Source organism: Saccostrea echinata, unplaced genomic scaffold (assembly GCF_033153115.1).
Source record: "Saccostrea echinata isolate AGI-Se365-2 ecotype Australia unplaced genomic scaffold, CSIRO_AGI_Sech_v1 ptg000012l, whole genome shotgun sequence".
NCBI classification, from domain to species: Eukaryota; Metazoa; Mollusca; class Bivalvia; order Ostreida; family Ostreidae; genus Saccostrea; species Saccostrea echinata.
The window spans coordinates 2,485,875-2,557,963 of record NW_026889761.1 but is presented as its reverse complement, the minus strand read 5'-3'; the positions used below and the strand labels follow the sequence as shown (position 1 = coordinate 2,557,963).

General features: G+C 33.3%; 3 protein-coding genes across 3 annotated transcripts in view; 1 reads left to right on the top strand and 2 right to left on the bottom strand.

Moving 5' to 3' along the window:
* Window positions 1–10,808, bottom strand: part of LOC133185678 (suprabasin-like) — a 16,811-nt gene extending 6,003 nt beyond the window's left edge. The window contains 2 exon segments of the mRNA XM_061320984.1: window positions 10,116–10,448; window positions 10,793–10,808. Coding sequence (XP_061176968.1) covers window positions 10,116–10,448; window positions 10,793–10,808 — 349 coding nt within the window.
* A 38,583-nt stretch (window positions 10,809–49,391) lies between these two features.
* On the top strand, window positions 49,392–50,269 carry LOC133185677 (uncharacterized). The gene is made up of 2 exons (XM_061320983.1): window positions 49,392–50,023; window positions 50,140–50,269. Exons 1-2 carry the CDS (start codon window positions 49,392–49,394, stop codon window positions 50,267–50,269), a joined length of 762 nt encoding a protein of 253 aa, XP_061176967.1.
* A 6,055-nt stretch (window positions 50,270–56,324) lies between these two features.
* LOC133185790 (uncharacterized) lies at window positions 56,325–66,556 on the bottom strand. The gene is made up of 3 exons (XM_061321084.1): window positions 66,410–66,556; window positions 65,129–65,245; window positions 56,325–56,553 (listed from the first exon to the last, which is right to left on the bottom strand). Exons 1-3 carry the CDS (start codon window positions 66,477–66,479, stop codon window positions 56,399–56,401), a joined length of 342 nt encoding a protein of 113 aa, XP_061177068.1. The 5' UTR covers window positions 66,480–66,556; the 3' UTR covers window positions 56,325–56,398.
* Window positions 66,557–72,089: the final 5,533 nt, after the last annotated feature.

Below are 72,089 nucleotides of genomic sequence, written 5' to 3'. Positions count from 1 at the left end.
TTATCAAATTTTATATATCTTTCCAAGTTCAAGAAAATTACTGCAAAAATGAATAATCTGTATGACTTTGCACTTACACTCAAACTAGCAAAATACATGTATATGCTTTATGTTGATACATGGTGATAAAATAAGTGGAATGTGTATCCAATGTTATACAATATCAAAATGAAGGTAGGTATTCCAAAACTGGACCAGTAAGTGCCTTAGAACATTGTTCTCAGCAACCTCAAGATATGATACATGAAGTACATTCTTCCAATTGTAGACAAGAAGTACATTGAAACTTCGTCCAAAATAATCCTTCGTCTAAGGTATCTTAAATCTATTGTAGATTCTAAATCGATAAGAATCACCTTTCGTAACGATCCACTTAAAAATTATATTTATTTCTTGCTTAGGAGACGGCAAGTTCCTGTGAAGAGACCTCTTCTGTTTCGATCTCACCTCATTCTAAACTATAAACAAGATTATGAAATAGCTTTTAGCAAATTTTATATATCTTTCGAAGTTCAAGAAAATCATTGCAAAAGTGAATCATCTGTATGGCTTTGCGTTCCCACTCAAACTAGCAAAATACATGTATACTTCATGATTGATACATGGTGGTAAAATAAATGGTATGTGCATTCAATGTTACACATTATCAAAATGAAGGTAGGTATTCCAAAACTGGACCAGTAAAGTGTCTAAGAACATTGTTCTCAGCAACTTCAAGATATGATACATGTAGTACATTCTTCCAATTGTAGACAAGAAATATATTGAAACTTCGTTCAAAAAAAATCTTCTTCGTCTAAAGTATCTTAAATCTAATGTAGATTCTATATCGATACAATCACCTTTCGTTACGATCCACTTAAAAATTATTTTTTTTTTTTTTTTTTTTTGCTTAGGAGAGGCAAGTTCCTGTGAAGAGACCAAACTTACAAAATACATGGATACTACATGGTTGATACGTGGTGATTAGTGGTATGTGCATCTTATATTACATAATATAAAATGAATATAGGTATTCAAGAATTGAATCCCTAAAATGTCCTAGAACTTTGAAATCAGCAACAGATATACTTGTTATACATTTTTCTAATTGCAGACGGGAAGTGCAATAATATTTCGTTCAAGTCTTTAATTTATTGTTGATTCTACATCGATTAGAGTCATCGTTTTTTCAACATTCCATTGAAAGATTAACTTCTGTTTCTAGCTGGCGGCTTGTACTTGTGAAGGGAACTTTTCTGTTACCACCTCACCTCATTCTGAAATATTAGCGTGATTCAAAAATAGCTTTTAGCAATTTTTTTGATATCTTTCGAAGTTGAAGAAAACTATTGCAAAAGTTAATCATCTGTATGACTTTGCTCTTACACTCAAACTACCAACATAAATGCATTCATTATAATTGATACATGGTAATGAAATAAGTGGTAAGTGCATCTAACATTATACATTATAAAATGATGGTAAGCGTGATTCAACCGGAGTGTGATGCAATCTTTTTTTTTTTTTGATATCTTTCAAAGTACAAGAAAACTATTGCAAAAGTGGATCATCTGTATGACTTTGCCGGAGAAAATCCACAGAATTTCTTCCCATGTTACAAGATCGAAAAGTCCCCCCCCCCCCGTAAAAAACATAGAACTTCTTAATTTAAAGCTTGCAATTTCACTTGTTAGCATTATCTATGCGAACGCAGTTTTGAAATCCAGATATTTGACTTAATTAGACCCAATCCAAAGGCGCAAGTAAATGTCTTGAAGTCTTAACATCCTAAGAAATCCCTTCCGATTTTTCTTTGAGCTGAACTCAATACAAGTGCTATTAACGCTAATCACCAATATTCCCCTAGGAGTGATTCGAGACAATTGATTGCAGAATCTTAGAGAGGTGGATTTTTTTAATAATAGTCATAAAATAGTTCTGAATCTAAGGAGAATCCATAGTGTGCAGGTCCCTCTCGGACACCACGAGTAACCCCATACCCTGCATATTTCAGGTTTCACACCGGTAATTGACCAATCAAAATGAACTTAGTCAATTGTATTTCCATACATATAAAATTAATTTTTCTTTCTTTTGAGATTTTTTTAATTTCTTCCAGCCTATTTTTACAATTATGGTACCTGTGCCTAGTAAATAAGGAAAGAGGTAGAACAATTAAAACAGTCACATAAAAATATTGAGGATTCTATTACTGATCTTAAATGCCGAAGTATGGAAAATAACTTGTTGTTCTATGGACTAACTGAGTATCAAAGGAACAGGAGAGAGAATTGTACGGCACTTATTAACGACTTTTGTGACACCGAATTGGAAACCCCCAATATCAGACAATATATAGAAAGAGCACATAGGATTGGACGATTAGATCGAGAAAACAGAAATCCAAGACCCATCGTGGTAAAGTTCTCTTCATTCAGAGAGAAGGAAAGGATAAGAAAAAAAGGCAACAAAGCTGTCATCGACTGGTTTCAGAATCCAGGAACAATATCCAAGAGAAATATATGAGCAGCGAAAGCAGTTGTACCCAATACTGAATGAAGCCAGGCTCCAGGGCAAAACATCAAAGCTCATTAAAAACAAACTTTTTATAGATGGAATAGAGATTGACCCATCGGACCCTCAGTATAATCAACAAGACGACGATGAAGGCTGGCAAACGATGGGACACAGATAGGACACACAGAAGAATGTATGTAGCTTAGAGCAAGAAAATCTAAAAATATTATGCTAAAACATAAATGGCGGTTTTTCCAGTAAATTTGAAGACAGAAGTTTTCAAAGTTTTATCTTCACTTATGACATTGTACTACTAACTGAATGCTGGCTAGAAAAAAAATACGACTAACAGGTAACAGACTACGAAATCTTTTATTTTCCAAGAATGAAATGTAAAGCCATACAAGGTGGTGGAACTGTTGTTATGATTCGCAAAGATCTAAAAAAGATTTGTTAGTGTTGTCAAAAATCAGTACGATTCGCTTATATGGTTAAAAATCAGCAAAACATTAAACAGCATGAAGAGTGATTTATATATCGGTTGTGTATATGTTCCACCAAATAACTCCTTTTTATATACAATATGATTGTGACCTCTTTATGGTATTGGAAACACAAATTATTTCATATATGTCCATTGGTAAAGTTATGCTTATAGGTGACTTTAATGCTAGAACAGGAGACAGGGATGATTTTATTGCAAATGATTTACTTAATAACGGCATTTTACAAGAAGCGACAGAAGTGTTATCATACGAAGTGGATTCTGTATTACCTCCCCGTATTAATCCTGACCGAGGAATTAATGATTATGGAATTAAGTTACTGACTCTTTGTAAGTCCAGTAGTTTAAGAATACTTAATGGACGACACAATAGAAATTTGAACAGAGATTTCACCTTTATGGGATCGAAGGGGCTAAGTGTCATTGATTATTGTATATCTACCCCAGATGTTTTTGATCCTATCGAAAAATTTATTGTTTCAAACTTTACGACGTTTTCTAACCATGCACCTTCACATGTACAGCTGAAAATTACCAGTTTTGATAAATGTGAAGAAAAAATGAATATACAAATACGCAAGGAACCCAGTCTAGAACAATTAGGTGGAAGCCAGATTATTTAGAAGAAGACAAAAATAGTCTTTTAACGCATTTAGATGTATTAGAGTTCTGTATAGAATGTCCAGAGAAAGAAAATCAAGAATCAATGGATAGATCTATTGATCTATTTACGTCAGAAATATCTAAAGCCATGGATCCCTTCTTTGAGATCAAAAACCACATTCCGACACGGTCTAGTAAAGAAAATTACTCATGCAGAACCCCGATTGATAAACCTTGGGTGACACCTGAATTGAAAAGAAAATATCTCATGTATATGACAGATCTTCGCATTTTCAATAAATATAAAGGAGCGGAAACTCATCGTAAATTGCTCGAATCAAAGAAAGAATACAAGACTATATCCGTAAAGCTTCAGAGAAACTACCAGCGTATTGAAGGAAACATGTTAGAATATTTACGTAAAAACAACGCAAAAGTTTTCTACAATCTGTGGTTAAACCCGAGCGATTCTATGAACACTTTAGAGAGCTTGCAACATCCGTTAGTGCCAATGTAAGTGATATACCGTGTGACGATACGACAGTTTTCGAAGAACTGGACTGTGAAATATCTAATAAAGAAATACTAGACGCACTTACATGTACTAAGTTAAAGAGAGAACAATGTCATGGAACTGACTTGATTATTAATGAATATTTCATTGAATTTAAAACTATTTCGCTGCCTATTATACGAGGGGCATTTGAAAAGTTCTGAGAACTATTTGATAAATTATTAACCATTTAGCGGAAATTATTGAGTTTGACATCATTGGAAAGATCAGAAAAATACACACATATTGTGACGTCACTTTGTAATTTTTATGACGTAATAACTCCGAAAACGACGTCAGAAGTCCATGTGTTTCGCATACTGACCATAAAAATGACGTAACAAGAGACAAAATTTCAGTGAATTAAATTTTTAAAGTAAACTTTTGCTCATTACTCGGATGCACGCTAACGGACACAAATGCCAGTTGAGAGAATGTTTACATAGACTACAGTCTATCATATGACGTTTTGATACTTCTGAGGGGGTTTAAGCGTGTGTCAAACATCACGTTTTTATCGAATCTCGCTCAAAATATTGCGTAAAAAAGACCTAGCTGTGAGAAAATAACGAAGTTGAAAATCAAAGGAGAATTGTGGACGGTGTTACAGAATTTACTGGCATTAATTCATCAGGTGTTTTAACCAATATTGTGGGAACGATTCAATCTCAAGAGAGGTTAAGTTAAGAGTACCCCATATTTTCTAGCAAAAACCAAAATGGCACCGGCGTAGTTGTAACCCCACCGTAACTTAATATATTCGAAAATTTTAACTCATGTAAAAGAAATAAGATTGTATATGGCAATGTAACTCAGATTCATTTTTTTTTTTTTTTTTTTTTTTTTTTTTTTTTGAGCCGAAAGTCAAGAGCAGTAGTGAGTTTTGTAGAGCCAAAGTTGAAATAATATGAAAAAAATACGCACAGAAACAGGTCCCGGGGAGGACTTTTGTACGTTTTATTCCTAAAAGGTAAGAGTCATGTTACTCATGATACATTTGTGGAAAACTGCATTGATACACTTCAGTTTTATACAGAACAGGTTTTGTTTAATACAATGGAGAGCTATATAATAGACCGAAAGTCCAGCTGTATTATGTAAATAAAAATCTTAAATGAATGCCTATGATAGCATAACCGTACATAAACAGTGCTTATAAACCAACCATGAAATGAAATTTGAAATTGCTGATAAAGAGTACCATTCTCTCAGTGTTGCTCTACCTCCATACAAATTTTACTTGAAATATCTTTTCAAAGAGGCCTTTGACAGCACTTTTCCGATCTTCTCATGTGGACAAAAAACGCGACCTCTCAGTATGCTAAACAATCGAGATTCTGACGTCATTTTCGGAGTTATTACGTCATAAAAACAAGAAAGTGACATCGAAATAAGTGCAAATTTTCCAGCTCTTTTCAATGGTATCAAACTTATAAACTTCCGTGAAACGGTTAATATTTTATCAAACAGTTCTCGGAACTTTTCAAATGCCCCTCGTACATAACTTATTTAATAGAATATTTCATTCTGGTATTTTTCCATATATGTGGACAAAATCAATTCTTGTGCCTGTATTTAAAAAAGGTGATGCAAATGATAGAAATAATTACAGAGGTATTAGTCTTTTCAGTTGTTTTTTCAAACTTTTTACTACTGTATTAAATCAAAGATTATTAAAATGGTCAAATAAGAACTCTGTTATTACAGATGTACAATTTGGATTTCAACCTAAACGTGGAACAGCTGAATCAATATTTTGTCTACATACATTGATGAATCAATCATTAAGAAAGAAAAATAGACTCTATTGTTGTTTTATAGACTACACAAAAGCATTTGATACTGTCGAACGTGCGCATTTATGGCACAAACTTAGTGTATATAGAATCAGGGAAAAATTACTTGGCATTATACGGTCGATGTATTCTAGTATGAAATGTTGTGTCCCTAAAATTTCCTATTTTCATTTCAGTTACCCTTTAAAAATATGATTGACTAATATGTTCTCCCTAGTTGTGACTAGTTTTATGAAGATTTTATCCATAGGTTTAAAAGAAAATTCACAAATAATGTGTTTTATTTTCATAAATAATTTTTAGTAAAAAATTAAAATGTCTATCCAGCCTTTCTTTACATATTTTATTAGACATTCATATTATGCATTTATTAACAGAAAATTTTAAAACATAAAGCATTTCATTTGCAAATAAAACATTTTTATTCTCATTTTCTCTTAAAAAATGCAAAAAAACTTATAAAATATTTAAGGGCTTATACCTTTCTTTCATTGCCGAAACCATAGTTTAAAATGGATGTCTTATAACATATTTAAGAGCTTATACCGTTCTTTCATTGCCGAAACCATAGTTCAAAATGGATGTCTTATAAAATATTTAAGAGATTATACCGTTCTTTCATTGCCAAAACCATAGTTTAAAATGGATGATCTATTAAATTAAATTCTGGTGTGGCATTCCTCCTTAAATGGACTTTGAGCTTGAATATTGTTCGTTATCTTCATATTTCACTCTAACTCAGTAAGATGTTAAAGGTATTTACTTTCAGTGTATTTTATGCTTATCAGATGTGTTGCACTTTCTTAAAAGCTAATAATTGACATTGTTGCTTATTTGTTTATTTTTATATTTTACTGTTTGCGTAATTAAACATAGTTTGTATGTTACGAATAAGGAAAAATACACACCTTCAGAATGCAAAAGAGCATATTTTAGATAAACTGACAATTGGAAAAAGCGACTTTCTCTAGAAAATGTTAAAAAAAAAAAAAAAAAAAAAAAAAAAAAAAAAAAAGTAAAAAAAAAGTAAAAAAAGGGCACATACTTTGGACCTTTTTTTAAAAGTACGGATGAAAAATAATTAAAGTAATTTCTTTTAAATATATGTATATTGAGGGGTGTTTGTTTGCTTACCTGTTGAAAATTATAAAGAAAATATTATTTAAATTGATTGAATCAAAACTGATTTAATCTATTGGATTTCGTGGACGTTACAAAGAATAATTTGTTTTGTAATCAAGAAACTGAGGTTGTTACATCGTAATTCTATCCGATGTATCCCTTACGTTTAAAAGAAGAAATAGTTGAAAAGCTCATGCATTGCGTATGCTACCCGATCATAAATTATTTAAACCAGGAAGCACGTGACTGCATTCAAATGAACCTCTTAAGGTACTTTTTAGCTAAAGCATCTGCATTGGTGCTAGGAACAGAAGTGCTTGGTCGTACAATTTGTCCAGAAGCTTCCATTTTCTCAGGTAAATTAACAATAATTTTGTATTTATTTATTTTGTATTTATTGTTAATTTGGCCTTGATAAATTATTTTATTCTCTTGAAGAAAATTCTAGAGTTGGTAGCTGAAAGACCTTGTGTATACTTTACAAAATATAGAGAAACCAGCAATCTATTTTCTGTGTCCTGTTACAACAACAATACAACAACAAAAAATCCAAAACAATAAATCGTTTAACGTCTTTTACCACTTTTAAGCTTCACCTCGAAAAGTGTATACCTGCATACTTCGCTTTATCATTATTATTTATTTATTTATTTTGTCTGCAAAAGTGTCAAACCACCCTTAACATTATTTTTTCTTTTATGTGTTGTCAAGCAGTAATCTTTCTTTTTCATAAAAATAAGCATATGTGATGAAATATGGAGATAACAAACAGTAATCAAGCTTATAGACCACCGAAGCCTTGAAAATTGACAAAACAAATTCGGACTTCTAAAAACATCAGGGGTGGGAACAGGTGAAGAAGTAAGTATCCCCTGTCGACCGGTCACACCCGCCGTTTGCACCTCGTCACGATCGGGAAAACGAAAAATTCCGTAGACAATTCAGTGTGCAAATAAAAGTCTAACAATTAGTTTGAAAACGTCAGTCAGCATTCAGAACTCTAGGTTCTAGGTGGAACACTCAGGGGATTTTTTACTGCAAGTAACCAACAACCCCTTCTGAAATCATTGGCACTTCATTTCTACCGATTCGTATGCTTCTGTTTGTTAAGTCTATGGTACAGTTATTCTCAGACAGGAAATCCAGTCCCAATACATGCACTATCTACAGACAGTTTTGCTACAGCTATAGTGTTCTTGTTCGATCTATCTCCGATGTGTAAATTTAAAATTACCTTCCAATAAACTTCAGTTGTTTCTCCATTTAAAGAGAGAATATCTCTAGTAAATTGTAGGAGTTCCTTTTCTCGCATTGGAATTTTGTTATACAGTTCCTTAGAAATCAGTGAAACAGTGGCACTTGTGTCAACCAAAAATTTTCTTGAATATCATTGAATAAGACATCAACATAGATACCTGGATCACTGATGCTGTTGTTTACACCAATATTGCTTCAACCTCTTGTTTCGCTTCCGAAAATTAATAGAAACAAACTGTTTGGAAGATTGTTGGTGCTCATTTGTCTTGGCGAAAAAGGTAAAGATAACGAACAGTGATCGATCTCAAAAAATCCACAAACAATACAAGTATATAAAGAGGGCATAAAACACGGACTCCTGGAAATTCTAGAGGTGGGATCAGATGCCTAGGAGGTGTACATGTAAGTATCCCCTGTTGACCGGTCACACGAGTTAGTAAGACACGATGTAGTTACGATATCGATAGATTACCTTTATAATAGTTTGCTACAATATTTCCTTATATTTGTGTGCATATTAAAATACTTTCTGTCTTACGAAGTTTTTTTACTGTCAATATCCACGATATCATATCGATATCGAATCATGATTGGTCAATGGATTATGGTTACCACTCTTAATATTGTGTTTTTAATATGTGAGTTACTTGAATACTCTTAATTACCTTATGAAATTTTTCTGTAGTGTCGATATCATCGATATCGACGATATCGATTCGGTATCGAATTATGTTTGTTCATCACTTGTTAAGTACCATCCTTACCATTGTGTATGTGTGTCTATGTTTAGATACTTTATATTTACGAACATTGTACTTGCAATCAATATCGTTGATATGGACGATATTGTATTGTTATTGAACCATTTTCGTGATCACTCTTATGGATGTATTTTTTATGCAATACTTGTGCGTATATACTTTCTGATTATGAAGTTTGCCCTCGTATCGTATCGATATCGAATCTTGAAAACATAATGTTTTACCAACTTTCACCCTAACCCAAAACCTTACTTTAACCCTAACCCCTGACAATAGCAATCCCTAACCCTTTGTTTGTTATCCCTTTTTATATAAATATTCATGCCAATAATGAATCAATATCTACATCGCTTGTGGCCTTGTATACATGTACTTATGTTATACCTCAACTTGAAACTAATTTGTACAAATCAGGATTGATATCGATACTATATCGTCATGGTATTGTCGATATTGACGACATAGACATAGCACTAAGTTTTATAAATGGTATCCAGTATTTCCTTTTTAATAGTACTGATCAGGATCGACATCGATAGGATATCGACATAATATCGTCGATATCGACATCGAATTCGTTCTTGGACCTGTAAGGGTCACACCCACCATGAGCCCTATGTATTGATTAGGTAGACGGAACTAACTAAAGTCAATTCAGTACAAAAACAAAGGCCTAACAATTGATATGAAACAAGTCAGCCAAAATACGACTCAATGATAAGTTATATTTTCTAACAAGGTCATTAAAACCACCATAAAATTTAGGAGATTTGGTCTTTTGAGCATATCCATCCTTGTTTCTTCTTGGGGCTTTACACTCTCTTTTGCAAATGACCCTTCCGTCGACAATTATGGCAGGTTGCTCTTTCTTTCCAATTATTTTGAGAAGAAGTGTCTGGGACTTTTTGGCTTTAGTAGCTCCTTTGTTGAGACTGATTTTATCTCTTGTCTCATATCATTAATCGCTTTTCCCATGTATTCAATGAGCTTCAAATATATCTTTTGTGTCTCATTGTTACCAATTGATCTGTAGAAACCCTTCTTTTCAATCTGCTTTTGCTCTGCCTTACAATAAGCTTCTAGCTCTATTGCATGTCTAATGGCTTGGTTCAAGTCTCTTGGTCTAGCCTGCTTTACACGGAGTCTCATATATGATTCGAAAAGAGCATCAAGGAATTGTTCCTTAGCTTGTATCTCCATGACATCAGTGGGTACCGTCGGATAGGCTAAGTGAGTAAATCTTTTTATATTTTGTTCTGGAATTGTTTCTGTTGCCTTCTTTTTACGCCCCCTCAACTGTGCTCGGTAGAGCTCTGTCTGATTCGAGGGTGCAAATCGCTCACTTAACGCTCCTACAAGCTCATCATAATAGTTAAGAGCATCACCAGACAAATTACCAAGCACTCCTTGTGCTTATCCTCTCAATGAAACAGCTAAGTATAGTTCTTTTTCAAGCTTGCTCCAATTTCCAAGCATTGCATAGGCATCGAAGTGAGATTTATAGTCCTGCCATGAGCTTGTTCCATCATACGCAGGAGGTTTTATATTTGGTCTACTTTCACCAAAAATGGGCTGTTTGGATCCTATTTGATCTGTTGTCTCAAATTTGCACTCTGCCCTTGAACTATACCCTGGCTCGTTTTATGCATTATTTTCTTTTTTACATGCCCTGTCAGCCGTTTCCGATAAGTATTACCTGGCTCATAACCCATTTTCTATCGATATTTGTGCTCATCTATTTCCTGCCGAATATGTGAATGGTCAGTTTCTCTCACTAAATATGGTCTCAAATTATACTTCTCATCAAAGGTTTTCTCAGCATTTACCCCTGACCTGACGCCATGCGTTCCAAGTTTTTTTTTTCTTTTTTCGTCTCATTTTCCTCCGGAATGTGCAAAGGAATTTGATGCTTATTAATTCCTGATTCTGAAAGTGTTTTCATCTCAAATCCGGGGTCTTTGGTCTTCTGATCATTCAGTTTGGGCGTAAAATGGTCCAGACGCGACCGCTTCAATGTTTTACTTTTAGGTTCAAATCTGGCTATCTGGAACTCAATGTCGACAATTATGATTCATCTCCACTTGTCATGATTTTTGTCTTTTGTCTCAGAGCTCTCCCAATCTTCTTTAACACTCTCAATCAACTCCGTCTCAAAATTTCTCAGATTGGCTCAATTGGACACTTTTCTCAATATTTCTCACTGCTGCTACCATTAAATGTGACGTGTAACCGCACGGATATTACAAAAATTATAAAAATAACGTATTTATAAAAATATTTCTCCTCAATTTAGACTGAGCTTCTTGCTCAAAAAGTGATTCGTGGGAAAGCTCAGATAACTTCTGAGTACCTAACGAAGAGAAATTATTTACTAAAACCTTTTGGACGGAGTAATAATATAGTCTCAATTTAGCTGAGTGTCTACTTATTATGGTCTCAGTATTGAATTTCTCTATCATTTGTCTCAATTATGTCTCAAATGCTGGCTTACTTATTTATAACTTAGTTTATTTTAATTATTAAAAGTTTAGCTCAAATTTCAGATAGGGAAGTGAAGACTCGTTCAGGCACGTCTAATCCGTGCCTCACCTTATTCTAAGTTTACTTCAGCATCTCATCTTCTCTACTCAATTGTTGTACTAACTGTGTGTTACTGCAGTTTTATACTTTCCTAATTAGCATACTTAATTCTCATTGGCTATTGACTTTATGTAATATTCTCTCTACTACAGAGTTCCTAATTTCTAACTAGAATTACCTCCGATCATCGCAATATCATTGAATCAACAACTTATTTGTCAGAGGCCTGACTCATTTAGAATCTGTACATAGAACGTACTAAATAGGTAGGATAACAGCTACACGTTTGTAAAAACTCAAAATTATAGTGAAGCGGATATCTTTCTACTTTTGAGATTTTCAAGGGACTGTGCAGTTCATTCCAGTACGATACTGTACAAGTGTGTTTTACTACGCCTTTATACAAGGTCTATAAATATTTTTCAGTTTAATTTGACTATAAAAATATTTCCACTGATTGATATATTCCGAAATATGTCCCTGTTTTGGACAGATCACGCTCGTTTCATTTTTATATTTAAATTTACAAGCTACGATAAAGCTTGACCTACGCCTCAAGTAGATTTGTTTGTTTGTTGTTGTTGTTTGTTGTCCCTCTCGAGAATTTTTCACTCATATAGAGACGCCACCACTTGCCGGTGGAGAGCTGCAAATTTTGTCCTAAACTAGTACTCGACACTTACGGCCATTGAGCAGTGAGGGATCTTTTTCGTGCCAGCACCTACTGCGATACGGGACCTCGGTTTATACGGTCTCATCCGAAGGACCGGTCTCCACTTCTCACAGTGGGATTCGAACCCGCCTCAAGTAGAGAGAAACTGCATGTCAAACAAGTAATCTCAGTTAGTGCGAGAACAAGCTGGCTTTCATTATACATTTGTTATAATGACAAGATAAGTTGCACATTAATTTATCTCTTCATTATTTATGACAAAGTATTTTACTGTGTGTGAAAGATTACATAAGTACTCAATCATTGAGATATACTGATATTGTTTTAATGTGGCGTCATAATTGTTTTCCCGAATTTTTCCATAGGCTGATTTAAGTATGGAAGTCCTCAACCTAGCTGTAAAGTATTATTTCTGGCACTTTGAGTTACTAAATTGACACTTTGATGTACTGTTGTTATCACTATTACTATGCAACAACAACTTTTATTTGACAAAAAGTTCAAAAAAGGTCATTATAATGGCAATGCTGACGTTAAATGGGATACTTGATAATCCTGTAACATAAACATATATTTAAGTAGCTTGTCTCTCTTTTAAATTAATCCTACTAAGAATATGCTCTTGAGTATAAATTCAGTTACAGATGATGATGTAAAATTATCACATAAAAAGGGAAAGTTTAAAGCGATTCCCTACAGTTATAAAGAGCAGCGTTACACCACATATTCATTTGACAATATGTTGTTGGAGTGTGAACACGAATTTGGAGATAAAAGTTCCTGACTTATTGACTGAGGAAGTGAAGATCGCGATTTTAGGAACCATGATCCTGTGTGTGATGAAAATATGAGGCAATCCGAAAACACCCATACTTCTTGTAGTTAATAAATAAAATATTGCTAGTTCGTACCATTAGAGAGAGATAGAGAGATTATCTGACTATTACTTGTATGTGTAATTGATGTTTTAACAAAAGTAAAAAGATTAACGATACTTAAAATAAACGAAGCGCCGCTTGAAAAACGAACTCTCTAAACAACACCTAGCTGGACGAATAGAAAATTAGGACTGCATACAGTATTACTGTATTACTGCTCTTTGGTAAGATAATTAAAGAAAACTTCAAAAATTAATAAAAGTAACTCATGATCACTTGCTTTAATGTAAATCGCAGAGACAGTAAATTAGACGCTCTTTGTTAAATATTGGCCTTTTAAAACTTCGTTATGGAAACATGGGAAATGCAACTTACACACGGCGTCATGTGACGAATACATGAATATATAATTTCTTCTTCTTCTTTTTTTTTTTTTTGGACTTTAAATAAAATGCGATGTATCTTTCGAAAAATCACCTATGGGTTGGTGACGAAAAAATGTTATCTTTATTCTTGAACAAGATTTGTTTATGTGTGCATTTAAAAATTGGCATGAAAGGTATATTGCTTACAATGACCATTAACATAAACTTAATGGCTTGCGCAGAGTAACACAATTACACTTTATATGCTTTTTTAAGCTATCCAAACACTATCCATTATCAATTATCTTAAGGCATAACAGCATTTTTTTTTCCAAATAGATACATTTATGCATATATATATGTACTACCTCATGGAAAAAAAAATTGACAAATCTTGCTGTTATCAATTAACAATAGTTATTCGCCAGAGGAAATCTGTGTGCGAGAGATACCCGTTGACCAAAGTTAGTGGTCATCCAATCAAGAGGAAACCCTTTGTATTTGTTTTAATTGTATTAAAGTTTGTAAATACATTATATTTGGTCAACAAAAGCCAGAGTTAACAGGTTAACAAACCCGAGTGTAACGCCTTGGTGATACAAGACATATCACCACACAACAGCTCGACCGCGTTGCACGTTACAGCATTTTCAATTTTTAACGGGAACCAGATAACACTTATCGGTAGGGGACTAGTTTTGCTAATGCAATACTCTCAGAATGCTTGATAAATTATTGCTTGAAATGAAATTGCGAGTTAATGCAGAAATGATGCCAGTGTTTTAATCAGCGATAGTAATGGTTTGCATGCATTTTTTTTTCTTTTTAATTTCTGCTCATTTCAATTCAATTACTAATATTATTAAATCAATGAATGCATGCAGTACTTCAAAATTAAAGATATCAAACTCATTGAGATTTTATGAAAATATTACGAATTCAGTTGATGTGAACAGCAAATACAAATATTTTCTGATAGTCTCACTTATATCAGTCATGCTATGTAAATTCTTTGGATTATTACATACTTCAAAAATATGATAAGTAATTATTTTCCTCAATAATTGTTATACTAAAATTTAAACTTGAATTATAGCATGCAGAGTTCATGGTCCATGGTCTTAAAACGTGTATATTTGTGACGAACTGATTGTGTGAATTATACAGATTAAAGTATAAATTAAACACAATAAAAGTTTAAAATTTACAGATTTAAGTATCAAATGTACAGAATAATTTAAAGTGTGAATTTTACTGATTAAAGGGTAAAATTTAAAGATAAAAAGTAAAATGTAAAATGTAAAAAGTAAAAAGTGTAATTTTTACAGATTAATGTATAAACTTTACAGATTAAAGTGTAAAATTTACAAATAAAAGTGTGAATTTTACAGATTATTATATAAATTTTACATATTAAAGTGCAAAGTTTACATATTAAAGTGTAAAGTTTATAGATAAAAAGTGTTGATTTTACAGATTAAAGTGTAATTTTTACTGATTAATGTGTGGAAAAATCAAAAATTAAAAAAGTTACCAAGTGACACCAATACACTTCTGTAGGTGGTACTAATATGCTTTTAAAGCTAATGACTAAACGAATCTTTATATGTACTTCTGTATGTACATGTATCATGGCCAGCAAGTGAAAAGTTTGCAGCCGATCTAAATGAATTCCAATAATATATTATCTTGTACCATGCTGCAATAAATATAATCATAAATAATTGATAGAGCAGAATGACACAAAGAAACTGGTCATTATTTGATGCCGAGCAGATGAATATTTCGGGATCGTTTTGCTATGATTTTTTTTTTAAAACAAAGAATGTTCGTAAAGTATGCCAACGTGGAATTTTCTAAGTATAGAAAAAAATAAATGAAATTTGAGTATACAGTTCTTAGAAATATCTCAATTAAATGGGATCATTAACAAATCGGAAATAAAAAGATGAATTGAACCTTTCTAATCTTTTTAGATAATGACTCTAACCTTCTTGATGATTCTACACACTTTTCTAGGACATGGTCTAGGTAAGTAGAAATATAATTATGTGAAAAATATGAAGGAAATAGATTAACAAAAAGCTTATTTAAAAAATTAACTGCCATTTGATGTTCCTTTCTAAAGCATTATTTATCTTTTGTACATACTACATTCCATCCTCCTCCTTTTTATAGTTTTGAAAATCATTCTGATATTTGGGTGAATTAAAACATTGAATATAAATGTAAAAAAAAAAAAAATGAAATGCCCCACCCCTTCTCCCTCTCTAGATTCACCGCTCGGCTGAGAATGCGTTTTGAATTTCAGATATATGTGTTCTATTGATAATTTACATATTAATTAATAAAGGACAAGAAGACCCCTGTTCTCAGACAGTGTATTTCGTCATACCTGATTTATCAAAAAGAGAACCGTTCTATGAAGAAGATTCTGTTCCACTGTGTGATAGATATCTCTCTCAGAAATGGTACAGGGCAGGTTTTCATCATATGCCAACAACTGCTCCACCACTTGGCCGTTGTGGAACATTATATCCATACTGGATGAAAGGTAAGATAAAAAATCAGGTAGTAAAATAAAAAAAAAATGCATGTAGAAATTCCAAATAAATAAAACATCTTTTGGAATTCAAGGAGAATTGCCGGAAACGGGCATTATTTCCACTGCGACTGTCTGTCAAGTTGGATTTGAAAACAATTGTGTGAGATCCCATTCCATACGTGTGAAGAACTGTGGACAATACAGCGTGTATGAGCTTACACCTCTTGATTCATGCAATTCTGCATACTGTTTTGGTAAATATTTTTCTCTTTGTTTATTTCTTTTTTTATTCCTTTTAATTTTTTTTATCTTTTCATATAATTTTTCTCGAAAATCATCAATAACCGTTTTTTTTAAAAAAAAAAAACAGGATTATGTTGACATCTCAACCTTCTTGAAGTTTATGCAAGAAATGATATGAGATACATTTTATGTAATTTCTGATAATGTAAAATGCTAATGATTTTGTAAAGAAGGAATATTTTTGACTAGAGAACTAGAGAAAATCAAATTGTTTTTGAAATTTCTGAATGAAAAAGAAATTACCATTTTTGAGGAGTAAAGCGAAAAATAATTAGTTATATCAGTTTTGTCAATGAAATGAGTCAATTGTATAATGTGAATTTCAAATAAAGGTTGGCTTAAGTTTGACTTTTAACTAACATTTTACTTCATTTATCTTCTTAGAGCCAAGCAGTACTTGTAAGTATTTGCACTTATGCTGAATGATTGATTTCAATTTAATACTTCTGAATCTTTACTTACTCACTTATGGGCACTAACTGTGTTCCTTTTTTAGCCGACCTGTTTTTATATTCGTATGAAAGAGAATTTTTTTTCAAAAACTTTTACATGAGAAGAAGAAAACACTTGTCGTGGCCTTAAACTCGACATTGAGATATATCGACTACGTTCTATCAATTAACAATAATTTCTCCCGTTCATATGTCGACTTGATATATGCCATTGAACTTGAAATAAAAATACCAAAGAGCCTGCCATCTGTTTCATATTATGATGCTTTACTAACTATAGACGACATGGGCCAACTAACAGCTAAATTGTATGACAAACTAGATGACTTCAACTTTTTCAATGTCAACTCTCCTTATTTATATAGTAATATTTCTCTATCACCTGCATAAGTTGTTTACATTCTATTTCATACTAAAGAACACGCTCCGAGTACGATCAATTTTTAAACCGAGACAGGCTACTGACAGAAAAGTTAATGCTACAGGGATTTCAACAACCTCGTTTAAAGTCATCATTTCGTAAATTATATGGTCGTTAAAGTGACCTTGTTCGCAAAGATAACTTATAAATGGGTCGTATTTTTGTTTATGTGTTTCATACCAATTGTTAGGCCTTTGTTTATATACTGCATTTGATTAAGGAATGTTCCGTCAACCTGATCAATTACGGCGGGTGTGACCAGTCAACAAGGGGATACTTACTCATCCTTGGCACCCGATCCCACCTCTAGAATTTTTAGGGATCCATGTTTTATGACTTGTCAACAGATTTGTGTTATTTATAGATTTTAAAAGATCGATCACTCTTCGTTATATTCGCGTCTTTGATTTCTTTTAACTAAAATTAAATCCCTTAATTTATGAAATCAAGTATTTTAAAAAAAGAAAGAATATATACTATCATATCATGTGTTTTATAGGTGTTGAAGGAGTTCCTACAGGATTATCAGTAACTTATCACAATGTTTCATGGGTGTCATATCCAAACTCTACAGCATCAAACAGAAAGCATGAACCAACTGTTAATCTTATTTGCAATTTTTCACCATTAAGTAACGACCTGTCTGTACCATTACTATATGATATTTCATGGTATGTTGACAACACCGAGGTGGTAAGGAATCAGACGGTGGCAGAAGATGAAAGAATGACTGCTATTCTCAGTGCAAGTCAGATCCTCAAAGCCAACAAAAAAGCTGGATCTCTGGTACATACTTGAATTATTGAATTTTTAGGAACGCTTCACTATTTCTATTGTCTGGCGCCACTAGTATCAGTCAGGTTAGGGATCATTTATTCCATGATACAAAACTAAGGGTTGAAAGCTAGTCAGTTTGATTTTGTACAAGCAGATTTACCTGGTTTTGAAATACCAGTTATCAGAAAAAAATATATTACTGATGTTAAATACAGATGTGCTTACTTCTTTTAGTTAATTTATTTATTTATTTTATTTTATTTATTTCTTATGTATGTTTTTTTGTGAAACTTTATTCCGTGAAAAACCCCATACAGTCATGCCCGTGTAACCTTTTATCCTGCATTTCTATTCTACTGGATCAGTCCTGTCTTCTACAAAAGGGCTCAGGTGACACAATTATTTCGCACCAGATGTCACGAGTAAACCTTCGTGCCTTTTTCTTGGAATGTTCTATTAAATAAGTATAATTAAATCCATCTAAGGAACTTATTTCAATTTCAGGAGGGTAGCACAGCAAAAACATTTTTAGTTGGGGTGGGAGGGTCCAATCAAAAGTTCCTTTACAAGCGTAAAGAAAGTCATCAAACATTAATATTGAGGGGCAAGAGAATACAATAGCTATGTTTTCTGTGTATATAATAATTTGGCAAAATAACTGGGGGTCGCCCCCCTTTCGGTTTTTCGACCACGTTATTAAATTATGTTTTGCTCTTTTAACCTGATTTTCGGGCTTAAGAATTTTTATTTATCTCATTTTTTTCCAAAAAAATATGTCGCATATATTGGCAGGTAACAGTAAAGCAATGACAGTTTTCTTTCGTATTTTAATTTCCCGATTTATTGTGTACATTATAAATGACTATGTACTGGCTACATATATAGACATATATACACATGTAAGTGAAATGGGGTTTCTTTATACGAAAATAATGACAAACACCATGCTGTCGTTATTGATAAGTAATTTCAATCTCAGTATTATCAGTATCACAGCTCTGAAATATATATTAACAGTCATAAATATTTTATAACAAAACATACATGTAGATCACTTGCCAAATAGCACGGTCAAATCAAGAGTTTTTTCCCTTTAATTGTGCTCATAGATGAAACATTAAAAGTAATCTTTCATAATCAATAAATCATAAAAAAAAACTCTGGAATATATCATAATATACTAAACTCTTCCATGATAATATATACAGACAATATTTAGGGGGATGAAGGACACATGGTCACATGACTGTTTTACTACGTCATAGTCTCTGTGTGCAAAACATGTAAACCATAAGTTCTTGTATAATTTTTTGACAATTTGTTTTTACTTTAATTACCAACATATATATAAATTTTTTTTTAAAAAATAACATTCTTGTAAACATGAACAAATTATGAAATAGATTGATCCACTCCTCTATTTCTCTACACTGCGCGTCCAACACGTCGGTGACGTCATACACGATCTATTAGAACAGCAAGATCATACTCGGTGAATATAGGGGCAGTAATATTATGTAAAACTAGGTCATAATCAGTATATGATGAAATATTTTAAGAAATGGGAAACACAATAATTATTTTTGCATGGCTGGTGACGGAAATCTTATGTAGGTATAGCTTATTTCGCTTATTCATTCGTGTGACGTGATAGTTGGTTTTTCCCGTACTCAAGAAATGTAAACATGACACTTTTTTATCATGCTTATGTCCTCTTTAACGATGTCCTGTGCAATATTGAGGTCAGTTTCACCATTTGAAATTTTTACAGTTAATCAATAATGCGAAGGACTTCAACGTAAATTTAGAAATATTGAATGATATAATTTTTTGCAAGTTTATTTTTTTGTTGTTTAAGTTGTCTTAAAAAGTACATAATTTTCCCTATCCAGATGTAGTGAGACAGAAGAAATTTGCTTTTTCGAGTTTTAAACCCTATCCATACACTGAAATATTTTAAAAGATACATGTCCCCTTAAATATTTTTTATCTATGCTTAAAAAATCCAATTGTGGACGGAGTAATGGACCCCAAAACATGGAGAATTAAAACTCCACTTAGATACTGTAAGGCATAGTATTTGTCAATCAATATCTCTAAAATAAGGTAAGAAACCAAATGATTTAACTGCTTTAAGATATGTGGGACATACTTAATTAGACATATACAAAAAATGAAAAAAAAATTGAATGACGGGATTTTTTTTAGCCCAAGGTCCTTCACCACCTTAAGATATAAATCATTCCTATATGTGATATAGAGTCATAACTCCAATATATATAAAGCTGAACACAGCTGTACTGTATTCAGTAATCTGTGTATGAATAATATAAATATAACTTAACTATATTACACACTTATTCTCACAGATATAAAATATACTTATTACTCTGAATATTTACAAAGTCCTAAAATAATCACACAAACTGAACTTTCATACTTTATATTAGAATATTGTTATATTGAACTTTAGCAGATAAACAATTATATAGAGATAATGAAATTAGTAAAAGTAAACTTACATTTTGTCCTGTCTTAGTCATTATCATAAATTAGTCAACATACATAAATATAAAAAGCCCATATGTCTGCTCAGACCAAGATCTCAAACAAAAGTAATTAACGAAGTAAAACCAAAAGAGATGGAAACTAAATCCAAGTTGGCCTGGACACTACACAAGATATAAATAGAAAGGGACGGGGTTTAAATGACCAGTGTGATGTCATATATACATCTATAAATAACTCATTAAATACAGATTATGTAAATAGTTCCATGTGGATTTATTCAACTAAAGAATGCTGTAAAGAAATAAATATGACAATTTAACTGAATTAATGAAATCCTATCCTGAAATATAATAATTAATATATGAAATTAATCACCCTTTTGCATAACTATACTAGTTAATTTACAATGTAACATTTGTAATTGGGTGATGTTTTCACAAAAGTCAATTCTGCATCTTGTATAATAAAGTTAATGAACTATGACGGTTGTGTACACCCATATTTTTATTCTAAAGTATCGCCTTGATTCAAGAACTTTTTCATTTTTCATATTTTTTTTTCCTGTGTCGGGAGAAGGCAAAGAAGAATTATTTAAAAGATGGCCTAAATATGACTGATCATGGTTCTGCTGTTTTTGAGAAGAGGTTTTTAGAGTTATTTACTATATATTCCTATGTATATCTTTTATCCCCTGTTGTGGTCCCATTCAACCCCAATGGGTCATGATTTAAATAATCTTGATTCTACTCTACCTGAGGATGCTTATGTTTTAATATGACTAATCTTGGTTTTACTGTTCTTGAGACTTTTTCAAGATCTTTTCCTACATACTCCTTAGTATTACCTTGATCCCCTGTCCAACCCCCCCCCCCTCCTCCACGTGGGAGCATGATTTGGACAAACTTGAATCTACACTACATGAGGATGCTCCTTTATAAATACAAGAGGCCCATGGCCCGGGGGGGGGGGGGGCATGATATTAACAAATTTGAATCCACGGTATGTAATGAAGCTGTCACATAAGTTTCATCTTTTCTTGTCCAGTGGTTCTTGAGAAGAAGATTTTTAAATAATGCACCAAATTTTAATGAATTCTTAATTATCTCCCCTTGAAAGAGGGGTGGCACTTCCTGTGAAAAACGTCTCCTTCACCCAGGATGCTTTGTAGCAAGTTTGGTTAAAATTGGTTCGGTGGATCTAGAGATGACGTCGAAAATGTGAAAAGTTTACAGATACTAGATGACTAGACGACAGACGACAGACAGACACCGGACACTCTTTGATCAGAAAAACTCACTTGAGCATTTGGCTCAGGTGAGTTAATAACTAATAATAGCTAAAAATTTTCTTGATAAGATATTTCCTATATATTTTTTTGCAAAACTTAAATCCCCTGTTGTGGCCCCACCCTATCTCAGTGGGTCATATTTTGATCAATTTTTATTTGCAATTTGTAATGAAACTTTCACATAAGTTTCATCTATTCTGGACCAGTGGTTGTTGAGATGTTTTTTAGAGGATACCACTAAAGTTTTACGAATTCTAAATTATCATCCCTGAAATGAGGGCATGCGACTGTCTATAAACAAACTTTAATTCCATTCACCCAAGGATGCTTTTTGTTGATTAGTTGAGATTGGCCCAGTGCTTTTGGAAAAGAAGTCAGAAATGTGAAAAGTTTCAGACACTAGACGACATACGACGACAGACAGACAAAAAGATAGACACTGGACACTCTTTGATCAGAAAAGCTCACTTGAGCCTTCGGCTCAGGTGAGTTAATAACTATTAATAACTAAAATTTTCTTGTAAGGAAGATTTTTAAACATTTTTCCTACATAATTATTTGCAAAACTTATATCCCTGTTGTGGCCACACACTACCTCAGGGGGTCAGGATTTTAACAAATTTGAATTTGCACTTTATAATGAAACTTTCAAATAATTTCCATCTTTTCTGGTCCAATGATTCTCAAAAAGAATTTTAAAGCATACCACCAAATTTTCAAGAATTCAAAATTATCGTCCCTTGAAAGAGAGCATGACATTTCTTACAAGTGTTGAACAAGTTCAACAAACTTTAATTCCCTCCACCAAAGGATGCATCGTGCCAAGATTACTTGAAATTGACCAAGTGGTTCTGGAAAAGAAGTCGAAAATGTGAAAAGTTTACAGACAATACCTGACACACGACAGACGGTAGACAGAAAGACACACAGACAGACATACAGACGGACGTCAGACACATTGTGATCAGAGAAGCTCACTTGAGCTTTCGGCTCAGGTGAGCTAATAAGAGGTATCTTTCTCATTTTATATAACAGGGTCATAAACAAAATACGAAGAACATGTCTCTCTTCGTAATATTATTTTCAAGAAATAAAAGATATACACACAAGCATATACAGTACAACTCCGGTATCTCGAACACTGATATCTTTAATACCATGGATATGTCGAAGTAATTTAGAAGTCCCAACCCTTTATTCTTTGAGTATTTTACCCTGGATATCTCGAATCCTCGGATATCACGGAATTTTTATTAATCCCATTGAGTTCGAGATAACGAGGTATAAAATATCTATTTTGTTGATTTCTGCAGTTTCATTTTCATTAATTGAATATAACTCATGTCACAGTATTTTAAAATAAACATGTTTTGCCACTATGGAGAACGCTTATCAACATCATTCACTTAAAAAAACATAACGTCACGACAGCTTCTCAAAAAATAAGCTCTTCATTTCACAAGCAGTCTGTGGGTCCTCACATATTTATTTAAAAAAAAATTATGACGTTTTGCATAAAGTCTTCAAATTGTGAGTATTGTTCGAAAAATTCGATCCCCCATCCCCCTCAACTAAAATTGCAAGGAAACGTATATCATGCTTACATTCCTAAAGGTAGATAAGTAAGGTTTTGTTTTTGGTTTTTTGTTTGTTTGTTTGTTTGTTTGTGTTTTTTTTTTTTTTTTTTTTTTTTTTTTTTTTTTTTTTTTTTTTTTTTTAGAAAGCCAGTTCTTGTATACATTACATGTAGAACATCTTCTTTAGGTTCACTGTGTGGTTGGAGCAAAGTTTAATGCTACAGGCATTATTTTTTGCAGGAATAAAGGTGAGCAAAAATTTATTTTTATTGGAAAACGTATCAAAATACCATAATACAATATGGATATTAGCGTGAAAGTCATTAAGAACGAGTACATCTTAATCTTTAATTCAAAATCTCTCTCTCTCTCTCTCTCTCTCTCTCTCTCTCTCTCTCTCTCTGTGTGTGTGTGTGTGTGTGTGTGTGTGTGTGTGTGTGTGTGTGTGTGTGTGTATGTGTGTGTGGGGGGGTCTGTGTGTGTGGGTCTGTGTATGTGTGTGTGCACAAGTTCTATATAATTCATGGTTAAGAAAATTCATTAATAAATCTTACCATTCAAAAATAACTCCTCTCTGTCTTTGGTTAAAATGGAAGAGCTTTGGCAATTTAGTTTGAAATATGAAGATAATGAACAGTTAACATTGGAGCGATACGCAGGAGCAGGACAAACACGGACCTCTAAAAACACCATTAGTAGGATCAGGTGCCATGGAGAAGGAAGGATCTTCTGTCGATCGGTCACACGCTCTGCATCTTATCATGATTGGGTAACGGAAAAATCCGTAGATAATTCAGCTTGAAAATTACGGCCTAACAATTAGTATGAAAAATGTCAGTCAACATTTGACTTAATGATAGATTTTATTTGCTGACAAGATCAATATCGACCATAGAATTTGCGAAATGTTGAATTTGATGAAACTGATCATATCCTTGTTTCATCTACTTATTTGTAAGTCGTTTGACTCGTTTCAGAAATTGTTCGAACGTAGTGCATGCTCTTGTTTATCGAATCAACTGGGAGACATAAACTCCTTATCAGCAAATACAATCTATCATTAGGTCAAATGCTGACAGATGTTTTTCATACTAATTGTTAGGCCATCTTTTACACACTGAAATTTCTTCGGATTTTTCCGTTTACCCGATCATGACAAGGAGCACCAGAAGGTGTAATCGTTTGATGCTTAATCCAAAATGGCACCTGATCACGCCTCTGATGTTTTTGGAGGTCTGTGTTTGCTCTGCTCCCGATTTGCATTGTTTAAATGGACTATGAACAGGTGATAATGGTATATTGCTACATAGATAAGGGAAGTTGACGATGGAACAGTTGAAGTCATCATGTTTATCATAAAGTTTTGTTGTAAGGTTTCCATAACCGTCTTTTTCTAGTAAAATATCCAAATATGAAACAGACGTGTCAGACTCTGTGGTATCTTTTATTTCGAGTTCAAAGGGATGTTTCGAATTAACGTAGGAAAGAAAAACTGAAAGGGGAACAAACGGGTTAATTGAGCAGTTTTCTCTTCCGGTAAAGTGGCGGCTTAAAAATTCTATGATTTTCAATATCCATAATCATAGACCCGAGCCTGTATTCCGGTGTTGAAAATTCCAAATATGAACTTTCCTTGACCTTTTCAAATAGATTATTTAAAACGTTCAAAGAGACAGAGTAAAGTTTGAGGCGAATGTGATGAAGTGAATCAAAAGAGACATTGTATATAATAGATTTATTGTGAGACAGATGTCTGTGACTACACTTTCGTCTCTGTGTCCTATCACATTCACATTTCTACACTTTGGACTTGAAAGATTACTAACACTATCGACATTTTCATTGCTACCATATGGAAAGGCCGTGCCTAGCTTCCTGATCCAGTATTCTTTTCGTTGTCTACGGTAAGGAGTAATAAATGATGGGCTAGTAGTATGATGGTATTCTAACTTTCATTGACAAAATTGAATGATCAGGTATTTGTATTTGTTTGTAGGGAAGCTGTTGTACTCCGTTGTTAAATTGAAAATCTATGCCCCGATATTCTTTTATTGAGTAAACCCTTGGTTTCACCAACATTAATAAGCCCACAAAGGGTAGTCAACATTAGAAGATTTGCTGTTTAGATTTTCCTAAATTTTTGTATAGAAGCTTTTTTCCACTAAGATTACTAGTAAAATAACAGTGCGCAATCAAAACATCACAAATTTTACAGTGTGTGGCAGAACATTTGGAAAAAGATGACATGGGTTCGGAAAAGGAATCTTAAAATATATTTAAAAGAAACTTTACATTCCTTCAATTTTTTTGTACGAGCTGTTGGTTTTTAGCTCACCTGAGCCGAAGGCTCAAATGAGCTTTTCTGATCAAAGAGTGCCTGGCGTCCGTTTGTCGTATGTTGTCCATCGCATTGAAGATTTCAAATAGTGGAATGACCTGACAACCCTTGGAATGGACTAGCCAAAGGGTATATAAGGCAAAGCTTTGGGAAAGTCAGGCATTCAGAAGCTAGCTAAAGAATTTGGCAGTTGAGTCATCAATAAAGAATTTAAGAGTAAGAGCAAAATAAAGTATAACAGTTATAAGCACCAGTGGTAAGTAGCCTAGATAATTGATGTTAAGTTCTGGGTGTAAATCTGAGGAAGATTGAAACACCCAGGGGTTACTGTTGGGGGATGGGGGGGGGGCACAACAGAGGGACAGAGTTTATATAAGAATATATATAGGAATCATCTTGAAAAAATCCTCTGCTCAAACACAACAAAGTCATGATTAGTCATGTCATTATAGAAGCATCTTCAGATAGTATTTATTCAAATTTAGGGTGGGTAGGGTTCGGCCCACAATGAGTTTTAGATAGGAATGCATAGTAAAAAATCTTTAAAATTCTTCTACTCTAAAAAAACCGAAGTCTTGATTAGTGATAATGATATGAAAGCATCCTGAGGTACTGAAAATTCAACTTTGCGTCCCCCGTAAACTTTTCAATTCTGAACTGATTTCTGTTTTTCCCAATGTGCTCAGGTGAGCGATGTGGCCCATGGGCCTTTTGTATACCAAAACTGGGAATCTGAAGACAATACGTATATGTTTAATATCTCAGAGAATTATCATATTTCATTGAGCTTACAATTAATACTTTGAATCAATATTATTTTTCATTTACTTGTCCCGGGATCTATTTTTTTTTTAATTATTGTGGTGTCAAAAGTCGAAGTTCTTTCGTAGAGGTGGCTGGGCACCCTACACTGTGTTCCAAGACCAAGTTCTAAGAAAACTCGGTTTCTCACCCTTATTTACGTGAATTATGCCTGGTAATGGTAATCACGCCTGTCAACTCAAATACAAAAGCTAGTTTTGCAAATTTAATCTTCTATAAATGATGCAGATTTATTTGCTTTTTGTAGTTTTCAAGGACTATGCTTCACATACGGCGTAACGAAAGTGCAGCAATTTATTTCCAATTGACAATTCCGTATGCTGATGAGATTCTTATTCTCAATAATAAAGAACGAGATGCAAACAACCTGTTTCTTAATATCGCTTTTCTGAACGACAGCACAATTTCTTGCCGAGACGGCGATGATAGAAATATAAATCATTGTGGAACACGGATACCTGCCTACAAATATAGCGAGCGTTGGAAATACTCAAGAAACACTTGGCGTCAGAATCACAAAATCATGATATACAACAGGGATGATGGCGATTATGAAATAAACAAACATATGACTCTTAGATTAGAAACAAAAGGAACAAGAGGCTCATCGACATCACCCAGCAAAATTTTCGAAGAAATTCTGGTTCCAGATATACAGGTACTGTTTCGTATTCACTAAAATCCATTATTGACATAAGCTTTAAACTTGACACGTGTCCTATGAACAACAATAAAAAAGTTTCAACATCATCAGCTTATTTTTGGAATAAGCAATAGTTTCACTAATATGTACTATTCAAACAAAAGAGTAAGAGAATAAGAGAACAAAATATTTTTATTCACTTCTTGAGTGAGAAACTAATTCATCTAGTTAAATTGTACTAATCTGTATTAAGTGTATTTATATGTAATCATAATTGGTATAATAAATGATATGTCCCATGAGGCCCTAATTTGGAAATTCATTCTATTCTAAAATAATTTCATTTTGTCATATTTAATTCTTCTGTTAATACTTGATATAAAATATTCTGTATTTTACTTCTACAATACACAACGTGTGACAGACGGACAAAGGGACAAATAGACGGTTGATAGGCAATTTCTTTTTATTATCCATAACACAGAAGACCCTGATGGAATTTTCTTGATATTTTACCGCAACTTTATTTTTAACATGTAATCCGTTTTTATCTTGTAAAATTTTTCACTTAAAATTCTTCTTTTTTTTACCCTAATGTTTAATCTACCAACCTTTATAATGTTATTGTTTCGATTCTTTTTTATGTATTTTGATAAAGGTATTTGTAACGGATATTAATGCTGTTTGGATGGGAAGGGGCTGCGGATCATACACAGACCCTAACTTGTCAACCTTTGATAACTTGTAAGTAACGCTTGAGTAAACTCAATGATCAGGCCTCTAAGTGGCCTCTAAAATTTAGGCGCCAGCTGGCGCCCTATCAAAAAACATTAGTCGCCAATGCAAATTTTTAGTCGCTAGCAATTTTTCTAAGTCGCCAGCTTTAAAAGATAATAGAATATAGGGACCGATGACGTGCCTAAGAAAACAAGATATGTCCATTGCTAAAGATAGTTTCCCTTCTTTTAAAATTTAATTTCGCTCTTTCAGAAAAATTGTTAAAAATGTGAAATTTTCCGGAATTCGACGATCGCCAAGTCAATTTAAACTGGTCGCCAATTTGGCGACTTATGGAAAAATTTTAGGCGCCAATCAAAAATTTTAGGCGACATGGCGACTAAATTAGTCGCCAATTAGAGCCCTGATGATATACAGTAAAACTTGGTTATAGCAAAGTTCTGGGGACCTGAGAATTACTTCGCTATATACGTAATTCGTTAAAGTATATATAGTGACTTCGCAATATAGATTTATTTTCCTTGAAGTATGACTACCAAATGTATTAGGGAAGTATAAAATATAAAACTTTCCTTGGAGTTCAAAAATTTTCGGATGAGTAGTGTTCTAAATATATATACTTACAAAGTAAATGTCAGTTCAATATTTTAAAAACTAAATTCTTTAAAAATTCGCTATAAAAGATGTAAATTTCGTTATTTTTAACTTCTTCGGGACACAGAATCAGTTCGCTATAACCGTAAATTCATTATATCCGAGCTCGTTATATCCGTAATATTTTACAAGGAATTGGTAAGAATTTCCCCGGGGATTGCAAAAACTTCGCTCTATCTGTAAATTCGTTATATCCGTGTTCGTACTAAACAAGTTTTTCTATACACACACACACACACACACACACACACACACACACACACATATATATATATATATATATATTTTAGGAATGACTCTAATTCTTGGCCAAATTATTCGAGTATAACCTGGTTTGGGTCAGTTTACGCTTTATAATCCTCGAAGCGGATTATAAAACAGCGTAAACTGACCCAAACCAGGTTATATTCGAATAATTTGGCCAAGAATTAGAGTCATTCCTTATAATTTAATTTTAAAATCATTAAATAACTATGGGTGTAAAATTTCGTTGCTTTTTATTAGTTTAAATTTGCCGCTCAATAATACAACCATGGTAACGGAAGTAACGGAAGTGATGGGAAGCGAGGGGAGGTAAAAACTGATACACAGGCCCAGCAGCCTTGTTGTTTATTTACACGTGGTAAGATCGAATTATTGTTTGAATTTAAAGGTACATTTATTAAATATGGAATTTTCCATGAATCCCGAGAACTGGAAATGAGAGGATCGTATGGATACAGATGTTTCAGCTGGTTGTCAGGGGGGGGGGGGGGGGTTGTCCCCATACCAAACCAGGTTATACAGAAATATTTTGTGTTCCTTTTTGGATATTAACCAATCACAGGCTAGAATACAAACAAAATTAAATTGTATCTATCTATCTATCTATCTATATATATATATATATATATATATATATATATATATATATATATATATATATATATATATATATATATATATATATAAATAAATAAAGAGAGGCTTTCTTAAAAGAATACAGTACATTCATATGATTTTCTTTTATTCAAAAGCCGTTCCTTTAAACGGGATATAACAAGAAAACAAAAATGGGTTTGGTCATTTCAACTTTTCCTCTCAAGATATATTGGATAAAATATGGTTAAACTATCAAACAAGCAAAACTTCCAAACAGTGTAAATTCAGTTTTTATTCAAATTATATTGAAAGAACTCTGAAAGCGATGATTCTTGAAAGTAAGGATTTATTTCTTTTTTTAAATCAAAGCCCTTGAGTTCAGGTCAAGGCAACAGTTAAAAATGTAAGTTTTACATCTATTAATTAATAGATAATTAATGCAACACTTAGTAACATAATAAATCTAAAACTCGGATGCAGTTAAGCTCACCTGCATAAGGAAAATTATGCGTATTTTTAAAACGGAAAACTAAATCAAAACCTACCATCTTTGGCCACTTGATCAAACCAACACTGGGAATAGCTTAAGTACTTCAGGGAGAATCCATTTTCAGCTCTTTGAGGGGTTTCAGAAACCGGACAGTGCCAATTAGTTGCCTGAAATTTGCTTACTCTTAACAATGTAGATTGATATAGTATTTGAAGGTCAGCTATTGTCCAACTTATCTTTGAAGTGTGCTTCGAAAAATTACTGGGGCAAGGTAATGGGCCCAAAGGGGTTTAATTTCCCACTATCAGTATTAGGCTGATGTGTGCCACCAAGTGGTGCCAAGGGCGGGTGACATATTTCAAGCAGCTATTATACCACTTATCTTTGAATTGTGTTTAAAACCATTAATGGGACACGGTAGAGAATCCCTACAACTATCATTTCCTCATTTCCCACTATCAGAGTATGGCTGTAGTGGAACCACCATATGGTGCCAAAGGAGAATGACATAATTCCAGCATTCATTTTTCATCCATCATTGGCCACTTGAGCAAACTAACACTGGGAATGGGTTAAAGATCTTAGAGAGAAACCTTTGTCTGCGTTTTGAAGCTAACATGAACTGTTTTTTTTTTTTCTTCACATTGTATACAGATGTTAGGGTAAAAGATCAGCTCTTATACCCCTTATCTGCTTCTAATTATTACTGGGGCAAGGTTGAAGGTCCCTAGGGCTATCATTTCCCGCTATCAGAATGGGAGTGTTGTGGTACCACCAAGTGGTGCCAAAGGTGGGTGACATATTTTCAGCATTCATTTTTCATCTATATTTGGCCACTAGAACAAACCAACACTGTGAATGGGTTATGGACTTCAGGTTGTATTTCTTACCAGAGTTTTAAGGGTCCCAGAGACTGGAAGGGGCAAGTAAGCTAACCTGAAATTTGTTGTTTTTTCACATTGTATATTGAGATACGGGTTAAAGGTCAGTTATTATACCCCTTATCTTTAAAGTTAAAAGTTAAAAAATAAAAATAGCATGAAAAGGAAAAAGATGTTTTTAATTTTTTGACAGAGAAGCTCGGTTGAACGTTTGGACTGAAGAAGCGCTCTTTATTATGTAACTTGTAATTAACTGTACTAAAAGTATCAATTCTTTTTTAGATGCTACCCCTGCCAATTAAATGGAACATTTATTTTATACCGAAATGATGCGTATGATCAAGAGGTATTTATCTACTACTATCAATGTTTTTGCTCTGTTGACATATTAGTATTGCTTTTAGGATTTCATAGATTGATCATTGTTCATTATCTTCACCTATCCCATCTACTTAAGGCATATACATTCCGTATATTAGAATAATATTTTATCGATTTGACACCGCCGCATTAACCGTCCCTAATGAAATTACAGTAAAATGAAATGTCATAATGTTAACGAAACCACCTTTATATTAAGCATCCTTATCTAATGGTGCATACTAAAAGCGGTTAGTGAAGTCCAATATACATGCATGTAGATAAAATGTCTGCAAAACAGAATACATTGGATCCCCCCCCCCCGCACACACACACACCCTCACACACACACACACAAACACATATTAATTATTTACAATTCTGATTCCTCATTATTTTGAAGTTAGTGTGTTAAATAGACCCCTAATAAAGACAGCATTAGAGTAAATTTCTTTAAACGAATATTTCCCTGAAGAAAATATCTATAATGTATAAATCGAATTGTCTTTTCCATTATAATCATTTCAATTACCTTTCAATATCAAGGTTCAAGAAAAGCATTTTTGGTGTTCTGAAAGTGCAACGTGTAATTGTGCTGTTGCTGTACGCTCTGGTCGTGATATTTTCACTATCGATATTTGTAACAAAGAAAAAGAAGTGATTAATTTTCCACTCTGTGATGACAAAGTGTTAAAAGTCAGAAAGATGTCGGATACTTATTATAGGGTAATTTTATTACATAACCTCAGAAAATATAGGCAACAAGCTTTATCAGAAATTCAAATAAGAATGCATTTCATTTCCTCAATAAAAGAGAATTTTTAATTTCTTATTTTCCTTTTAACCTAGAATTTTTTAGAATTTTTTTTATTCCTTTGAAATAACTTGAATGAACTCATTATAAAAGGTCATCTTGCCAACTGGTACCATAGTGGGCATCGCAATTAGAAACCGACTTGGATTCTTTTTCCTAAACATATGGATAACAGCTTCTCCATCAGACGTCTACAAAACTCAAGGTCTATGTGAATATTTAGATGGAAACTATACCAACGATATCACAGCACGGAACACCTCAGGAATTGATATTGAGACGTGGATAATGTTAGACTCTGCTCATTACTCCAATCCTCCAGAGGACTTTTTCAAATCTTGGATGTAAGACATCCCTTTGTAACTTCTCATTTTAAAAAGTACATGTATTCGCATTGTTTGGAAATAATACTTCATTATCTAAACGAATGTAACTTTTATTCATCCTTTAATTTATCCTTTAATTTATTCTTTTATTCATCCTTCAATTATCCTTTTAATTATCTTTTAATTTATTCTTTTAATAGTTCTTTAATTTATCCTTTTATTTACTCTTTAATTTATCATTGTATTTAATATCCTTTAATCTTACCTTTTATTTATCCTTCAATTAAACTTTTTTTTTATTTTAGGGTTGAGGATACAGAAAACTTGTTTCTTGATAGCCAAACTGTTTATAATAGACTACTCTCTATTTCGAATACTTTGACACAAGTGTGTTCATGTAGAAATACAAGTGGGGAATGGAAAATACATTGCAATTATGGAAATTATAAGGATTGTAAATTTAATGTGGGCAAGCCATTTTACTGCATTTTGAATCAGGCAGGATCTAGAAGACGAAAAGGGGACCTCCTGTATATAAATTCGAAGCATGTCACCAATCAAACGTTCGCTTTGAAATATATGGATGTCAAGGTTTGTCATTTGAAAAACTTGTATTTAGTGTCTAACATGAGTCAAAGACTAGAAGTGAGCTTTTCTTATCGAATAGTGCTAATCGTCTGTATTGTATATCATACGATGTGTAGAGATTTTACAATTTTAAGATTTTAATTCATCTTCAATATCAGGACCATTTTAATCCAAACAATTATTTCCGAATGAATGACATAAAACTTTGTTGTATTGATTTATCAACGCTTTTAGGGTTTATTGTCCCTCTGTTCTACATTCCGTACCAATAATTAAAAATCTTCAAGACTGATTTTCATCAACATCAAATGCATTTTATTCAAATGGAACGAATTAAAAAAGCACGAAGTGTGATTTACTTTTTTCGGAAATTATTTTTTTTTTCTAACCATAATGTGAAGAAATATTGACACTCTGAATAGAAAGAACAATGATTTATTTTCACAACGTAAAATTCAAAATATGCGGTATACATAAAAATATTATTTGGTGTTAAACATCATAAATTCATACATATTAGACATTGTAATGAAGCAATGCTTTTCATGTCAGGATATCGTTTATTTGGGGATATCGTTTATTTGTATGTTATTTGGGGGAAAGTACCTCCATCAACAAGGGTTTCTTTTTTTCCTTTTTGTAGGAAAAAAAATTTGAATAGAGTGAAATTAGTACATTTTTTTTTTACAATTTATACAGGTGAAAGGTACTGGGTGCAAATGATTTTCATCAAAAATATAAATAACTATGAAAAATATTGCTACAAGGAAACATAAGAGAATGTTTGTGTACGGTAAAAGTTTCTGTCAATTGGTGTAATATTACTTCGACAAATATTGAAACTGAGCAATATTAGCTACTTTTGATGAAATTTTTGAGTAATACTATTCGGATGTTATCTCTCCTATCAGATGGATATTAGACCATAAGAAGACATACCAAACACAAATTCAAACTAGTTTAATAAATGTAGCATTAAGTGTGTTATATTTTTTTATTCAAATTGATACCCATCAGCTAAAGATTGGCCACTTTAGTGTTTTTAAGGGGTAGCGTTTTGTAACTGAATTTATAAGAATAGTTTTTATAAAAAAAACTTTTTTTCTAGTAAAAAGGATATGTGTAATTAATTGTAAAAAATAAAATATCTTTAGATAGTGATAATGTAGATTTTTTAAACCATGACTCTAAGGTAAAAACGGGTCATACTTAAAGAAAAAAAATCTTCATAAACAAGAAATAGGTTAAGTGTACGATCACAGCCTTGACCACATTATGACATTTGTGTGAATGTAAAACACATAACATTTCCTCAATTTCTAAAACTAGATGATACGATATTGAATAGATACAAAATTACAAAATAATATTTTAGAATAACTGACACAAACAAACTTCTTTTTTTTTCAGAAATCAGCCATATTTCTCATAGATTTATATTGATATAGGTAACCTGAATAAAGTTTGCCAGGCAAAGTAGGGGAATTTTGTAAGATATTGTTACAATGTTAAACATATGTACAAAATTTTATATAGAATTACATAGAAAACGATACAAAGTTGATATTTAAAAGCCAAAGAAATCTAACTATTTCTTTTTATTTTAGGGGTTTATCATTTATGCCATTTCTATTCAAATTCAGTCAAAATATACATATCAATCCACGCATCAAGTTTTTCTTTGTGTTAAGTATCCCTAAATATTAATCATAATTATAAAATGCGCCCTGGTTGCAAGCAATTAGAGGTCTTCCGTCCGATTTCTAAAATAAAATTTTAATAATTGGTAAAATACTTTCGTTTCTTTTATTTTTTTCCCGAATTGACCGTAAGTGCTCGGAAAGAATGAAATACAGATTGAACGTGTAGGAATCATCCTTGACAGTTTCCATAAAATAATACTTTTTTAGACACTTCCGGTTAGGATGAACCATACTTCGGGTCGAAATACTTGAAATGTCTTAAAATGCTCTTCAAGACTGCGTCATAAACAACAACATTTATTAAAATAGAAAAAAACAAGATGTGTTTGTGAAACACTGATGCCCCCGTATGGCAGCTTATGGCGAAGGTTAAAGTTTCTTCAAATGCAAGTCAAAATCCAGGCCAAAAGATAAGAAATGTTGATACCCAAAGAAAGGTCTTGTCTCGAGGACTACACCTATGAAATTTGAAAGACCTAGATACAACTGTTCAGAAGTTATGGCGAAGGTTAAAGTTTTTTGAATAAAAGTCAAACGTCAAGGTCAAGGTCAAAGTGGTTGGTATCCAAAGGAAGATCTTGTCACAAGGATTACATATGTGAAGTATGAAAGCCCTAGCACCAACCATTCAAAAGTTATGGCCAAGGTTAAAGTTTTTCAAAAGTAGGTCAAACTCCTAGGTCAAGGTCAAAGGGTCAAATAGGTTGGTATCCAAAGGTTGGTCTTGTCACAAGGATTACATATGTGAAGTATGAAAGCCCTAGCATCAACCATTCAAAAGTTATGGCCAAGGTTAAAGTTTTTCAAAAGTAGGTCAAACTCCTAGGTCAAGGTCAAAAGGTCAAAGTGGTGGTTGGTATCCAAAGTAAGGTCTTGTCGCAAGGATTACATATGTGAAGTATGAAAGCCCTAGCTCCAACCATTCAAAAGTTATGGCCAAGGTTAAAGTTTTTCAAAAGTAGGTCAAACTCCTAGGTCAAGGTCAAAGGGTCAAAGTGGTTGATATCCAGAGGAAGGTCTTGTCACAAGGAATACACATGTGAAGTTTGAAACCCTAAGCACCAACTATTCAAAAGTTATGGCCAAGGTTAAAGTTTTTCAAAAGTAGGTCAAACTCCAAGGTCAAGGTCAAAAGGTCAAAGTTGTTGGTATCCAAAGGAAGGCCTTGTCACAAAGAATACACATGTGAAGTTTGAAACCCCAAGCACCAACTGTTCAGAAGTTATGGCTAAGGTTAAAGTCTCATAAAATTTTGCTAAAATAAGTCAAACTCCAAGGTCAAGGTCAAAAGGTCAAATATGATGGTACCCAAAGAAAGGTCTTGTCACAAGGAATACACATGTGAAATATGAAAGTCATAGCTCCAACCAATCAAAAGTTATGGGCAAGGTTAAAGTTGACAACAGACAGACAGACAAACAGACAAACGGACAAACAGACAAACAGATAAACAGACAAACAGATAAACAGACAAACAGACAGACAGGACAAAAACAATATACCCCCGGGATCTTTCGATCCGGGGGCATAAAAATCAATATCTAAAAACTACTTTCAGTGGTCAATGGAAGTAACTTCGGAAAATATTAAACCCATTATGCATATTTACTAATAAGACCTATCATCTCTGAGGGTTTCATCATTCTGTGTTCGATCGTTGCTGAAAAAGTGCACACAAAATCACTTTCTTATATCAGATATTACTCCCGATCGGAAGTGAACTGTTCAAAATAATTATAGAATATTAAATGGTCATTAAATGCCTAAAAAACAGCAAAGATTTGTGATTACTTCCTGAGACAATTATTATTAACCAGTCATGCAGCACTAATACGCAAGTATCGAGATTGTAACTCTCCTACGATAGAGGCACAAAATGCAGAAATAAATGAACGATGGCTATGGCTTTTAAAATTCATTTAATGTTATAGAAAGATGATGATGCTAAGCATTGATCATTTTGATGGTTTTATAAAGCTCTACTATACATATTTACAAAATTTTCTTACATTTAGGACTGACTTTTTTATGCTAATTGTTAGGCCGTTATTTACACACCGGTCGGCAGGGGATGCTCACTCCTCCATGGCACTGATCTCACCTCTGATGTTTTAGAGGTCCGTCTTTGCTCTGCTCCAAAATTTGTATTGTTGGACTTTTGAGCTCGAATACTGTTCGTTATCTCCACATATTTCATACTAGAAAACGAACAAACCATCATAGCCTTTCAAAGAAAAACAATTCTTTGATTGGGCTCTTTGAAGGGAAAGAGTCATTCAGAATGCCGACGTACAATGATCAAATGCGTGTGTATTTATTAAAGATCCATATATCTTCCCTCGTTTGATAAGTTCATATACGCTGATATTTTCTTTGTTCCGATTTTTTATTTTCTTTTGTTCCGATTTTTTGTTCGTAGAAAAAATTGACGCATTTACTTTAATTCGGTAATTTTCGAGTTGAAAAGTGCATCCCGACAGTCAGTTATGATGGTATATCGATGATGTATCACATAACTGACTCACCTGCCTGCTTACGCGGGCACAAAACTCCCCTCCGTAACGAAAGAGTGCACCAAGGGAGATAATCTCGAAACTTGCGTATTGAGCAGATGCAAAATAGTATAAATACAGGGATCAGTCTAGCTTTCGTGTAACTCATTGTTGGAGTTAAGGTCAGACGACACCTTCCTCAAATATCTGTTTTGTATACCTTTATATTATATCAAAAATTATTCATATTGTCATTCTCTTTTGATTTCTTAATTGTCTTGGACAATATGTTTTAAAAATATTACACCAAAAATTGTGACACTGGCAATTCAAAAGATTACACATAAGGATTATATAAGGAATATCATCCTCTGGTATCTTGCTAAAATGCCTGGTAAAGTTATTTCAGTTTTTGCTGAGGAAACTTGTTTAAGTAGCTATACTTCAGTGACAAATTCTTGGGAATAATTATATATTTTTGAGGAACGTGTCGTCTGACCTTAAGTGACGGGAAACAACAGAATTGTTCGTTAGACCACTCAGCCTTCAAAGTCATCATTTCGTACGTTCTATGGTCGATATATGTACAATGACCTTGTCAGCAAATACAATCTGTCATTAAGTCAAATGCTGACTGACGTTTTTCATACTAATTGTTAGGCCATTATTTACACACTGAATTGTCGACGGATTTTCCTGTTATTTCCCGATCATGACAACGAACACACGGACGGATGTGACCGGTCGGCAAGGGATGCTCACTTCTAAATAGCACCTGATCCCACCTCTAATGTTTTCGAGGTCCATGTTTACTCTGCTCCTGATTTGTATTGTTTTAATGGATTTCTGAGCTTGAATACTGTTCGTTATCTCCATATATTTCATTTTCACCTGAAAGTTTGTAGAAAGGAAATATAGGTGATTGTTTAATTCCACATTGATCTTATTGTTCACTTAGAGGGATTTGCCGATATCCCAGGGGGTTTATATGTTGTCTGTGGACACGCACACGGGCGCAAAGCGGGTTGCTTGCTTCCTAGTTATAATACTCGTGGCAAAAGCACATAATTACAACTAATACATTTTTAGAGTCATGCGACATGTATGCGTTGACGGTGAATTGCATTTCGTTGAAGTAATACACCTAGCCAGGTTGTAAGAAAATGATGTATTTGTATGGCGAGGGTGACAGAAATCAAATGTAGGTATTGGTGGGTTTCAGTTGATTTGTAACAGATATCTTTTGAAAGTTTTGTATCTTCTTTGATGACCAGGACGTCAGGAAAAGGCAATTCAGTATCGCTGCTTTCACTGGTAAATTTGATATTGATTGATTGTATGATGTTTTACGTCCCGTTCGAGAAATTTTCACTCATAAAAGACATCACATATACCAGTGAATGGCTTCAAATTCAGACCTTTACTTGGCACTCAGGGCCATTGAGCAGTGAGGGTTATATATCGTGCCAACGCCTACCGTGACACGGGGCCTCGGTTTTTAACGTTACATCCAAAGGACCCACGCAACTTTCACTTCAAAGTGCCGAGCACTTGGCGAAGGAACAGTTGCTACCCATTTTTTATCGACTTTGGTCAGTCACGGCCTTGATTCGAACATACGACCTCCCGATCACGGAGCGACCTCTACCGACTGAGTTACCTGACGACGGTAAATTTGATATTAGAATCCAAGTCATTTGATATCTGGTGGAAAACTAATAATCTCTCAACGTTGTTATACCATAAAATAAAACAATAATCTCTCAACGTTGCTATACCATGAATTAAAACAATCATATAGAAATCTTTTCCACGTTGATATTATAGCTTCAGCCTCTCCCCGTAGAGCAACTAGTTGATGAAAGAGTTTTTGTTCGAGATTTCCTAAAGTGGCATATGTGGGTGCCACTTTTGTCCCCATTGTACAAACAAACTGCGGGTTATACAGTATGCAGATGAATAAATGATGATAATTTTTCATTTTAAATTTTGTAAGTACCAATAAAATCAGATTTTGTGCTCTTTAAAAACTATAAATGCAGTTTGCATTCACTTCTACATAGCATGGCTTACCCAAAAATTTCATTTATTATGACGCAGATCTACAAAAAAAGACAGTATTGGTTTCCTATCTTATGGATACATTAATCATGACCTATATGGGTTTTTACAAATATAAAAAAAAATAAAAATACCGAGATTTGAGAAGTTGACTACAACACCAAAGTGATGTAAAATCTAGTGGTTAAAATTAGACTTTTATTCGATGACAGAAAATAATGTCCTCATTATACACTGACTCAGTTGAGCTTTGTGATCCAAATTTCCTTTGTTATTTATGTCAGGGAACATAACACGATAGGAACTGTGAGAAATGATCTACAAGGTTTTAACATCCAAGCTTATCTTTTATTTACATGTAAAACATTTCGCCAAATCCATAAATTTCAAACCGTGTACTAGGATTCATTCTAACAAATCACAAATTGATATAAGTATTGAAGTTAAGTGTATTTTAGAGGCATAAAAGAAACACAGGCATGCCATTTGAGGTAGCACGAAAATCTTGCCTGACGGAGTTTCAGAAGTCTGATGCTTATCTGACCTGTAAAGAATTTGTGACGGATTTATCACAATCGCCATTAGTGAATTGCATATCTGATCTAAGAGTAAGTGTTTGATTTCCAGCTTAAAGTAATTCACATTTTCTCGAAATAATTCAAATGATTATCTGATCCGCTGCGTTTAAATATTTACAAAATGATTAGAGGACGTTTTCTTTTTTCATGAAATCGCTTGCAGTGTTTCTACTAATATTTTCTATTACAACTGCAATAATTTTTCTGATTACAGGAGATGTAAGTCTTATTGGCGTTCATATAGATGCAGCCCTTATGCAATGTTCTACATTTATTATTTTAAACTCGACCTTTCAAAAAGCTGAGCCGAATATAACATACCAAATACGGACATTGTGTCCTTCAGACTGCAGTGAGAACGGTGTTTGTATTGAAGGTATTTAATTTATAAAAATTGATGTAAGGTATCAATATTTTATAAACAATACATTAAAGTATAAGACACATACATCGACACATAAAAATTCAATGATAACACTGTGTTTCTTTTGTTATCTTTAGTAAGGCTTAGTTTACAATAGCTTAGTGTTGTATTCTTGTTTTCAAAATGCGTATAGGTTTCAGTTTAAATAATTTTTCTATCTACTTTACATAAAAGTAGTACCATGTTTTAATTTCTTTTTCGTTCTTGGTAAGTGACTCGTACTTGTTATATAAATTATGATTCATTATGCAATGCACTCCCATTTATGACATATTAATTTATAAAACCATGTTTTAAAGTATGTCTAAATGTCACTTTGTTTGCGTTATTATATCCAGGAACGTGCAACTGTATGTCCGGATATGCCGGAAGTGACTGTTCCTTTGATTTACTTGGTCCTCCTACAATAACTCACATCTCAGACTTTGGATTGTGTGACAAGTCACAAGAGAACTGCGATGAAATAACACTCTATGGAAAATATTTTCTGGAGAATATGAATACAGTTTGCTATACAAATAGAGACAGAGTAATTTAATCTTTGTTACGTCAGAAAGAAATATTAAAGGGAAGTTTAAATATTATTTATTTTTGAAAGTTAGAGATTGTTATCAATATCAAATTAAAAAGTTAAACCACTACAATTTTATTCTTGAAAAAAAACAAACAAACAAACAAATTGGCAACTTAACTCTTTGTTCAATTTAAGATTATTAATTCCTGTTCTGAATGCTGCTTTACATTTTTTTCATGCTGATTTGCAGATTGGGGAAAACGGTTCAGTAATGTCGTCAGATTTCTTTCGAAGCAAATTGGAAGAAAGGACACTATTCGAAGGATTCTGTCCCCTAGAATACGGCACAATACCAGCATGGGTGACTTTCTTCACTTTGAATATCTCACATGATGATGTCCACTTTACAGAAAACTTTAATGTGTATACTTACCAATCACTGTGTCAGGAGTATCACAATGTCAGCGGAAACATTTCATTTACTTTTAAGGTAGGACAAAAAGAAAAATTTCAGGTTAGAATTGAAGAAAGTCATCCATTCATTCATTTAGATAAAACACAATTATTTCAGGAAGGTTACTGTTTCCTTGATGGTTTATGTGTTGCCGATGGACAAAGTAATCCACACAACCTGTGTGATATATGCAATGTCACATTTGATAGATACAGTTGGACTTATAACGAGGGTAAGGCTCTCTAGATCTCTCTCTCTCTCTCTCTCTCTCTCTCTCTCTCTCTATATATATATATATATATATGATATAAATCTATAAGAAGAAGAAAAACTGTACCGTTTCCAAATTTTATTTCAATTGTACTTCTGGTGTGCATACACACATTTGAATCAGTTACGTATGTTCAACTCTTAACTAATTTTGAATATATATATATATATATATATATATATATATATATATATATATATATATATATATATATATATATATATATATATATATATATATATATATATATACGCTTAAGGTCATTGTTATATCAACGGAAGATGCCTGGTAAGTGGAGAAGTAAATGGAACAAACGTCTGTAAAACCTGTAGTCCTACAATAAACAACACTGCATGGACAATTAATCCAGTAGAAACGTTTCTTTTTTTATCATTTTCAACCCAGAATAGAAAATTGTTTTTCATTTTTACTTAAATTTTTAGTCTTTTACTCTTAACTTTTTATGCATATTTTGCCGTTGATTGTGACATAAAATATGAAGAAAACAAACAGAATTCGTGCTAAAAAGGCTTTTCAAACAATACTAGAATAAACCAAACATGGACTTCTTAGAATTATCATAAAAGGATTCATTTGCTCATTTTTTTGTTCAAAGGTTCAAATTTTTCTTTTGTCCAATTCGGGAAAGTCTTTTGGGTCTTAATAAAAGTAAATACTTATCTTACCCATAAGAATGCTGATGTTGTTTTCATGATTAAAATCAAGTTCTATAGAATTTTTCTCCTTTGTATTATTTTGAAAAACGTAGATATTTTAGGTTCTTAAACCTGTAACTTTTTGAAATGCATGAGCCATGCAAAAATTTGATTTTGTACACATCTCCCATTTTTGCTTCATTCTGTCTCTTAAAAGAAATATTTCATTCAACATTATTTTTTTTTATTTGAAAATGGAAATTCAATAACAATCGATGTAATTTACCCAGCTGTATGCATGTTAATTTCGTGCATTATTTCTTCAATTTGTATAATAATGAAAAGTAGCCTGTTTGTCTCTAAAACTGAGTAATAAAAGTTGACTAAAGAAATTATTTTGTTTATCCAGAAAGTAACCCTTAAAGAAAAAAAATCACATTTTTAATTAAATCTTTTGATATTCATAAAGTGTGCAATTCATTTTAAGAAACATTTCTCGATCAAGAAAACAAAATTAGTATATTTAGTCATTTTCTTAGTGGTCAAGCTCATGACTCCGACAAAGAGAAATAAATACTCTCCTTCTTAATAGCAAATTTTATACCGTGTGAATGAGTTCAAAATGATATTTAAGCAATGCTTCATTGAAAAGTTTAATTATGTCATAAAAGATGTACCAAGAATTGAAAAAGGTGAAGGTGAGAAACGGCGATCGATCTAAAAACAAACAAACAAACTACAAACAAATACAAATCTTTGATGAGGGCATAAAACATGGATCCTTTGATTTTCTAAAATTGGAATCAGGTGTCTAATACGAATAAGCTTCCCCTATTGACCGGTCTCACCCTCCGTTAGGTAGATGGAATAATCTGTAGTCAATTTTGTCTTTCAAAAACAGCCTAACAGCTGGTATGAAATGTGTCAGTCAAAACACGACCAAATACTAGGTATATTTGCTACCAAAGTCATTGTAACAACCATAGAATTTACTAAACTGATTTTTAAACAAGGTTGTTGAAATCCATGTAACATTAAATTATTTATCAGTGTCCTGCCTCGGTTTCAAAATTGATCGTAATCAGAGTATGCTTTTAAGTATCAAATCAGTTGAGAGACATACACAGCATATGGAGGTTATAGTGAAATATTACTACATAAACAAGGGAGCTCGAGGTTGACGATGGAAAAGTTGAGGTCATCTTGGCCCTTATCGTCTATAATCAGTAAAATATCCAAATATGAAACAAATGTGGCAGACTTTGTGGTGTCTGTTATATCGAGTCCACTGGAATATACCGAATCGACATTTGACGCGGATAGGATAAGGTTGTCCGTAAAATATCAAACTGTTCCAACTGTAGTAATTTCTCTGAACTACCTAGATATGACGTCATAATAGCATATGACGTCTTTAGCTGGCATGACAGGGAAAGTGTCATAACTTTTACATTTCTTTCACATGGCAATGAGAATTGTTTTTGCGTTGTTGTGAAATTCAAGAGTCTGGATTGCTTTTAAAGCTCTAATGTGCTATCATGTGGAACATTTGCAATTTAATATTGTTATTCCTTTTGCTTGTCCGATTTGCACATATTCTAACAATAGCTAAAAATTGAATGTGAAACGCTTTTAACGTTCGTGGACAGAGTTGGAGTTAATGTATCGTGTATATATTTGACTGGCACAAGTGATCAGTAAGGATAAATCGAAGATATTCTGAGTGAATCTATTAGAGAAATATGTCCTCTAACTGAATTATGCTGGGGGATTGTGTGTAATTTACCCTATTCTGTATGAATTGCGATGAAGAGTGGAAAATGCCCCTTTGTATGTGGGTTACTTAAATTTCTCGTGAAATATTTCCTTAAGAAGTAAAATTCAAACTGCCCCAGCACTTCACATGGACCAAAGATCTCAGATCTCAATGAATTGACTTATGTAACAAACTTATGTAACAAAAAACAATAATTTTGTTTTGCACTTGTGCAAATGCAATTTTTGTGCAGGATTTAGGAAATTGTAAGTGTCCGTCAGGTGATCAATAAAGTCATGTGACATCACAAAAATGCTTTATTGTAATACCTGATTAAACACTCATCACAAGTTGACTGCAAATTCATACATAGATAACTTATCGAAATTAAAATATAGCTCAAAAATAAAATGTATCTTTTTAATGCATATTAAGCCTTCGGACAGCCTTAACATAGCTGCGGAATGGAAGTAATTATGGTTAGTTAATAAAACGCCGTCAATATATATGAATGTCCTGTCGGCAACATGCGTGAAACATGCACACCCTGTAGACAAAAACACGGTAGAATTTATTCAATATGTTCTCTCGATATTTTTTTAAATTATGGCACTAAACAAACGTTTCAGATTAATATTAATGGTCTACCTAAGATTTTCAAATAATATTCTGTTTAATAATAAAATGCATTTTTCACTGTAAAAAAATTACTTGATCCGCCTCTCACTGCACATAAAATGCGTCAAACTTTACCATGATGACGTCATGTCGACAAGTGCATTGCGATCAGTGACTTGTATATATTTTGCTGTGTGGGATTTAACTGGCGACAAAAATGAATGCAGTGGTAAGTGTTGATGTAGTTCATAACTCTTATGCAGTTTAGATTCGCAAATTATTTCATTTTTTGTTATTGTGAGGAATTGCTATATTTGTGTGATGTCACAGTAAACTTTTCCAGTATAAATTAGGCCCCGCCCCCTTTATGCAGCCTTAACAGAGCTGCGTTCTATTCATGTTTTTGAATAAATTTTGCTTCTCAGTATATTCGATACACGAGAGCATGTTCTACGTATGTACAATTTCTAAAAGGAGGCAAACAATTGACCAACAAGTTAACAAAACAAGGATATCAACAGACTCGTTTGAAGTCATCTTTTCGCAAGTTCTATGGTCGATACAATGACCTTGCCAGCAAATACAATTAATCATTGAGTCAAATGCTGACTGACGTTTTTCATACTAAATGTTAGGCCTTTATTTACACACTGAATTGTCGACAGATGTTTCCGTTATTTCCCTATCATAACAAGGAGCTCACGGCGGGTGTGACCGGTCGGCAGGGGATGCTCACTCCTCCATGGCACCTGATCCCATCTCTAAATTTGAGATCCTTGTTTGCGCTGCTCCAAATTTGTATCGTTTCATTGGACTTTAGAGATTGAATACTGTTTGTTATCTTCATATTTCACTACAATAGTTTGTTTTTTCTAGCATTGAAATACTTAGTTTGGACACATTTTAAACAAACTGGTTAAAATAAATTTTTTAACATTATTATTATGTCATAATTTACTTTTGATATAAAATGTATGACAAAATCATGCTTGTAATCATCCTTACAGTGTGTTATGCCTTTGAAGAATTTTTTTCCGAAATGAAATATATTGTTATTTTTCATTTGTTTTAATTAAACAGACTTTTGCTTCATAAATGATATATGTTACTTCGATGGAGAAAAACGATGGGATAGTGATTGTGAGATTTGCAATGTAAATGAGAATATATTCCGGTGGACATTAGATGACGGTAATTATAAATTTCTTAAATTGCTTTCTGTCTTCAGAAATTCGAATGCAGTCACAATTAATATGTGTTATTTGTTTTAATGGGGCATTTACACGCTTGCACTTCCGTTTTTTCCAATTCTACGGATATATACGAAACGTTGTTTTAAGCTTCATTTTCTTTTTCTTTGAATAATTGAAAAAAAAATCTGATTAACCTATATGCGACTTTGACAATGCATAATGATGCTGCACCATTCTTCTAAGACAAATTTTGCGAAAATAATAACAAAACAATATATTTGGTAATTTTTGTTTGATTATTTTATTTAATTTTATTTTAGAATAACACATCATCATTTGATATCCATTTTAAATCCCTGGTTATATTTATTCCAATTTATATCAAAAGAACTTCTTGTGGTACTAGTTTTTTTTTTTTTTTTTTTTTTTTTTTTTTTTTTTTTTTTTTTTTTATTTAAGAATGTCCTGAGAAATTATCAATGTGAAATTTGTTGTAAGGTATATTGCGTAAATTTCTAATTAAAAAAAATAACTATTTGAATGGTTCGAAATTACATGATAAATTCATGATGAATTCATAAAATGCAGTTTCCATGACATTCAATGGCATTCTGGAAACCTTTCATCAACCACTTTATTTACACACACGAGCTTTTTATTGCTCATGTTTATGTTCTAACGATTTTGTTAGCAACTTTAACACTGCTGAAAACAAGCTGAGAACACTGAAACTGTCCATTGCAAAGATTTTAAATATCAGAATATTACTTGGAGGAGATAGCCATTACTTATTACTAGAGGTCAATTATGTAAAACTGTTAACAGAAATTAATTTTATATTATTGATGATAAAAATTAACATTGATCTTATGTTTCTGAAAACTTTTTTCAAAAATAAAGCATTATAAAAAAAAAATAACATTATAAATGATACATACGAGGGGCGATCAATAAGTTCGCGAACTTATTGAATTACTTCCATAAAAGAAATGAAATTAGGTTTCAGTGTTCATTATTTTTTAAAGTATCCCTTCCGATTTAAATGCACATCTACCACTGTTCTGTCCATGCGCGAATCACGTGATACAGGCGGTCACGTGACATGCTCCGAAGCGGTCCGTTCACAGAAGGTAAAAGATTTTTCGGAGTCTTATATTTCTTACCATGCAAGTTATTTTTTATAACAAGAACAGTCAGTTTGTAAAAAATGTACAAATCCCGGCAAAAGGATGGGTAGATAAGGATATCCTTTCCCAGAATGAGCATAGTGACCATCACAACCCGAGTCTTCTGTCTTGGGAGCTTCGTTTATCCAATGTGGAAAAGTACGGGCGCCTTCTTTTTTATCATATCTTATTTGTTTAAAGTCTAAAGTAAACAATATTTTAGGCATTTAATAACTATATTATTGTTCAGATATTCAACTATTTTTCTAACTGTAACTTGGCGGTCGTTCATAACAAATTGTTCAACTAAGGACATATATCTTCCCCAGCTTGCTTTCACTGGGCAACAAAACAAACATCATTTTTAACCATCTCCCTTCTTTCACTAAAACAATCAATTCAATTAATGATGGAACTCCTGACAAGTCTTTTGTCTTCATAAACTTTGTACAAATTATTATACGCTACTGCAAAGGAATTTCCAAGATACACATTAAACTTTACAGCCGTTCGTTGCTCGAGTACGACTGAGTCAATCATTTTTTGTCACAAGTAACCTACCTGTTGACGTCATTTTCACATTGTGACGTCACAAAAATGGATCAAAACATTACATAGCGTCTGCTCTTTATAAAACACATGTATGACTATACGTGTGTCAAATTTCATTCTAACCTGAATTGTAGTTTTGTAAATATAGAGATAGTTCGCGAACTTTTTGATCATCCCTCGTATCTGTAGCAGGGTTGTTATGATTTGATTTTTAAAAATGGTACGTTATCATACATTTATTTGATACCATTTCTGGTAACTAAAAGGCGTTCTTACTAAATGGAAAAATGTCATTAAATTCGAATTTATACACGTGAGCTGTTCAATGTTTAATTACTTCTTTGAAACCTATCATGCAGTATAATTTTTTATTTATAGCATGACCATTTGGAATTTTTAATGGCGTTAGATGTCAATACTAAATTAAGGCTTTAGTTTCATTTTAAAAAAGTGGCTGTTATATTAATAATTGTCGAGCCCTTTATATTTTATAAGCATCCATTTTTGTATCTAGATTGAGGTATACTCTAAAAGTAGAATACATTGCGATGGTTTTAATTTCACTATGTTCGCAATCTAAGAATTTTCATTAAGCCATCGTGAATATTGTTCAATAATCAATGTAGTATTTATATATAAAATACAAGTACGTACTATACACCTTTTAAAAACTGTATTCATTTTCTATATTAGTAAAATTGCTAACCATTAATAATCATTTAGAAACGCCAGGTTGATAACAAGGGTTGTTTAATGTAAGTTTCATTGAATATTTTTAATAACTAATATCTATTAATGGGATACTAAGAAATTTAGTGTCCGCGAAATTTAAACCACCCTGAAATGTAACAACATAGAAAATCTTGAAATTTTGAGTGGAATTAAACACGTTTACAGTTTATAAACTTTATATGTTTTGAAGCAACTAAATAAAAAAAAATGAAGTGAGATATCTTATAATACTGGATTAAGTTTCATACAAAGTGCACAATACGGATGTACAAATCTTATGATTTGCTAACCATAATTGTAACCATATATCTAACGTGAAAATTCACTTAACGATAATAAATGTCTCTTTTAAAAAAATGTATTTGTTCAGATGATATTGCATAGAAATTTAATGATTTTAGTACATAGACTTTAAAACGATTGTTAATGCTGTATGTATTTGTATTCATGAGAAAATAATTGTTTACAATTGACGGATTACTTACTTCGTTCTCTTAAGTCTATGTTATGTTAAAAAGAGGACGTTTCTTTATAGAAGAAAATCTTTTTACATATGTTGCATTATTTGTACAATGACGAAGTTATGGTACATCTCTGATACATGTGTTAAAAGGGGAAATTCATGCGCATTTTGTAATTTCACTGAAATCTTAATAATATGATCCTTCGAAAAGGTATTATGATGCAAAGTTCTTTTTTTTTCTTTTTCAAGATTTATTTTTCATTAAAGAAACCTTTAAAGCATGTTATACTGACATACAAAAGAAACGCAAGATCCAATTTAATGGGGAAATATTATACATTTGGGTACATCTGGGGATAGAACTCGAGGATTTCATCTACTCCATGTACATCTGCGAAACAGACACTTCAAGAAGACTATCAAATTATTTCTTTTGCTGAAATCAAGAAACCGATGAACTCAACGCGTTGTAAAGTCCGAGCTGTAGCTAAGTACATGGCAGACAAACTCGATACTGAACTTGAGTAGGGCGGGTATGAATGATTACCGATTACTTTCTTAAGTTGTCTGGTGTTTTAGTTGTTTTTATCAATTATCTTCTATTGTAAATTTCCTTTTTATCGTGAATATCATTAGATAAAAGTAGTTAGATACTTGTAGTTAATTGCTTTTTGTGTTTCTTTTGCGTGTCAGCATAGTTCAAATTGGAAAGAATGTTGAAAAATTCTTTGACAAGTTTATTCTGTTTATGATTGTCCTTCAGAAAATATATCGTAGATGAATTTTCTTTGTAATAAAACTAGGATAAAATGTGACTTATCAGGTTGTATCACATCAACAACAAAATTAACAACAACAGCAGCATCAGAACCAGATACAGAAGAAACTACGGTTGAATCTACAAAACCAACAAAAGAGAAACCACAAACATTAAGAACTTCAAAGGAACCAGCATTCACAACAACAACCCCAAAGCAATCAACATCGGCAATGTCGACAGAAACATCAACTGCAAAATCAATGGCAACAACGACAATAGAAATACCAGCAACAGAGACGACGACAGGAATTTCAACTAAAACATCAAAGACGATTACAAAACCAATAACAACAATGACGACAGAAGCAAAAACAACAGATTCAGCAACATCATCTACAGGACCACCATCACACATAACAACAATAGAGCATACTAGAACACATTCCATGACAGAACCATCAACGACGAAAAGGACAGAACAAACAACGATAACAACGACAACAAAAGAACAAGCAACGAAAACAACTGAACCAACGAAGTCTTCCGGATTAAGCAATGGTTTTATTCTACTTGTTTCCATCTTGGTGCCCAGTTCTGTTGTCATTCTGATGGCCATAATAATTGGTTGCGCCATATATTACTGTCAAAGGTGAGTTTACTCGTTTTCCAGAAAGGTAAATATTGTCTGTGATAAATCTGAATACTCGCTTTTAGAATAGGACTATAGTTAAAGATAAATTAATGTTTCATGTCTGTCAATTCCAGTAGAGGGGGAGGAGCAACGGAAGATCGTGGCGATTTAACAAGAGAATATAAACAGGATTTTGCAGGACCGATAGGGATGCGGCAATTTAGAAAAGTGATTGGAAAACAGGATTTGAAAAGCAATTATTAATAATTTTAAAGGAATAAGGATTTCGTCCTAGAGCAGAATAGAAATGATCACCAGTTCAGAAGAATTACGAATATTCATTGCATGGCTGCTACAAACATATTATTATATGCATATATACTCCCTTGAAAGACGTATCTTCTAAGCATTAAGTAAATTATCCCTAAGTTTCCTATGTATCTCTATATAATGTTTATTTACCGTACCTAAATATTTGGCTCATATATCAATCATTTTATAATTTTAAAAGAGCAATTTTTTTTTCTTTTAACAACATGGAATTAAAATCACTTCATTTTATTTTGATGTATAATTTTCACTCGCGTAGCAGAATACGTCTTTTTTTATATATTGCCTGACAATTTTCTCGATCTTTAAGGTTTCTGGATTCGTAAATACGAGAATTGATCTAGAAGTAATGTCACATGTGCTATAAAATATCCAACACTATGAACTCAACAACATTTTACATACCGATGTCTCTATTATTTTGCTAGTTGCCAAAAAATCATTTATATTATAATAACACTATTCAAGACATAATGACTAACACAAAGACAGGTTACATCTATCGCCACGTCATAAGCACGTTACTTACCTTTTTATGTACCAAATTTTCTGAAACCATTTTCAGTTGAATCACAAATTAAACGAATGTAAAATCTGACAAATATTTTAATGCTTTTTGAAAATCTTCCCTGCTAACTTGCAACAAAGCATCTTGCGTTGAGCTGATTTATTAAAAGTATTTTAAAGGGGCCTGGACACAGTTGCGTTCTTTACAATTTTAAATGTCTATTTTTATCCATAAATTACTTCAGTTTAATGATTTGAACTTACATGAATATTTTTCGAATTCAATGACAATGACATTCTTCATAACATCACGTCAGACACCTGTGTTTGTAAACAGGCCATGAGCTCTGTCATTGTTAGTGTTTACGTTTTACCGTGTGTGTTCAATTTGCTTAGTCTGCACACATCACTGAGCACGGCCTGACAATATTGGTGAATTGGCTTTGCTTTCTCGCATTTCTTCTCTTAACTTTCTGGATTATAGTTTTCATATTTTTCATAAATACACAACTAAATTTCTACTTTTCTTAAGTATTATGGATAAAGTCTACTTTGTGAAAGTACAAGGATATGTGTCAATCAAACGCGTCCCGAAATTGGTAGTTTTAATGATTTCCAGAAAAAAAGTTTCTAATCATGCTTTCAATATATTTCGGTGTGAATTGCTCTAGCAATGGTATTATTCAGAGAATTTTTGAAAATATGAGCTTCAAATCTGTGTCCAGGTCCCTTTAACTATTCCAAAGTTCACATTCTTTGTATTTTGATCCTCCCTTATTTAAGATTGGCTGATCGTCCATGGCCTATCATGATATCATCTGCCTTGCATCTGTCTATCTTTTGAGTTTGATTTTTAAAGGTTTTTCTTTGTAAGGTTTATAACTACATAAGATTGATTATAAGCTTTAATTGTAGTAAATGTAAACTATTATAATATCAGACGTTAAATAAACTGTTATTTATCCTAACTTTCGGACTTTCTGTTTATTTAATTCCCAAACCCTTGAGTTATATTCCCAAAATGAATGTAATCCGTCGAATCATGCACATGTCATCTGGGATTGGTTACAGCAATAGACATTGTCTTTCACAGGCCTTTTATTCATCGAAGGGGATAAGACATGATGTTTTAGTGATGAGAGGATTGTGAGAGAATTATGGAAAGAAAATTAATGGGTTACTGGGCTATCAAAATAACTTGTTGCATTAATATAAACATTATTATTATACCTCATTATAATAATTCTATACAACGCATTATCTGATTGATTCTAGATTATCACGTGACAGGGCCGTACAACTTCATGTTTCCCTGTCGTCGTCATGCTTTTCATCATGCATATTCAACCTCCTCAGAGACCCGGTGCATCTTCCCGCAATAGTTATCTTTCCGTTGAACGAAAACTCCCGAAAGCAGCAGATGTCACAAGTGCTGAATGTTTCATCTCTAAAGTATTGACAAAAATTGTCGGTCTTCTTTTTAATAGGGATGCTTAAAAATTGGAATGAGAAGTGTCCAGGGACTACAGTAAATTGTTTAGTAATTTTACTTTAAAACTGAAAGTGAATTTTAGAGCTGTGCCGAATCTGAAAGTTTATTTTTTATTTGTGTTTATTTTAAAAGGCTGTGTTTGCTTCTGTATAATAAACAATTTATTGCAAGAAAGTTCGGAAAACATGAAGAATTATTCAGCCAAGAAAAATCATTTCCCTCGGGCGAAGAAGAAAAATCATATTCCTCTCGAGCGATGCCATTCTTCTCTGAATAATTCTTCATATTTCCCTCACGATCATGCAATAAATGTATATTACAATACATACACCCAGTTGTATGATCCGATCTTTTTGATCTCAGAAAATTATGATTGACCATCATCATCTATTTGCTGTGTAAAAGTTTCTCTTTGTAAGAAATTTACACACTCAAGTCCGCACCTGTTCCAGAGAAAAAGTGGAAAGGTTTAAAAAAAAAATATTATTGTGGTTCCAGAAGCTGATAACGCACATGCGCACTTAATAGTTTCTCTTCAATCGTAAACATATTTCACGAGTGAGGAGTTGTGGAAAGCTGGTTATTTTAACGGAAGCGGGACAAGAGATGGAGAACAGAGGACAAATAGTCTACTGTTAAAATAAACCATTTTTCTACATGGAATGAGGGAAATAGATGGTTAAACACACATGCTTTACCTCTTTATATCTTTATGCTAAATATTCAAGAGTTTTTGTTTGTAAGCAACATGAGCAAATAATTATATTTCTTTAATAATAACTTATAGGCGCAAGACAAAGGATAAGTAGAAAGAATATTTTTCGTTATTTTCCCTATCACTTGCATATGGTGTTTACGTCTTGCAACTTATTCGATACTCAAGAACATGCTCTGAATACGAGCAATTTTTTAACCGAGGCAGGCTACTGACAGATAAGTTGATATTACTGAGATATCAACAACCTCGTTCAAATTCAGCATTTTGTACATTCTTTGATCATTATAATGACCTTGTTAACAAATACAACCTATCACTGTGTCTTATTTTGGCTGATGTATTTCATACCAATTGTTAGGCTTCTCTTTTTATACTAAATTTGAATAGGTTCTTTATTGTATTTTCTGAATAAATAACGAGGAAAAAAACGAAAGAACCACGCACGCTAACTCTTGATTCCCGCCTGCGCTTTACACCCATTTAATTCAATACAAATGGCAGTTTGGCCATTAAACTTGATTGAATGCAAAGAAGAGTTCATTATTAATTGATTAAAAATTTTAAAACCAGTGTAAAAACTTAATTGCTCTTATTTACGACTCTTCTGAAAAGGGGGGTTGAAAATGTAATCCATTGAAATCAGGCTTTAAAAATTGGCAAGATTTTTAAAAATGCACAGAAATGTATAAATTTATGTCCTTTAAAACTTTCAGTATGTTTAACTTATGTAAAATCCAACATAAAAGATTCATAAAAGACATTATCTTATTTGTAATCTCATTTGACATTGGTTATAAAATGACCATATTTTGCCTTTTTTTGTCTGTAAACATATGTTCCCCCCTGAAACAACAAAAGCTTTGTTATGAATTTGTGAAATAACAGTTCATAAAACCCATAAAAAGGAATTTTTGTTTCATCGTCCAATGGTAATAACATATTCGTCAGCCAATAGGTGTTACAGGCTCCTGAGCCAATCATCAATTATAACATATCGCCGAAATATGGCTGAAATATTAACGACCCAATCTCCATGACAATATATTAGAAATATTTTTGGAATATGACTTACTCCAAAAAATCTTGATTTAATACTTTAAGTACGGAACAGTATAATTCTTTTAAAGTTGAATAAGAAACTTCCACCACCGCGGCCTCTCCCCCGGATTCTAGAATCTCCATGTCTCTCCCTAGATCCGCTGGTGCTGCGTGACACTGGTATGTCCAGGATTGATTGGATTTCACGTTTTATGTTGCTGGCAAGAACGGAAGTACCTTTTTGTTCAGATGCACTCCATCAGGTTAAAGAAGGAATTTATCAGGGTTGCCGTGCATTAGCATGTTGCTTTGATCTACTGGACTGAAGCACTGTCATGGAACTTATGCTTAATCAGGGCGTTGATCAATTGGGAGTTGGTGAAGTGAGATTTGTCATCTAGCCTGGGTGTGGTCAGGGTAATAATCACAGCAGCTGTAGCCCATTTTGAATTGATATGAGTTGAAACAATGTTGAACAGTTTCTCTATACAGGATTGAAGATCCATTTTCTTTAGATAATTTGTGAGTGAGTGCAGAATGACAACATTATGTATCTCTTTATGGTCTTCGATATACTACAATGTCTCGTCTGGGGTGTAATACATAACTTTCGTGATTTGGGAAGCATTCGTGAGGAAAGCTACATTGATTCCACGAATATTGGATGTTCCAATCAGAAGAAGTTTTGGCTTGTTGACGGAATTCTGTGATCTCTGAAAGTCGCCTTTCTTATTTTCGGAGATGAAGTTGTCAAGATATTGAGACAGTTGTGTTTCAAGATTGAGATTTTCGTCTTGAACAATTTCATTTTTTCTGACAGTTTAGAGATGATGGATGAGAGTTGTTGATTTTCTTCATTCTTTTCAAGTCTTTTTGACGTGAAGTCAACTTCAGTGGAGGTGGAGGAGGAGACCATTTTCTCAAGTTGTACTCTTAGTTCAGAGGTCATCTGTTGCTCATGTTTAAGCGCATTTTCATATTGTGATTTCAGTATGACTGTGTTCCCTTTTACTAATTTTAGTTCATCCTGTAAACGCTTCTCTGTAATTCGTATGGTATCTATTTCCAATAATTTCCTTGTAGATTCGTTTACGTTGAGCTTGTACAGTGTATCCATTTGCTTCATGTTCTTTGTACTGCAACTTTCAACTATTTCAATTATTGTTTGTGTAATGGATTGACTGCAGTTGTCAAATTTTGTTAAGCAGTTCTCAAGACCTTCCTCAATTGATAGCCTTTGCATTCTCAGAAGTTGTATCAGGTGTGGGATGTTGTGTATCATCAGAAACTTGTTTGACACAGGATTCGTCTTGAAAATGTCCATCTGAATCTGAATCTTTATTGAATTCAACAGTCTTGGTTACCAGTGTTTTCAGTGAGTGAAAATCTCTTTCTACAAATTTGTCTCTACAATTACCCTGGCCAGTCGACAAAAAGAATGTTATTTCATAAAGTAGCGAGGCTGCACAATCAGAAGCACTTGAATGTGAAATTTCATTAACGATCGATTTGTTATCATTGGCGCTTGTGCACAAATCTTCGGGTTCGTAAACCTATGAAACTAAGTGCTCACTCGGAAGTGATAAAAGATCATTAAAACTCTTATCCGTGGACAAGTTCTCTCTCATGTTACACGAAATGCAATCATACAAGCATGCTGATGGTACAAATTAATTATTAATTTCTTTAAAAAGCGGGAACTTTTGTTCCGGAAGGGAGTTTCAATTTTTCGGGAATATATTGAAATATTTACCGTGCACGTGCGTGAGTGAGTAATCAGTTGAATCAGCCATCGACCAGCTATATTGACAAAATAATTTGTTTCAAAAGGCAGTATAATCACAGAAAACTGCAATTATTTGTGATTTTTCACATTTTGTTATTATAACCACATATCGATCTACACTCAAGTCCATAATTGTACAATAGTATATATCACCTTTAAATAACTACAGAAAAAAAAAATATTATAATTGTTTCATTTTATCGTCTGTTCATTAAAATTTTATCAATATCAGGCCATCAATCTTTCAAGGATATTGATCGTATCAACTGGATTTTCTCTTTGAACTGAGGTTAATTTGGGGCTTAAAACACTTAGTTATTTGTCAAAAAGTGAAATGTGGCTTAGTGGAGCTAATCTGAGCTTTTTAGTGAATGGGTTGCATTGTTCTCTTGTGTGATATCTCTCTATTTATTGCATGATTTTACTGCCATGCACTGCAAAACACAAATTTTCTTTTCCATGCTTTATTTTTCTCCTTATTGATAATTAAAAATATTCAGAAAAAAACTCTACACACAATCTCTATCCATAATAACTAGATCCCAGAAGTCCAGCGGTTACCACTATGAAAGCAGGAATACCTAATGCCGCAGTCAGCGCCAGACGTGGCAAGCCTCGTTCTCGTATTGTGGTTGTCATCGCAGAGGTAGTTGCCATTGTGGTGGTGGTGATCCGCTCTAAAATGAAGTCATTTCTTATTAAACTTTTTATATTTTTTACCTTCATTTTTATTTAGAAAGATAATTCGCAGAATTGTGGATCCCCGATTTAAGGATCTTATTGGTTGAGGTACATTGATTTACGGCATACATGTATTGTAAAATCAGACAAAAAATAGTTTCATAATTTTAATGAAATATGTTCCGGTGCTAGAGTTATGGCCGAGCTTTAAATTTTATAAAGTCAAATTTCGAGGACAAAATTATGAAGTCAAACATCATAGTGCACTCGGAAAGATCTTATCACAGGTAATGCAGATGTGGAAATATGTTAGTCGAGTCTCTTCTGGTGAAAAAAGTTGCGACAAAAGCTAAAACGTTTGTATATCACTCTGTAGAAATTCGATAGAAAGATTTAGTAGGAGTGTCATTGAGGATAAAAAAAATCCAGAGATCCAAAACAAAGGGTTCACGGCAGTAGAGACATCATGACAGAGGATGCTTGCTCCTCCCAGGCACCTGATCCTATTTCTGATGTTTTCAAGGGTCCGTATGTTTGCTTAATTATTTATAGGAATTATGAAATTGATCCGTGTTTGTTATTTTTACTTTTTTCATCCGGACGAAACTACAAGGAACTCTAAGAATTCTTTTTTAGATATTTTTTATGAATAAAAAGCTACTGTAAAATGAGTTTAATTGCTCGTAAAGGTTTTGTTATTTTTGTTTGACCGAAGTTTTAAATGGCCTTCAATTAGACATCAAGATATATCGACGACATTTTAGCAATTATCATTCATACGTTGATTCGATATACCCACTGAACTCGAGATAAAAGACACCACAGAAGCTTACACATCTGTTGGGTGTTTTACTAGAGATATTGCGAAACCTGTGATATATTGTGATACTTCGTTTTAAAGCAACTTTACTGGAGAAAGATTTTATACTAAAACTAGTGACAATCTGAGATTAAAATCTTCAAACGTTGTCTACGGAGTTAAATGCACTCCATGCGGACTGATTTATATTATAGAAACAAAGGGTTCGCTCACTAAGAGAATGTCGGAGCATAGGTTGACATGAGTAATGGGAAACATCAATATCTTTATAAACATTTCAATTCTCCTGACCACTGTTTTTTCATTGAGAATTAGAATTTTTTTTTTTTTTTTTTTTTTTTTTGGGGGGGGGGGGATATATCATCCAACAAATAGTCTCACCTTAAGTACTTCATTACATAGACAACGAGAAGAATACTGGATTAGGAAACTAGGCATTGTTTTTCCATACGGTTGCAACGACCTTTTAAATAATGTATGGAATCTTTAATGCCCATAATGTGCCACTGTGAATGCGTTTGGACTTTTTAACTATATACCTAGAAGTAGACGTAGTCAGTCATGGACATCAATCGTAAAATGGACTAAATATACATGATGTCTCTTTTTCATTCACTTTGCTTAGTAAATGAACAACTAGGTCTCCATTACATTCGCACTAAACTTTATTCAGTTCCCTTGAAATTTTTGAATGGACTATTTCAAGAAGCTTAAGCATGTCCATACTTCACAGAAGAATACAAGCTAGTGTTTGAAATAGATGCTGTGAGCATAAGGAACATTCTTGATTTTAAAAAAAATTAAAAAAATCGGTCTTGCATTCCGTCATATTTCAAGTTGAGGTCTACACCCTATATTTTCTACAGCTAATCCAAACTGTTGTTTCCAAACTTTTCAATTATAAACAATCCTTACAGTACCTAGATATTGAACACCTAAAACAAAATCCTCTTAATTGTTCCTGCTCTACTTCTTCTTTCAATGACCTGGAAACGTCAATGTCTGTGATGTTAATAAAGTTGAAATTGAGGACCTAAAAGCAACCATATTAAAAGATCCTAAATATAGGGAGCACCGATCTTTCAGTTGTTGATAGAACTTCATTTCTATCATGAATTCTTTCAAGGACTATGTCAGACGTTGGGCTAATAGGAAAAAGAAGACACTTCTTCAAAATGGATTTAGTGTATAAGAAATATATTAAAGATATATATTAGGAAGTTAAAAGGCAATATACGAATCATATATCCTTTCTGTTTTCACTATATTGGAGGTGATTAAAGAATTAGAAAGACTACTCGAACAATATGTAATGTTCCAGTAAACAAGGCTTGTAACAATGCTGGCTTCGTTTGAAAGGTTCATTGTTATAGCTGATCTTTATAAAAATTTGGTTTTAATCCTACGTCTGGGAATCCAACTTATACCCATAGTTCTCTTTCTAAGGATGAGATTCTTCAAAATTACATTTCATTGTTTAATACTTTCAACATTCCAGTCATCCAAGGTAAGTTCGATCTACCCTATTATCCTGGATTCCTAAACTTCATATAAAACCTTACAAACAAAGATACATTGCCGGGACCAGCAAATGCTCTACAAAGCCTCTTTACTCCGTACAAAAATATAAACTTCTGTCATGGAGAAAACTTCAGACGTACTGTGCCACAGCATCTTCTAGAAACCTTGTAAATCAGATGTGGATTCTCAAACACTCGAAAAAGTTTTTACAAAATTTAAAATTATAGTTTTTTTTCTAAAGTTAACAGCATCCAACGTACGACCTTTCTACACTTTATACAACCATTCCTCACGATAAATTAAAGGCTAGACTTTTTGTTGTCATAGACAACTGCTTCCTTAATAAAAATGGAACTTGGAAATTTTCGTATCTTGTGATTGGTAATCCACAAAATTCCTTCATTAAAAATCACTCTGATTCTACACACAAGTATTCTGAAATTAATATTAAAAGGATGCTCCAGCTCCTTATTGTCAATATTGATGTAGTCTTCCGTGACCAGGTCTTCCAAAAACTGTTTCGATGGGCACTAATGGTGCTTTTTTAGTAACCACCTGATATTCCGATGAAGCAACTTTGTTAAAAAATTCTACATGAGAAGAAAAAAGAACACTTGATGTGGCTTTAAATTTCAACTCGACATTCAGATATATCATGTAGTTTTATAATTAGACGTGTTTTTGAATGTCTAGAACACCCAAAAGCCAAGAAGAGAAAAATTGTGCATACAAGTCCTATAGAATACTGGGACAAGTTAGCACAAAAAAAATCTGATGGATTCTTTAAAGCAAGTTGATCTATATAACTGACGCAGAACAGACTGAGTGCGAGTAGCTGGGTGTCGTATACGAATTAGAGATCAAAGTCTGGACAGATCATAAGTCATTGATCTGCATTTACTTTTCAGAGTAAAACCGCCAAGCCAAGATCGATCAATGGGCTATGCAACTGCAGCCGTATGAATACAACATTCTATGTACCTGGACCCAAAAATTGCCGTTAATACTCTTTTGTTGAATATTCCATCGCAGATAATGCTGTGCCAAAAGTGCTGGCCGTTGAAAGGGTTCATCAGAAAAAAATTCTGAGGACTTTCGACTTGTAGAGGTCAAAACTAAAAAAAATTGTACCGTGGAAGCGGAACTTTTGGGCATGACAAAATAGTATTACAGGATCATGCATCATATCACCCAAATGTCTCAATAAGTAAACAATATTTCTGGCTCATGAAGGAAATCAGGGCATTGTCTGCTCAAAACAGCCATTCAGCTAAAAAGTATGGTGGCCGAGTATCGATAACAAAGTCGAGCGATTTATCAGATTATGTCATCAATATCAACTATTACGGAACAACAATAAACCCGAACCAGTTAAACAAATTGTTAATCAATTGCTATATACCTAATGGGACCTTTACCCTCTATAAGTCTTAAAATGAAATATGGAGATAACGAACAGTATTCAAGCTCAAAGTCTATTAAAACAATACATATCGGGAAATGTTTACTATGACATCAGTGGATCTCTTCACAAAAAATCGTAAGACATATTTTTATCTTAAGTGAAAACTCATGATAGAAATGGTTTTCACAAAAATTCTTAAGAGAGTTGTGAGTGCAAAATCTGTAACTTTACTAGGGCCCCAACCCTCTCTTAAGTCTTTTAAAACCGATTTCATTGTAAAAATATAGCCACAAAAACCACAAAAACTAAAATACACATTAAAAGGATCCTTTTAAAGGAACTTCCAATAGTATTGGAAGTGTCCAATAATATTGTCGAAAAATTAAACGAAATACAGGACAAAATATTTACGATGTAAGTTTCACTTAAGATTTTAGTAAGATCTACTTTGACATCAGATTTTAAACTTCCTTGCTTCACAAACGATTGCATTCGAAATTTGTTGTCAATAATGTTTTTGCTATGCTGGCATATATTAAAAACTAAGTTTTATTTTTATTTTCAACCACTTATTTAAGGATTATAAAGAATATTGAAGTCGTTGCTAGGGATAAATTCTGTCGTAAGTTCAATCTTCTACAAATGCGTTCGTGAAAAACACTTAAGATTTGTCGTAAGAGATTCTTAAGTTAAAATCTGAAGATTTTTTGTGAAAAGGACAACAGTTCCTCAAATAACCACAAAATGAAACGATTTATTTTAAACTGTTGAATAGCTTGAAACTACATCGGATTCAATACTTACTATTGCATGCACTTTTGTCGTTAGTTAAATCTCACACAGCAAATATAAACAATTCACTGATCGCAATGCACTTGTCAGTGTGACTTCATATCGTAAAATTTGATGCAGTTTATGTGCAGTGAGAGGCGGATCAAGTTATATTTTATACAATGAAAAATGTATTTTGTAATCAAATAAAATATTATTTGCAGATATATAAGAGGCCATTACCTTGGATGCGATGTCTAGTTCATTATATTATTCATATAATTTCCGTACATTCCTTAGACAAGTGATACTGCCATATATTTGTATGCAGATTCATTGAAGGATAATAGAAGGGTATTGATAAATCGATGATTTGCAAAAGCATTCCCTCAATGGATCATGACAAGCTTTTACACATAAACTCAAGAAGTATGAAGATATTTGAAAAGTGCTGCGACCCTCATGAAATCTTGCAAATGAACTAATTATATCTATATTTAATATAGTTGTCCAGCAAAATATTCAACATGCGGTCTAACAAATGTAATTTTATCAATTAGACAGTAGAATCTGTATAGGTTCGCAGCACTCTTCACAAACTACAAAGAGTAACAAATGTAATTTTATCAATTAGACAGTAGAATCTATATAGGTTCGCAGCACTCTTCACAAACTACAAAGAGTGTTGAAAATAATTAACAGAAATAATTGGCATGCCCTTGCAATATTGGAATTTATAGATGGCCTCAATACTGCAGTTTTATTTGCTAAAATCACGTGATACCACATCACGTGACCAGTCTAAAGACGAAATCTAATTGTCTTCAACATGTAGTTTTAAAACCACATTACCTTTTTCCGATTATAGTAAAAGTCCTAAAAAGAATCGCCTATTGTTGTAAAGAATGTATTTTCTATCTTAATAATTCGCCGATATTTCCATTTGTCACCTTAACGTGTGCCCCTTGTCATGATCGAGAAGTAACGGAAAATCCGTTCACAATTCTGTGTGGCCTAATAATCAGTCGGTATATGACTTAATGATAGATTGCATTTGCTGACAAGGTGATTGTATCCACCATAGAACTTTCGAAATGATGACTTTAAACGAAACTATTGATATTCTTGTTTCATAAACTTAGAGGCTATTTCTCCAGGAAGAAGCCATGCATAACAAAGAAGATTACTTGTGAGGGAAGCATTTTCCAACTTGAAAGTACTGGTTACCTTTCAGCATGCTGAGTGATAATTACCCGCAATTTGTATCGGAGTTTAGACAATACCTAGATTTAAACGGTAATGAACTTATTCGTGCGATATCAAACTGGCCAACCGTTCACGGTAGCTCAGTCGGTAGAGCGCTCGCTCCGTGATCGGGAGGTCGTGAGTTCGAATCTCGGCCGCGACAGACCTAAGTCGATAAAAAATAGGTAGCAACTGTTCCTTCGCCATGCGCTCGGCACTTTGGAGTGAAAGTTGCGGGTCTTTCGGATGAGACCTTAAAAACCGAGGCCCCGTGTCACGGCAGGCGTTGGCACGATAAAGATCTCTCACTGCTTAATGGCCCTGAGTGCCGAGTAAAGGTCAAAATTTGAAGCCCTTCACCGGTATATGGTGACGTCTCTATATGAGTGAAAAATTCTCGAATGGGACGTAAAACAATATACAATCAATCAAACTGGCCGCAGGGAAAAGGGAAGGTAAAATAGCAAAACCGAAATTTGCTAAGAAGAAGGCAAAGATTTGAGACAAGAGTTACCCAAGTTTTTATTTGCTTTTTGTGCAACACCTCATTCTACTTCTGGAAAAAGCCCGGCAGAGTTGCTCTATAAAAGGGGAGAATTCATACAGGTTATGAAAGATGAGTGAAAGGGTTGAACACAGAGAATTACTAGAGAAATATACGAGAGAAAAAGTAAACTTCAAAAGAAGAGCAAATGAGATCTTCGTCGTAGAGTCCAAAGTTGAACAACGTCAGTCCAGGTGCGACAAGCTATCAACCGTGTTTGTGCCTGAGATATTCATCATGAGGTAGAAATGCAAGAACTCAGAAACCTTCGAAGATGAAAATGCGTCATTAATAAAGAAAAGCTGCACAACTATATAGAAATTCATATCAAACAGTGAACGTATAACGATTCATGTGTCCCCAATATATGCGCAAAAGAATCCGTTGACGTATCTGATAATGACCATTCAGTAGTAAACTGAAAGACAATCCTGGGAACTCAAGCCTAAAAGACAGCCTGATCACAAAAAAAAGTTTTACATGAAGTATAAAGATAACGAACAGTAATCAAGCTAAAAAAATCCATTGAAACAATACATATTCAGAGCAGAGTAAACATGGGCCTCTTATAACATTAGAAGGGTGGTCAGGTACCATGGAGGAATAAGCATCCCCTGTTGACCGGTCACAGACGATGTGTGCTTCTTGTCGGGATTGGGCAAACGGAAAACATCTTATTAGATAATTTACAATTTTGCAATTTCGTTATAAAGACGAATTTGTCAGCATACATCTTCAATTTTAATCAAGAGGCTGTCATTTCTTTCGCTTAAAATTCTCAAGGTTTTATTTTTGTCTTGGGTGAAGAGGGATGTATTGATTTGACCTAATATAGTTCATACAGATTTAATGTTTTCCTACCTCTAGGAATGTGCACCTTCAGCATAAAGCCATATGTTAAATATTAAATCAGTAATTGATTTTTACAACCTCAACCACGAGGTTTGTAATATTGCTTTTTATGAGTTTTAGAGTAATAGTTCTGAACCAAACCTACGTGTTTTCTCTTGATTGAAAAAGTAAGATATTGAACGGTAATCTATCTCAAAAATCCATTGAAACAATACAAATTTGGAGTGGGGGCAAACACGGACCTCTTACAAAATCAGAGGTGGGATCAGGTGTCATGTCTATCATGTCATGTAACCAACCCCTGCCGACCGCTCACACCCGCCATATGCTCCTTGTCATGATCAGGCCAAAAGATAATCCTTAGACAATTCTGTGTGGAAATACTGTAAAATGAGAAAATATTGCGCGCTACTAATTTTAGCGCCTTTGGCGCAAGTGCCTCTGAACGCTAAAATTTATTGTGCTCTTACGGATTTCTAAATATTAAACTTTTAAGCAATCACTTAAGTACATGTAAACCAGAACGCGCGGCTACGTATTGTCGTATGGTTGCTGTATTTTTGTATACATACTCGCACTGGTAAACTGTAGGAAATTTTTTACAATTAATTGTGTGGTATGTTCTCCTTAGCTAGATTAATTAATCCCAGCTTTTGCGTGACCCATTGTATAAACGTTTTTATATGTTTATGTACCTCATCTACCATTTACATGGTTTGAGAGACTAAATTGTATTGAATGAATCGAGAAAGATCTGCCGAATCATTAATTTAGTTGTTACCAGGTACTTATCATTAGCACCTTCAAAGTTGGGCCTCTCGCCGTGTCAATCATCTACTAAGTATTGCCTCGAGGTGAACCATGCGATCAAGCATGGCGATCTACCTTACATGTAATATATGATTATGTTTACCAGTTATCCAAGTAACTTTCTTTTAATGCATGCAAGGTTTTAAAATGAATAAAATGAAAGAACACCCCACAATCATTTAGGAAGTCCTCCATGTGCTTGCAACACCACGGAAAAGTTTACCGATGTACGTGAGTTAGAAATCAATGCTATTGTGTTTGCGTGCTTGAGTGACCACAAAATCAAATAGTCGACAGGAAGTGCTAATTGTAGTATCTTCATGGCACCCAAACCCGATCTTACCTCTGAGGTTTTCAAGGTTCGACTTTGATCTGGTTTCAATTTGTATTTTTCAATTGGACTCAAAAATATCGTTTCTGTTTGCTATCCTCACCTTCCATAGCCCTTGTTGGATTAAATCAAATTTTGCCTTTAAAAAATTACAAGGTATCATATACCATCACATTGTTCTCCTGTACAAAGTATCATATACCATCACATTGTTCTCCTGTACAAAGTATCATATACCATCACATTGTTCTCCTGTACAAAGTATCATATACCATCACATTGTTCTCCTGTAAAACCTTCTTTACAGACACATTCAGGGAAGAAATTCTTGACTTCACAAAGTTGGTTCCTGTTACATTCGGAGTTGTCGCCCGTAATATCACAAGTCGCTGAAAACAAAAAGTTAAATTCATTTTATCAGGAAGAAAAGTTGACATATAAGAGGGTTGTCCCAGAAAAGCGTACACTTTTTAAGCATTTCAAAATCTTTCTGAACGAAATCATTCCTTTTTTTACGTTGTTGAAAAATTATGTTTTATTCAATATTTCAATATAATATTATTAGATTGTTTTGTCATATGAATATGGAAACGGTATTTAATGATTTTTTTCACTTAAAAAAAAATCATTGTTTATGATGCTATGTTAGATGCTAGATCAATAGGAAAGACAATGAAAGGAAATTTATATCTATAAAATTCAGATTATCTGGCAATCAAATGTTTAAAAACTCATGAACCTGACAGCATAAATAGCATTTATATGACTTTCTATGCAAACACTTTCAGTTAAATATTGTCACAATGGTAACTTCGGTCCTTAATGCGGCGCACCAAATTATCTTTCAGTGCATTGTTAGCGGGTTCCGACTCCTGTCTAGCAGATGTGAAGGATAGAACGACACAAATGTGTGTGTTGAACACTGATTTATACTTTTCATATGGTTTAAAGGTTTAGCTGGAGTGTTATCCGATGGAGGAAGTGCTTGGTACAACAACAAAAAATGACAACAAACTGAAAAGCCAGGAGCCTGACGTATGACAGCCGCTTAATGTGCTAGAAATTGGGATCCTAATCAAGATTGGGAATTGATTTACAAATGCCACAAACTACGTTTTGAAATTGTAGGTTTTTGCGCCGATCGCTATTATGCAAAATTCGCTTATGGATGACGTTAACATTTACTCAGATGGCAAAAGAATAAATTGATATGAATGGAAAAAGACTTACATAAATTGTAAACCTATGATTGTGGTGTTATTATTCACTTACAAATAATAAGGTCAATAACCTATTTTTCACACTTGTGGCTCCTGAGAATTTGTCAGAAAATACCTCAATTTTATTCACTATTGCTATTTTTTTATTACAGCTAAATATACATAACAAAACTCTTTGGATAATAAAATATGATGAAAATGGAATATTATTGCCTCCGTTTTTTGTAAATCATTCAAAAGCATATTAAAACAGCCCTCTAAAAGAGCAGTATAGTAAGGAACTAATTCTTACCACAACAGTCGTCTAACAGTGTAGGGGGAACTAATTCTTACCAAAGCAGCCGTCTATAGTAGCAATGTAGGGAGAGAAAAAATTGTAAAATCCCTTGTCACATTCGCACATATTTTCTACACAAAGTGCGTTCTCTCCGCAATCTTCAACCTGACACACGGGTCCTCCGAACAAAGTCTGTTGGATAAAGCCTAGAAAGCAGGCAAGAACGAGTGACACCTTCATTCCTCTCGACATACTGTTAGATTTGCAAGGATATGCTGTGTAGTTATTATATATATACGCTCTAGAGGCGGAGTAACACATGAGTTCCATTGAAATACCTGGTAATGTAAATTTACGGAAACACATGATTGATAATTTTGAAGTTCTTACAAACTTTTCTTCTGTACCTTATATCATTTCTTATCCTCTAATGAGATGGAAAATTTAATTTCTACGTAAATCAAGAATTTGGCAGAAATGCAGCTCAATTAAAAACAAGCTAATTCAGAGAATTTGTGTCCCCCGCTTAGGGAAAAAAATAAGAGCATGCGCAGTTCAGAGGGGGGGGGGGGGTCGGACCCCCCTCCCTTGGATTTGTAGAATTATTAGATGTATACAGTCATGTATATTGAAGGAAATAAAAAATGCCAATATGGATATAAAGATTTGATTGCTTATTCTTTAATTCGTGTAGAGAAGATTCTTTTTATATAGATATTTATCCCAGTGTAATAATAATTTTATGAGTTTGTACACGCCAGACGTCATAACTTTTTTCATTTCACATGTTGAATACTATCATTTAGTAAATCCAAAAAAAAATTTAAAAAAAAAAAGACCGTCCGGGATTTGAACCCCCTGTACCTCTCACTTGCTAAGCAAGAATCATACCCCTAGACCACGGAGGCACTTGATTTTACAGCAAATTATATTCAAAGATTAGGTCACATATAATGTTTATATTCATGTTCAATATTGTCAAAATACACAATACATGGTGTCCATAATTTAGCTTTTACTAAAAAGTTCTAATAGATGTAACTGGAATATAAAGTCCGCCGATAACCTGTATTATACGTAATAGCTCTCCACATGCCCCTGTGCTAAAAATAGTGCCAAGCGATTTTTAATACAATAAATAAAAAAACGGGGCGGGACACTTTGAGAGGGGCGAGAAAGGCCATAAGGAGTTATTGTATAAATGTTCACTGGAAAAGCTCAAAAGCTTCTTGAGATATCGCCCGGAAACGAAAGTGTTACACACAGACGGAATGCATGAATTTACGACCTTGAACTTTGACCTCAAAATCAATAGGGGTCTTCCTTAGGCCACAGGGAGTTGTTATGTAAAATTTCATTGCAAAAGCTCAAAGGATTCTCGAGATATCGCGCTGAACGAAAGTGTTAAAACAGACAGAATTTATGAATTTATGACCTTGACCTTTGATCTTTTGACCTCAAAATCTTAAGGGTTCTTCTTTCGGCCATAGGGAGTTGCTATGCAAAATTTCATTGCGAAAGCTTACAGGGTTATCGCTAGGAAACGAAAGTGTTACAGACAGACAGAAATAGACGGACGGAATGATGGACGGACAGACAGACAGACCCAAATTAATATCCCCCACTTTCAGTGAAAGCGGGGGACAAAAATATAGATACACTTGCCTACTATGAGAATGAAATGTGAAGATAACGAACATTAATTGATCATTCTCAAAAGTCCATATTTGAGCAGAACCAACACGGACCTCTGAAAACAGAGGTGGAGTAAGCGGACCAGTAATACACGCTCCGCTCTCATTGTCATGATCGGGTAAACTGGAAATTCCGTAGTCAATTCAGAGTGAAGATAATGACCACACAATCTGTATGAAATGAAAGACATCAGTCAGCATTCGACGCAACTCCAGGTTGTATATGCAAACTTATCATTGTACCGACCATAGATTTTGCGAAACGTTTACTTTAAACCAGATGTTTGATATCCTTGTATTATCAACTTATTTGTCAACAGCCTGTCTCTTTTTAGACATTTGCCGTACGTTTAACATGCTCTTGCGTATCGAATGAACTAGGAAACAAACCCCATATACAGGTGATTAGAAGTACAGTCCCTGAAACGTTCTACTTTCCCATTTTTCCGTTCGCTCACCGTTCGTTCCCCGTTCGTTCACCGTTCGTTCACCGTGCTCCACCGTTCGCTCTCCGTTCACAGTTTTGCGTTCAGCGTTCACCGTGCGCTCGCGTTCACCGTTCACTTTGCGTTCACCGTTCACTTATCGTTCAGTCTTTATTGTCATTCGGAACTTCGAAGTGAAAGGACTTATCTTTTTTTAAGTAAGGATTTACAGGTTTTTAATTTGATAATTAACATATCGTGTTTAAAGAATCATGATTTCATGGGAAAATTATGTACAATATTTATTTTTATTATTCTAACTTAGCTATTGGGTTATTTATTAAATTTATCTGGAAAATAAATGTTGTTATAAGTACATGTATGTACCTATGTAGAACGATGCTGAAAAATTAAATTTAAATACTGGTAATCTGCAGAAACTTCAAGCACAGCAACATTTTGTTGTTATCTTAAAGACGACAAATCGTTAAATTGGGTAGATAATAATCGAAGTCAATTAATTTACAAACTGCAGCAAAAATACGAAAATATTTATTTCTATCACATTTTTTTTAATAATACAGAAATACATGTTAGACCTAGTTCTTAGAATTATAAACACTACTACGGATATCCAGTTAATTAGTGTGGTTTTAAAAATATTTTTTAAAAATGTAATACTTTATAGATTTTTTTCTACTTAACACATATGAAGTCTTTAATTAGAGAGAGAGAAATACCTTTATAACATGATTATCATTTATATAACCATGGTAATTCTCCAGTATTGATATTTTTCAACGTAAACTTTAAATTTACCATTCGATATGATTAAGACCCCCCCCCCCCACCCTCCTGTAAATCGGTTATTTAGTTATTATTTCCAGTATATTTTAATTACCATTTAAAAGAAGTTAATGTGTTTTGTAGCACAAAAAATTTCAGTCTCAAAACAAACATGAATCTAAACAAAGTCATTAAAAAATAGTAGTTCAAAATTTACATGTGCCGGCGGTGACATTTTAAGTTGGCAGGGAGTATGTTTCAAATTCAAGCGGCTTAATCATTCCAAGTGTTTATTCCAAATGTATTTTATTCATTTATTTATTTATTTATTTTTTAGAAATGTTGGAATCAGATCTAGAAATGATAAGAGAAAAGTGTTAAAACTTCTTGGAAATACTAACACTTTGCCGTCGGTGTGACGAGACTTTCACACCTGCACAGTGTCGAATGATTTTGATTGACAGGTCAAGCACGTGGACTTCGTGTGAACTTGAAGCAGGAAAATAAAAACCGATTATGACTGTAAAACAAATGGATTTGTTGATAAAAAATGGTTACTTTCACTGCCTGGTATTTTTAAAAAAAATTAAGGATTTTTGTTTGATATAGGTACAAACATTTGAGGAAGGGGGTGGTAAAACCGAATATCTCTCTCTCTTTCTCTCTCTCTCTCATTTGTCTGTTTAATAAAAACTATGACAGTATATTACTTAAATATCAAGTTGTGAAAATTTAATATATAACAAATAATATGATTGCCTCTTTGTATCATCTTGTCCGAGTATAATCACGGCCGGGAAATGTCTACAGATACATGTAGAAGTCTGCTCAATAAATCATCATTAAAAAAACTGACATATAATTATATTATTGCGTTAAAATTTTAAAATACGAGTGTATTTATGCAATCCGGCCACATGCCTTTATAAAAAAAAAAAAAAAAAAAAATTTCTCATTATTTTACACAGAATCGCCTTGGCACGGAAATATATGTATGGTTGTTACAACCGTTGTAATTCATTCTATAAGTCCATAGTTTTCTCTTCTAAAATCCACATTATTTGTAATGGGTTTTTTTTATATCAAATAAGAATAAACATATCTATTTTACAACTAGATTAATTTTATCTTTTATACTACAGCGTTCGGTAACAATTACAATGTTTTACAGCGATAAAAATCGTGTTATTAGAAAGTTGAATTTAAACATCGTACATATGTGCAGAAAATATTGTAAGAAACTTAAATGAATAATTTTACTTAATGTGCATGTATCGTCTTTCTTAGGACAATTTTCATTGATTTGTTTATTTTTTTTATTTTTTAGCACCAGGCATTCGAATACAATAGAATAGTTACAATGCAAGGAAAAGATCAGAGGTATTCCGAATAAATCGTTCATCTTGCGTTCACCGTTCGTTCACCGTTCACTTTGCGCTCGCGTTTGCGCTCCGTTCGCGTTCTGCGTTCGCTCACCCTTCAGCGTTCACACATCGTTCACAAAGTTGCATTCAGCGTTCACACATCGTACACTCACCGTTCGCTTTGCGTTCGTTCACCGTTCGTTCAGAGTTCGCTCACCGTTTAAAGTGGGAAAGTAGAACGTTTCAGGGACTGTATATACTAAGTATTACGTGAGTAAATAGCTTGAAAAAATTATAGATGATCTAGCTGGTTTGGTTCCGAGTTAAGAAGAACGGGACGTTCAATATGAAGTACAGTCCTTTTTATAAGTAACAACAGTTAAATATTCTGTACAATATTTATATTTTTCAAGGTTTTTTTACACGACTATTTCAAGAATCAGTCTTTTAGTCTTTTTTTTTTTTTTTTTTTTTGGCGATTTTTAAAAAAAAAAAAAAAAAAAAAAAAAAAAAAGGATCTGGCCCTGTAAAATCTCTTATTTATTATATGCATACAAACGTCCTCAATTTTCACGTCTTCGAAAGAATTATAATAAAGTTCTCCCGTCTTTAGCGGAAGACCATTCTATTATTGCATTGTTTATTTTTCTTGTTCTTATTTTTTTCTACATTGTACATCGATATCTCAGTAATGGTTCGGTGAGGACGTTTTTATTTTAATTTCTTGACTTCACTTCTAGTCGCGAAAATTGTCTATTTCTAACGTTTAGCTGCTATTTTTTTGACGCTATATACTCCTCCTAAATTTCTAAGCTAGAAATCGGAAATTATCAGGAATGATTAATTAATACTTTTAGATGTGCATATGACTTTTAAAATTTAAAAAAAGTATTTGAATTTTTAAAATTTTTAATGAATTTTTTTCAAAAATAATTTTCCCCAATTTTTAAAATCTATACAATAGGTTTCAAAAAATTTGAATTTTGATTTTTTGACAAATTTTAATTTTTTTCAATTCATTAATTGTCGCCCGCGTGGCGCAGTGGTGAGGGCGTCTGCTCTAGAGTCGCGGAGTAAGGAGTTGATCCTTACGTCGCGGGTTCGAATTCCACTGTGGGACGTGGAGACCGGTCCTTCGGATGAGACCGTATAAACCGAGGTCCCGTGTCGCAGTAGGTGCTGGCACGAAAAAGATCCCTCACTGCTCAATGGCCCTATGTGCCGAGTATAGGTCAAAATTTGTAGCTCTCCATCGGCAAGTGGTGGCGTCTCCATATGAGTGAAAAATTGTCGAGAGAGACGTTAAACAAGATACGAACAAAAACAAACAATTCATTAATTTAACTGAAAAAAAAATCATTCAAATATTGATATTATACGGTTTCCCATGCAAAAATATATCTAGAATGGCAAGGACCTGATCGATTTCCATCAATTTTCTAACAAAGTAGAGCGTCAATAAATCTT

What these genes read in the sequence shown, in the direction of transcription:
- LOC133185677 (XM_061320983.1), top strand. Translation starts at nt 49,392, where the DNA reads ATGAATTTTCTTTGTAATAAAACTAGGATAAAATGTGACTTATCAGGT. An exon ending in GCCATATATTACTGTCAAAG is followed by an intron (nt 50,024 to 50,139) that starts GTGAGTTTACTC and finishes TGTCAATTCCAG; the next exon opens with TAGAGGGGGAGGAGCAACGG.
- LOC133185790 (XM_061321084.1), bottom strand. Translation starts at nt 66,479, where the DNA reads ATGTGCGAATGTGACAAGGGATTTTACAATTTTTTCTCTCCCTACATT. An exon ending in TACTATAGACGGCTGCTTTG is followed by an intron (nt 65,246 to 66,409) that starts GTAAGAATTAGT and finishes TTTTGTTTTCAG; the next exon opens with CGACTTGTGATATTACGGGC. An exon ending in TACAGGAGAACAATGTGATG is followed by an intron (nt 56,554 to 65,128) that starts GTATATGATACT and finishes ACTTCATTTTAG; the next exon opens with AGCGGATCACCACCACCACA.